Raw genomic sequence first — 72,089 nt, forward strand, 5'->3', positions numbered from 1 at the left:
TTTGAAAATTTTTGCAAATTACTCAGCAACAAAAAGCATCATGCAAAAGTTAAGATTGCCTAGAAAGCCCTGTGTCTGTGAAGACACTCAGAGAAATGCAATTAATAAATAGACCAATGCAATTTTGACTCTAGAGTGGCAGAGCCATTATAGAACAATTAAATTAGCAACAATGATTCAGGTATGTTCCCTTTTCTGAGAGCACTTCTCACAGTGAGCTGACAACAAAAGCATGATGAGACCATTTGGGAGGAGCCATTGCAAAAACTAAACACCCGGGGAGAGTCTGAAGGTGTGCCTGAGAAACTTACTGTAAGGTTGGCCCTGCTTTGAAATGAGTGAACTCCAGAGGCTTCCTCCAATCTAAATAATTTTATGATTCTTTATCGATTTGTTACCACTCGAGATTACCTGTTGCAATCGAGTAACACCTATTTGCAGTTCAGAACAGAAGCCCTACAGCTCGTTATCCTAGCATTCCTCCTGGCAGCTCATTCCTGGATGCCCATGGAATAGCGATTAACAGACCAGTCCAGAGTGCACTTAATGTTCCCGGAGATCACAAGCAGCCTGCTCTGTAAACGTGAATCCCAGCAGGGATTCTTCCTGCAAACTTTCTGTATACACTCACTGCCATTTGCGCTGATTTAAACATATACTGAGAAAGAATCTACACCACGAGATATTTCTTCAAAAACTATATAAAATGGGTAAGAAATTCTAACGTAGGTAAGAGCTGAGTTAGCTGACAAATGCTGACAGGTGAGAATCAAGTGCCACTGGAATGGAAAATTATGGATACATCACAAAACTTAAAACTTTATGAAGTACAAGTCTGTTTTGTATTGTATGGAGGCTGTACCATGGGATCCTCTCACTTCAATGGACCCAGACCTGAATCATTACCTCCACCCTGTGCCCCAGCGAGGCACGGCAAATTTAAAAATCCTTTTACTCCCATCATTGATCCATCTCTTTGTTTAGATTTAGACCATTTCTGCTCCTCTTCCAGAAATCTGATACTGCCTTTTACAGTTTCTCTGTTTCTCCATGACTGACTCTCGTCTCCTCTCCCCTGAGAATTTTAGAATGATTTTCCCAGAATAGAAATTAATTTTCTACCAAATATCTCCTTTTCCCAAACAATTATTGGGAAGGAGGAAATAATTCTTGTTTATAGAATTTTTATAGTATTCTTGTAAAGTCTTCTCAAAGGGGGTCCCAGACCCGTGCCTAATTTCCAGGCCAAGACACAGGGGGTTGCGTTTTTTACTACTGAATATATATATGAGCATTACATGATTCTGACAACACTACACTTCTTCAACTGGAAGGCTCCATCATCCTCACTCTCTAGGGCATTTTGCTATCTGTAGTACTGGATTTGACTAAGTGTTCTTCATAGCAGCTGGATGGGCTGTAACTGCTGAACAGCGCTGGCACCGGGGCCTTTTCTGTTTCTTACTCTGCTGCCCCAGTGAACAGACTGAGGGTGCCCAACAGGGGGGCAGGTGACACCACTCAACCAAGGACAGCAGTACTCCATGCTGTGTAACATCGCGCTCCGGGCAGAGGGAAATTAACCATCTTTTTCTTGGGAGCTGGCATACCACACTGGGCGTGGGGGGGAAGCGAGCAAGTGGCGTAGTGAACAGGTTGCCCAGAGAGATCGTGGAGTCTCCCTTACCCGGGAACCGTCTGGAAGCAATCCTGAGCCACGTGCTCTAGGCTGACCCCGCTTGAGCAGGGATTTTGGCCCAGATGAGCCAGTGTGGTGCCTCCCAAGTTCTCCCATTCCACGATCCTGTGTCCTGAGCCCGCCGGGATCACGGCACAGTCCCTGCCTTTGCCCCTCCCGACCGCCCCCCGGTCCCCGCGGCGGCGGCGCCGCGCGCGCCGCGCCTCGCGCCTCACGCCCGGCACAGGGGCCCGCCCCGCCGGCACGTGCGGGAGGCGCTCGCGCCGCTCCGCGCGCCTATAACGGTACCGCCGCTCGCGGGCCCCGAGGAGGCTCGGCCGCTGCTCCGCGGCCGCCGCCGCTCGCCCCTCGGCACCCGCGGTGTCCCCCTTCCCTCCCTGCTTCCGGCAGCGGAGGGGCCGGGCCGCGGCCCCTCGGCGCGGGCAGATGTGGGGGGAAGGAAAGGACGGACGGAGGGGGTCGACCCCGTCCCCCCCCCCCGCCCCACACTGGGCGGGGTGGGGCGGGGCGGGGCGGGCGGCGCGTGACGCGACGCGGCCGCAGCTCGCGCCCGCCCCCCGCCGGCCCCCCCCTCTCTCCTGCCCGCCCCCCGCTCGCGCCCCCCCTCCCCTCCTCTCCCCTGCGGCGGCGGCGGGCGGCGGCCGCGGTGCATTGTGGGCAGCCCGTTGTTCATTTGCCACCCGACCCGATCCGGGGCCTGTCGGGACGGAAGCGCCGCCGCCGCTGAGCGATCGAGCGGGATCCATTGTGGGCAGCCCCGCGCCCGCCGCGATCCAGGCCGGACCCGGGGGAGCGGGGAGCGAGCGGCCGGACTTCGTTTCTCTCGGCCGCCGCCCCCGCACGGCAGCCGGGCGCCTCCTTCCCCCGCCCCGTTCCCGCGGCGGACGGAGCGCTCGGCCGGGCGGGGGGCGCGGGGCGCGCCCGCCATGTTCGCGGAGATAAACCGGCGGACGCTCGCGTTCCGCGGCGGCGGCCTCGTCACCCCCGCGGCGGCCGCCTCGGCGGCGGGGGCCGAGGCCTGGGAGCGGCAGGACCCCGAGGCGCTGAACGGGCGCGGGGCGGACGAGGAGGCGGAGCTGGAGGGGCTGGAGGCCGAGGAGCTGGAGGCCACCGCCGCCGAGGAGAAGGAGCTGCTGCTGCCCCAGGACGCGGCGTCGCCCCCCGCCGCCTCCGGCCCCATGTTCGCCGAGAGGAACCGCCGGACTCTGGCCTTCCGCGGCGGCGGGGGGCTCCTGGCCGCCCACCCCGCCGCCAACAATGGCTGCGAGGCCGCGGCCTGGCCGCGGAAGCACTTCAATGGGCGGGGGGCGGACGAGGAGATGGAGCTGGAGGGCGCGGAGGGACTGGAGACGGAGGGGCTGCTGGAGGGCAAGGAGCTGGTCCAGGACGGGGGTTCACTGAGTGACAGCAGCGACGACGAAGAGGACGGCGAAGGGGGCAGCCTGGGCGACGGCAGCGGCGCCGAGGGCGGCAGCTGCAGTAGCAGCCGGCGGTCAGGGGGCGACGGCGGGGACGAGGCCGAAGGCAGCGGCGAAGGGGAGAGCATCCGGCACTTCCCGCTGGCCAGGCCCAAGTCCCTGCTGCAGAAGCTGCACATCTCCTTCCAGGGCTCCTGGCTCAAGGAGTTCCCGTGGCTCTACTACTGCCAGGAGACCGGCCTCATGTCCTGCGCCTGGTGCACCGCGGCCGCCGCCGCTGCTGCGCCCCCTGAGCTGATCATGTCCGGCGCGCCCCTGCCTGGGGGGCACGACGAGCTCTGCAAGGGCACCCGCAACTACAAGCGCACTCTGCTCCTGCGGCACCACCTCTCCGCCGAGCATCGCCTCAACGAGCCCGGCAGCGCCGAGCAGGTACGGGACGGGGAGGGGGCGGCGGGGAGGGAGGGAGGGAGGGAGAGAGCGAGGGGCGGTCGCGGCCTCCCCTTTCGCATAGGTGAGGTTTTTCTGTGCTCACGTGTGTGAACTTCTTTAAATGGCTGCTCGTGGTTGTTGTTGCCCGGCGGGCTGGACGCGCCGCCCCGCTCTCGCTTGCCGCGTCCGGAGCGGGAGACGAGCCCCCTCTGGGATTTGGGGTGACTCCCGCTGGATGTGGACAGGCACACAAACACAGCACAGTTGTTAGTGGCTGTACTCCGTTCCCGTTATCCGTCCGACGCTCGCGGGTGCCGCTTTCTTAGTTCATCTGTGTATCTCGTGAAGATAAACCGGCGATGTGGGAAAAAAGTTGCGTACGAATCCTAGTGTCACAGCACTGATTTAAATACGCTCGTTACAACTTCCTCCTGCGGTACAGGCGGAGGGAGGGCAGTGTCCGGCCAGCGACCGCTTGTGAAATGGGGGCTCGGCGGCGTGAAATTGGAATCGCTCTGCCGCGCTTAGCGGCGTGGCCCCGGTGCACTAATCGGATAACTCCGTGTATTTACGTTCTTCGCGCTGAAATCTTTTTTTCCCGATTGCGTTGCTTTAGATTGAGTTGCTGAGCAAGAAGTCTGCAATCGCTTGGTGTGTGTTTGAGATAAACATGTGGTTTCCTGAAAGCCGTGTTACTATGCCAGCGTTCCTCTAACGCTGTAGGAGTAGTGAAACTCTTCACGTTCCCCGCTAAACTTCAAATCACTGTGTTCTTGGCTGCTTTCGCGAATGAGGCAGGGTTTGTCCTAGAACATATGTGGATGAAAAGCCCCTAAAGAATATTTTTGTTGAATCAGCAGCCTTCTGCAGCCTTTTTTCCTAGGGATGCCTGCGCTGCTGAAGTTCACTCGATTGCTTCGCTGGCGTTAAACTTGCCTGCAGGCATTGGCTAGTGTTGCTTCAGGTTGGGCTAGTCCTTGAATTGTTAGGCTGTTATCCGGAATTAATTGATTAGTCACTCCGTTTTCCTGCATTTAGAATTCAGTTTTAATTAAAACACCTATCTTGGTTGGGTAGCTTTATTTGCAGTCTGAAATATAATGCAGTAGTTAGATTGAGGTTATTGCTTGAGCTCGGGGTACCTTGGACAAGAGCTGCTAGTCAAATGTTAGGGCAGGATATCAAGATTACAGGATGATTTATAAAACGTTAGATGAACGATAGTTTTCTTAGAACTACTTAGAAAATGTATGCAAGTTTTATGTGATGCTATTGCAGGACTGTAAGGGAAACCTTATGGTGCACAAATACCGATTATCCAAAATACTGATTTTGGATTCAAGATGATTAATACGACCTTTTCAGTGAGTCTGGTTCTATGGCAGCTACTGTTACAGATACTTGGTGGTAGTAGGTCATCTTAGCGGTTCCCTTCAGTCTTCTGGGGTTTGCTATTCACTCTGCAGTGTTTTAGCCAAACTTGCTTTCAATTAGTTGTTTCTAATTAAGAAACTTTCATTCTTAGTTTCTTTTACTTCTTCATATCTTTGAAAATGTTCCCGTTTTGCATAATGCTATTGCAGTATGTTCCTTGCCATCTTGTTGCCTAGTTTCTAACTTTGAGTTGTGAATGATTACTCTGTAGAAGTATGTTCTGTCACTGTGTAGCCTCCTGTGTTAGTGGATGCTGCTAATTCCTGCCACACTTGGAAGCTTCTCTCACTCTGTTTTAGCTGTATTTAAATAAAAGCTATTCCAAGCATTTTTTTCCCTACTCAGTTAACTTCTTTTCATTCTGTCCTCTTACCCCGAATCTGTTGTAAAACTTAAATATTGGGAGGATGGAAGGGAGGACAGAATATTGGCTTGTTGTCACAGTAGCCTACAAGTTAATCTAAGTACGTATTTGAAGATTGTAAGTGTTTATTTGAAGGCCTTTCATTGTCATGGGAATATTTGTAAAAATGAGTGCTTTTGTATCACTGATAGTTTAAGAAAAATATTTCTAGTAACTGTGATAATAAATGAAACAGTAGGATAGATGAGTCAGTGGTTCTTCTGCACTGTACTAAAGATAAGGATGGGACAAAGGTAGCTGTAAAGATTGATTTTTTTTTTTTAAGTGGAAAACAGTGCTTTGTGCATCCTTCTGCAATTACATTTCGGTTAAAAACTTCTCATGAGGGAAGGAATTGCAGTTTTTCAAGAGTCAGTGTAGGTTTTTTTTGTGGCACACTTTCACATTACAGTTGCTTTATCAAAAACCTGATTAAGAATCTCTGTTTTCTTTCCCTTCTATGTTTAATTTCCGTATCCTTTCATACTCTTAATGGCACTTGAATTTCTTTTGATACATATGTTTAAATTAATACCAAAACAATAGCCTCATTTTTTTCTAAATGCGTGATACCAGATACTTGGAACAAAAGTAGGTAATTTGTACCCTGACCGTATTTCCAACGTACATAATGAGGCAGCAAAGCCATTTAGATTTAATGAAACTTGGGAGAGATCTTTCAGCCTTTGTGTTAGAGACAGCACACATGTATTATGGACTTGACAAGCCTCAACTGCAGGGCATGTTTAGCAGCTGCTAATAAACATATGGCATAGTGCCACCACTCAAGCACAGAAAGGAAATTGTAGGTGTTAAGACAGTAAAGTAGTGGAAATTTCTATAGGTCTGTTGGATATTATGCTCCTGAAGAAATTAGTGATGATTTCAGTTTATTTTTGGGATACATTTAATTTGGAATGCCAGAATACATCACAAGTGGTTGCAGCTGCTATAATTCAAGGGTATTGAGCTGTCAGCCAATGCTTCTTTCTAAAACCAAATTCTTGGATCTTTTTAAAAGATTAAAAAGAATAATATTTTAAATATTCTAATTTTTAAAATAGTTTTTCTCCACATTAAAGCTTAAGGAACTCCATCTTCATCTTGAAACTACCTTTGTTATTTTTTTTTATACTGAACAGACTATTGTGTTGCAAGAATTCTAAGAAATGGATGCTTACTGGGAAATCATGGCAAAATATTTTAATTCTTTGATGAATTTGGGGCCATAAGATGCAGATTTATTGGCTGCTAGGGGTTCCTCCCCTCGAACCATCTTCTTTCTGGACATAATTTAAAGCTAAGCTTTGGAAATACTGCCAGAAAAGCTTTCTCCAGTCTAACAGGCATGTTGGTTTAAAGCAGAAGCTCTCCAAAAGGAGGAAGGCCTTTGATGTGTTATTTTTTCCATGTGAATTGGAATTGTTTGCATTATGTGAGCAGTGATGAATGGAAGTCATGCTTCAGATGTTAGAGTTACATTACAGTGTTCTAAGTTAACTTCTTGACTTACTCTTAGCAGAGCAAAGAAGTTGAGAAGGAAGTCAGGCCTCAGAGTAAAAACTACCACTTAGTGTATTTTCATGTAGTTGTTTTTATCACACTTCAAAACTACTCAGTTTGCTATTAGGCAATTAATGACATAATTTGAAATTGCTGAGTTGTCTGTGAGCAATGCTGTGTGTGTAAAATAACAGTGGGGCATCGTGTGCAGCTGAGACCATATTTTGCAATCATTTTCCTCTGTAGCTGCACATAGTTAGGAAGCTACTGATAGCTTACATTTTTAGAAGATCCATTTACCAGAGTAAGAATTAATTTGGGGGCACAGGGAACTGCTGTAGAGCAAGATGTGGTAGTGGGCAAGGGATTAAAAAATGTGGCATAACTACTTTTCGTATACATGTAGCTGAGATGGAATCTGTGGTTAGATTGGTTTGGGTTTTTTCGTAATTCTTCCTGCTCTCACTGCTCTTCCTCCGAGGGACAGAGTATGCTGATGGAGCAGTAGGAGAAAAAAAACTGCTACTAGAAGTTTAGTTTTCTGATCATTTGTTTCTGCTCCTGTTAGCTTTTGGGCAAGTTTTATTAACGAATGATGCATATAAAATAGTAATTTATCTTTGTGTATACTCAGAAAAGTGTGTTTGAAACTAAGCACAGTATTGATTTCCTTAAACAGTCTCTGTTCTTTTGCAGCACTTCTTAATCTCACCCACTGAGAGAAGTTTCTGACTTAGAACACTGAAGATTCCACAATTTTAAATGAAATTGTGCTGATTTTTATCTTTTATTCCTTACTAGTCTTTATTAAAGGATGAGGTGGTTTGGTGTTGAGGTAACTTAGTTGATGAGAATATGGGGTCTGTATTCTGAAAATATAATTGACATCTAAGCAAATACCATTAGTTCTCATTGAAAAAGCAGAACCCTTATGACAATGTGTCATGTAAGTAACAGAAGTTTGGAAATATACTTTTCCGTATAATTATTTTCAACTCCTTGCCTCCTGTTGAGCTGTATTGTATTTTTTCTGTATCCATGTCTGAATCTCTCAAAGTAATATTATTTTATTAATTTTTCTCATAATAAATGTCGGTTCTACTTGTCATACTTGGTGTACATAGACTTTAACTGTTCAGATGTCAGGACTTCATTTGAGTTGTGGCACTAGGGTAACTGTTGTACCATACAAGCAGTGAAACAGTTGGTTTTAGTACTCTAGTTAGTTTTAGAAATGTTTATGTGCCCACTTCTGTAAAGCTATAATACTAATTAAAGCTGTAATACCGATTGATCTCTTTCTCCAGCACACACCCTTATAGCTTGGACACAGGTTGCATAATACCTCATTTTTCCACTCAACCATCTGGTCTGGTCACAATGAAGATTTCAGTCTTGTTTTTCTGTAGCACATTTCTGATCTGCAGCTCCTCCTCACCATGCTGGCTTGTCCTGTTCTCAGGAAACAAAAACCCCACATTGTAAATATCAATTTATTTTTTGTCCCAGCTTGATTGGGTACTTAGATTACATTTTAACTGTGCAATTATATCTCCATTATTTAATCAGACATTTGTCAGAAGAAAAGAACTGCTGCAGGTTGTTGGGTTTTTTTTAAATTTTATGCAGTGTTTAATGTGTTCTCAGAGAATGAAATTGGCAGCTATCATAGCATCTACCTAACATTTACTCTGTGAGGTGCAAGTCACTGATGATTGACGAGTGTGACAACACTTTCGGGTACCATAATTTTCATCTTAATCTGATCCAGCGTCAGTGTAATTGGTGTTTTGAAACTATGCAGTGCTCTGTTGCTGAAGTGACAGGAAACTAGTCCAGAACCAAAATCTGTTGAGAACTTAGAGTGACAGCCTTAGCTGTCCCACATCTGGAGCAAACTGTTTCACAGCCTTGATCTGGGGGAGTACTTGGGGTGTGTCAGAAAGTACACATTAAAAATGAAGATGAGGTTAGGCAAAGATACATTCCTTGTTTTCACATAAAAGCATAATTGCTTTTATTTCTTCCTCTTCAATGAAGTGTTTCTCTGAGAAGAGTAGAGATTCAGAAGCAACTTGAATGTGACAGCAAACTGAAGTTTCTCTGCGGGAGATGCTGAAATGGCACAGCTTGTGTTTTGGTTTTCCTGGGCATTATTTGCTGCTTATAGATGTATATGCAATTTTAGATGTAGTTACAGCCTCTGTTGTCATTCCAGTGATCCACACTGGGATTATAAATTGAGATGAGTACTGATTCAATCCACTCATGCCTGTGGGGTGGAAATGAACTTTTTAAATATATATGGCTGGTTTCTGCCATAGTCCAAATTAAGAGTAGTACTTTCCTGCAATGTATATTTTAGCCCCGGCATAGTTTATGGGCTCATGACAGTGCTAACGTTACCTTCTTAATACTGATTTTGACCTGTAATGTTGAGGCTTTAACACCACCTCTAGCTTCCTAATCAGTGAGGTGTTTTAAGATGTGAGAGAAGAAAATAATGATTTGGATTGGAGCTATCCAGTTTTGAATTTTCCCTGTTTGCTAAGAATTAAGAGAGAATTTTGGAGATCTAGTATGAAACAGACTGTCATTGTTGCTGCTCCTGTTGGCAGCATATGTCAACCCATGTAAGTATGGTCTCAAATATGCCAGTCTGTTTTTTGCTTTCTCCTAGCTACTGCTTTGTAGCATCTCTGAATCATCTTTATCTAAAAATGAGTAAGAAGTCTGTGCACTAAAATCCAGTTCAGATCTCTTGACCTCTCCCTGTCTGAATTAATCTTTAATAACGAATTATGTTTTGGTGCTAGATTGTCTGAAAATATAAGGTTTTAGCAAAATTTTGAAGCAGTGTTTGAGATAACATCTTAAAAAGGTTGTGTGTGTATAATAAGTATTGTGCCAGTGTTGCCACTGGAAAGTTTGGGAGGCTTATTTCAAGGAAGTCTAAGTTAAGTATTGTAATGGAAGCTTAAGTTGGGGGTTTTTTGTCATCTGCAGTATTTTGTGTGCTTGTCATGTGATATACTGTTTAATCCTAAACTTGCTGCAGTTAAAAAGCAAAGGATAAATTATTAATTTGTAAATATGTGTAAGAAATATATTTGCTGTTATATCTATTTTAGCAATATGTTTTCTTTAAAACATTCAAGACAGAATGTGACACACAGACCTAATCTATGTATTCATATCTCAGCATGAAGAAAATGTTGAATCATTTATCAGGATTGTGCTAATTGTTTAAGTAGAGATTTCTGGGGAAGAGCAAGGGATTAGATATGTAAGAATCATCTAGTTAAATATTTGGAAAGAGAGGCTCCTGGATTTTTAATATATGTGGGTTAGGAATAACAAGTACTTCACACTCAACTATATATTTTCATAGTTTTGGCTGAAAATTCCCTTCCTTTGCCTTCAAGGCAAATTACTAGTTCTGTTTGTTTCAAACTTGGGGATAGGAAGTGCAGAATGAGAGCATGATTTTTAGTTTTCAGAAATGTCTTGTTAATGTCTACCTTTGTGACCAAAACCATCATTTTAATCAAACTATTCTTTTGTTATTTATCTTCTTTAATTTATTTTTATATCCTTATTAGAGTGCTGAAGGACTAAGGTGAGCTTTTATTAAGAGCTAATTGTTTGTGCGGTTTTTTTAATTGCAGGAGGCAGAGTTACCATCAGAACTGAATAATGAAGGATACTGTGATTTTAACAGCAGGCCAAATGAGAACTCTTACTGCTATCAGCTCCTGCAAGAGCTCAACGAGCAGAGGAAGAAAGGCATTCTGTGTGATGTTAATATTGTGGTGAGTGGGAGGGTCTTCAGAGCTCACAAGAACATCCTGGTTGCAGGCAGCCGCTTCTTTAAGACTCTCTATTGCTTTACAAACAAAGAAAGCCGTAACCAAACCACTGTTACCTATTTAGACGTTGTTGCTGTTCAAGGTTTTTCTGTCATCTTGGACTTCTTATATTCTGGTAACCTCGTGCTTACGAGCCAAAATGCCATTGAAGTGATGTCGGTGGCCAGCTACCTTCAGATGACGGAGGTTGTCCAGTCCTGCCGCAACTTCATTAAAGATGCCTTAAACATAAGTATAAAATCAGAAGCTCCAGAGACTGTTGTAGTGGATTACAACAGAAGATCTGTTAGTAGGGATGGTTTATCTCCAAGGGATCAAAAAGTTGCCAGCTTCTGGGCAACACGAAACCTTACCAACTTGGCAAGTAGCATAAAAACTGAGAATGATCCCTACCCTATTGACGAGGGCCAAATGGAAAGCTACCAAATGAATGACTGCAGTTGGGTCCAGGACAGCTCACCTGAAATGGCTGAAAATGAATCTCAAGGTGAGGGAAAAGTTTTCGTGTGGAATGACATGGGTGCACAGGGACAATCAGTTCAAGAACCTGGAAAAGCAAGAAGGAAAAACCAAACTGCAAAGAGATTTATTTATAATATACCACCTAATACTGAAGAGAACTCTGAAGATTGCTCAGTGTTGCAACCATCAGTCCCATATCCAGAAGAAGATTTGTCGTTTATTAAAGAAGAAGCAGGTAAATATTGCTTTATGTCAATTGTGTCATTTGAAAATTAAAGTCTTGACTGAAGTACCTGACTTCATAACTTTTGGATTTTATTTTTAAAATTATTATGCTGTATGAGTGGTTAATGTATGCATTTGAAGTACTGTCATTTACTTGCCTCACTTTTTGATGAATCAATAGTTCTGAAAACTTACTGCAATTCCGGAGCCAAGTTAGGGGTGGATTTGAGACACAGCTGGAACAAGGTTATTTAAATTTGTCTTGTTTCTAAAGCAGTTTAGAATACGTGCCTGCTTCAAACATGAAGGAACTGTGTATGTCGTGTCTCTTCCAGGAGCCCTGCTCTGCTCCTGCCCGTGGGGCTGGGGGATCAAGGGAGCAGTGTTGCCACAGGGGGCACGTGGGGACCCACGGCCGTGCTGTGCAGTGCCAGCAGCGCCTGGGCACTGCCGTGCCAGTGCAGGGTAATGTGGGCTGGGGATATGTTTCTCCAGCACAAGAGACCTTCATGTGCTTAGTGAGTAGTGTGACACAACAGAGCAGCTCTGGAGAAGCAGCTGTGCTGAGGAGCACTTCTGCAAATGCTTCGGGGGCGTTACTTATCTCTGGTCTCCATCTCTGGGTAAAGCTCTGCTTTAGCTTTACTTGGGAGTGTGTGCTTGTGAATTTCCTGTACTTCTCTTACTGGCTAAGCTTTGTTAGACTGCACAGGATTCCTTCTGGCTGAGCTGAGGATAGAAGCTGTGTTTCAGGAACGTGACAGTTGCTAATAGGCCTCAGGTCCACAGCAGCAGGTTAGTTCTAGCCTAACTGAAGCACTTTTAGCTGCAGATAGTGGGGATGTTGAGTTCTCAGCACCCACATAACAATGCTGCCTGTGCTGGGCTACAGTACTTGCTCTAGTTGCAGTACCCTGAAAAAGGACAACAGAGGGTCTGGAGCAAGAGCTGAGGATGTCTGTATTTGCTGCACAAATACCAAATTCCAGCCAATTTAGCATGTGCTTTCTGTTGATGATTTATATGTCTTTTACTGATGGAAATACAGAGAATGTCTACTGCATGATGCTACCAACAGTAGATCTAAATAGTTGTTTGGATTCTGTGGAATTTTGTATGTGTGCTGTGAATATTTCTTGGAGAAATAATGGAGGACATGGGCAGTGCAGTATATTTAGTCCATGTTAATTGTGTTTTTTGACAGAAGCACCGGTGTTTCCAGTAACTTGCTATGCTAAGGAATTAAATTACAAGATGCATCCATATAGCATTTTGATGAAAAGAACTGTATTGGAGACAGCATACTGAGTATGTGTTGTGGTGTCTGTCCAAAATCATTGAAAGGTCTGTGACTGCAGGGGGAAGTTTATTTTACTGAGCTGTAAAATACTAGTCAACTAATGATCTCCTTGGTATTTTCAGAATACAGCATATATGTTTCCAAGTACATGATTACATTTTCTGTTAGTGTCAGAATTCTTTTGGAAGCCATATCTAATATTTTTGTAGTAATACCTTCACTTTTACTAAGTTATTGAATGCATATTGTTTGGAACAAGAAGAGTGACTGAAGTAGGGCTTGGTATAGCTTACGTTTCACCCATAGTCTCTTCTTCAGCTTTTAGTACTCTTTCTCTTCTACTTGTGCCTGGCTCTCTTTCTTTGCTTTGCAGGTAGATTCTGTTCTTTTATCTGCTCCCTCAATGCCAAAGAAAAGGTGGAAGAGGGAGGAGTGGAGAGTTGGAAGAATGTCAAGAATGAGTTGTAGAGTAACCCGCAGGTTATACAGTAACTTTTTAGTTTTGGATTAAATTTCTTGTGGGCATGAAAAACTAACAAAAATAATAGGTACTGAGAGGCAAAAATGCATAAGAAAATGTCATCTGGGACAGATATAAGACAATTCTATAAGAAGAAAAATAAAGAATAGTAAATTCTTATGTTCATAGCTAAGGAGTGTGCTCTCCCATTTGTTGCTAAAAGAGAAACAACGAGCTTCTAGTATTAGGCTTTGTCATATTCTGATGGGGATAACACCAATGGTTATGAACTGTCAGTTACATGCAGAGTGACTTTCTGCGCCCTTGATTTAGGTTTGGGTTGGTCTGGTGCTTTTGTGATGGGAAATATATACTGTAGATATGGTGGAAGGAAGCCTATTTAAGATCACTCCTCTCACTACAAAAATTTATCCTTGAAGCCACTTCCTTGAATTCTGTAGTAAATTAGTTTTTGCAGTTGCGTACAGTTGGTAAGTATTAGATAATAAACAGTAAAAGCTTTCTGGAGCATCTGCTATCCCTCTTGTTCCAGTAAAGCAAATATGTTAAACTGCTCCTTGCTGAACATGAGTTTTTCTACATGTATGCAATAAGGATATGTCAGCTGCTTCTTCCTCTCACCCTGTGTTGCCAGTGAGTTTATGTTTAACACCTTCCCTGTAAAAGTAGCACACGGCTGAACTTCAAAAAAGCTTTAAAAAAGTTAGGATGGGTTTGAAATTCCTTGTACTGTCTTGCATTTACTTATGTTTTACTTAACTTTTCAAGCTTTCTCCAGTTTTAGCTATATTAATTAAAGTAGCTGCTTAACTAAAACAATGAATGTTACCACATATCTCAGTATTTTTGCTCCTAGTTGATAATATGCTAAAAAAATCTTTTACTGTTTACAGCTATCATTCATCCTACAATTAACCATTTACCATGGTGAAAATAACCATGCAGACAGTCAGCATATCACAGTGTTACAGAGTGTTACAAAAGTTTATGAAAGCTCAGTGAGCATAATTAATCATATTCTTAATGTCTGTTCACGGGGTGATTTTGTCAATTTTCATCACTTCTTAGGTATGTCTTTCATCTGGACCTGTTTTTGTTTGGTTGGTTTTTTTTGGTACAAGTGTCCTATCCTCAGACTTCAGAACACAGCTGTGAAGTATTGCTTATGCTTTCTAGAATTGACAGTGCTGATTTTTAGGAGACTTGCATGCAATATCCCAGTAGCTTTATGAAGCTACAAGTGTATAATTTGTTACTGTGATTTTCAGGCTAGATAATGCTGTACTCTGGTGGGAGTGAGGGAAAAGATAACAAGTACAGGATTAAAACAGGAACAGGTGGAACAGGAAGTTTTCTGACTGATTTTGTGAGGGTTCTTAAGGAATTTAATTCAGCTTGCTGTAGAAACAACTCCTTTTCAGAAGGATACAAACAGCAGTTAGACCTGCTTACAAAAAATGTAGTGATGGTCCCAGCATTTGTCATGATGCAAGGGAGGAGCGTAACACAGCTTGATTACAATAAAGACAGGTATCTTTGTATATGAAGAAATAAAGATTGATGGACTTACCAGGACATGTGTATATTTCTTGTGGGGATAAACCCCACTTGGCTGACTGTTACAAAAGAAAAGTGTATTTTTCCTACTTTTCCACGGTACTATAACTTTCAGTCAGATTTTCTTTAAACCTCAAGCTGATACCCTGATTAAAAGATTTAAGTTCCTTAGTGGACCTTTAACCACTTTATTTGCCCCATTCCCTATGTAATCCAGTATTGAAGGTGTCAAAAGCTTTTAAAAGTCATCTGAAAACACTGCAATATCTGAGGGTCAGCCTTTTCTCCATTCATTAAATTTACCTCTCCCAGGGATCATCTCAAAGACAAGCAGATCATTTCCTCACATTCTTATGGTATGGTCTGTCACTGTACCTACAACTCCAGGCAATGTACACAATGTTTTGTGTATTGCTATCGTCAATTTGCCTTTTTTATTTTTTTTAATGTGCTGGAGAAGGTGGTTTTGTGGGGTCTACAGATCTTCTCTGCCCAAAAATCCCTTTGAGTCCCAGTGCAATGCATTGACTTGTTAAAAAATACCAACCTGAAGTGCTGATGTTTTTCATTTGTGAAATAGTGATGATGATGATGATGATAGCAACTCCATAAATAAAAATGGTCCATGAGGACAATTAACTCCCCCACAAATAAATGGTCTGCATGAGGAAAGTTCTTTACTTTCTTGTATTTAACTGGTATAGTTGTTGGAGGAAATAAGCAAAACAGCTTTCACTTTCTTGGAAAGGAATTTTTCAGGAAAGGTATGATAAGTTGAAAAGCAAGTGGATAATATATTTGGCATCATTTAGTGGTCTTCTGTTGGGGTAGTTGGTGGTAGATCTGCCTCCATAGTCACGGCAATATAGTACTTTTTCATTAATAAAAAATAGTAAAAATTGAGAACAATTGGGAGCAATAGAGTATGAGTAAGTTTGCATTGGCAAAATGTCTTAAGTATGTCTGAGTCCTCTGTTGCAAGAGGCAGTTGAGCAGTAGTGAGCAGAAGAAGCCTTTTCAGAAGGAGCAAGGTTAAAGATGTGAGGAATACTCTGGAAACAAAGGGAGTACAAATTCTTTCCCCCACCTTCCTACTATGTCAGTCTTGGCAGTGCTGTTTCCTCTGTCATGTTACCTAACATTAGCAACAAATCCAGCTCTCTAAAAGCAATCCAGATTGTATCAATAGATTACCACTGCTTTCTTTGCAATTCTTGAAAGCTATTGCCTAATCACTTATCCTGTCTACTTTGTCTTTTTTAATTGATCTAGATGAGCAGTCAGTGTCAAAAAATGTAGTGAAAATTAGTGTTTTTTTCTCTTATTTTTGCAGTGTTGCCAGTGCCAGTATATATAAAGAAAAGAGAAGTTAAGTTCACTACAAACAACTGTATCTAATGCAAAATTTTGTGTCTTTCCGCTCAGTGCCCCCGGTGTGTGTCCTTTTCTATAATGACCTGGTCAATGACGTCTGTCAGTGAACTTCTCCTTATTTCCCATATCATTCCTACTCAGTAAAGTATCCTTTTCTGCCCCCCAAATCAGCATATTTCTAGTTGCAGAAGAGTGAAATTTGTCAAACTAAGGATGTTTCTGGCTTAGACATATTTTCTCTTTCTGGTGGTGCATGCCTACCTCTTGCCTTCAAAACTGAAAATCATTGTATCTTGTCTTCTGGTTATCCTTTGTCCTGAGAACAAATGCAGTAGAACATAAAATCCTTTCACAGTGTTTTTGATTGCTTTTGTTAGTTGTGTAAAAGCTACACAACCACTTCATTTTATTTCACACTGTCCTTTTCTCAAATAAACATAGTGTGAATTTTAGTGCTGATGGTTAATCAGCTTCTTTGTGTTCTGTTTTATCTCTTATAATTTTGGTTTTGCTTGTCAGATTATCAGATCAGATTATCGATAGCCTTTTATCCATGCAGGCTAGAAGAATGGGTAAATGTTTGAGGTTAATTGACATTTGGATTATTAACTTACACTTCTTAGAAATCAACTAAAGTGTAAAAAGGTAACCTTCGATCAGAGACAAGTTGTGGTCAGGATATTATTACTTCTAATTAGTTGAGTTTTTTGGTTTTTTTTCCCCTAAAGATCTGCCTTACCTCTCTGTACTTTCCCCCTTTGCACCCCATCCCCAGTCTACCAGTATGACTGCATCCATAGTTGCTTTCAGCCTCCTATCAAGAGACTATCATTGGGCTTTAAGTTGACCAGAGCAGGTCAGATGATGATTGTCTAGTTTTGCAAGCAGGTTTCACAGGGCAGTAGCCTGGGTGAGAGGAGAAATAGGAGAAGATATTATGAGCCACACGGATCTGTAAATATGTTGTGTCCTGGAAACTTACTGGACTGTGGGCTCTATATCCAGCTGAGGAAGGTAGTAGAGGCTAGGTATTGCACTTCCAGCTTCCAGTCTGTGTGTAATTCAAGTCTATCCTGTTTGGATGTGCAATTAGACACTAAGGATGCCTTTTTCATGGTTTTGTTTTGAACACATAAAGTGTGTGCTTAATCTAGAAAGCAGATTTTCTGGGTCAACGAATTATTCTAAGAATAAGCATTAGGTTAATTATTATCTACTTAGTCATGTATACAGGGACTGAAGCATGTGTAGCAACCTCTTATCTCTTGTGGTATCTGTGCTGGTGTTCTTTCATGTTACAGTGGGTCTTCTCTTCCAGTTGGAGGTTGAAAGATTTAGTAGCTATTATCTACGCTACATGGCAGCTCTTAAGTCTATTTGACTCTATGCTGAATCTTGTGCTAAGGTCTCAAACTATGTAGGGGCTTGAGCTCCTAAGTTCCCTCAAACTTAAATGCCAGCTGTGTACATAAATGTTCCTAGTGAAGTGTAGTTTGTGCCCTCTTGAATACAGAAGAGTTGTCAAAGTGGCAGTGTTATAAAATGTGTTCAGCTTGGTCCAGCTCTGACCTATGGTCACAATAGTGCCTGTATGCAGCATAACGTTACTTCTGTGTGCAGTAAAGACTTGAGGCTGTTTGATCTTACAGATACTCATCCTATAAGGGAGGGAAAAGTGATTGAAATATTTTATTATGGACTGGCCTTTAACTGTTCAGCTACAATTCTAGTATAGGAAGAAAAATCTATAAAGAAAGGATCTAATACTTTAAACATTATAAAAGTAGGTGGGTTTTCTTTTCCTCTGCTGGATCCTGAAGCCTGCTGTAATTTGGAGGCTTTTATCCTTAAAATCAAGTTATTTTTGCTCTTACCCAGACTGTACAACACTGCTTCCTCACTAATCCTTTCTTGTGTATTACAGAAGGAGGTCTTACTCCTCACCTCAAAGGAATGTGTAGTTGGCTTGTCTATAGGGTATCTGTGTTCTATTCCTTGAGCTGTTGAGATGCCATTGCTGGAGTCCATCACTCCAAATTAGTATAAGGAATTCTTGCCTGTTTTGGACATAACAGAAATTATGTTAGTAATTAAAATTAGAGTCAGTAATTGAAAAAAATGTCCTCACTGCTTTGTGTTTCTTGAGGGAGATTTATTCCCTTCCCGCTTCTTTTATAGAAAAATAGGTAGTTAGGTGAGCTAAAATACTGCTATTTCTCTTCTTCATTCACTCAAACTCTGCTCTAGTGGAATGCCTAGTTTGGCAGTCTTGATCCAGCCTTGTCTGATGGATATGATAGAATTATAAGCTTCCTACTCGTTACGTGATATCCTTTTGAACTGTTGTCTTATGTTGCAAACCAAATAATTGCTGCCAATGGTAATGCTGCCTGAACAGTAAATAAAACTACTGTATGTGTCTCATGCTGTGAGGATTTGTAATACGTACTTTTTTCCAGTAAAACTGCAAGTTGGAAGTATTTATATATGCAGCTTGCCACTAGCTGCATGAAATTCTGGTTTAGCCTAAGAGAATTTCCTTTCCCAAAAAAATCCTTAGAATGAACAGTATAGGGATAAAAAGAGATCTTTGGACTATTAAAATGTGTAGTTTCAGGCTTGAAAGCAAGAATGCATTTCCTCAAGACTTTTCACAGTGGTGACATTGGGAATCCAGTGTGAGGACCCAACTACCATCTAGAGAAATAAAAGGAAATCTGCCAGTTACCACTGCAGTTTGTTTATTTTACAACTGTTTGCCTGTGAGCAAAGTAAGGGATTTATGAGTTCATGTTTTCCAGCAAACTCCTGTCTTGGGAATTGGGGTGAACATTGATTTGCACTATTGCCAGAAGAGCTTTTGCCCAACAAATATGATTTTGTAAAATTCTTAGTGCAGCTTTATTGTGTACTATTTATAGTTCTCTTCTCTGTGCTCTGAAACAGTGACTCCATGCTCACTGATGCAGTTCTTCCTTGTTATAAAGTATGGAATGAAACAAGCAAAGATCTTAAGGCATTGTTCACATCTGAATGGCTTTATTTTTTTTAAAGAGGAAAAAAGGATACGGAGACAACATAAACTGCAAATGATCATGTCTTAAGAGCAAATGTAAATATGCAAACTAGTCTTTTAAACTGTTATATTCCAAGTAATTATGGTCTCTTGAATTGATGTGATTATGGAGTAATGGAGATGATTATTCAGAAAAGGATTTAGACATAGCTGTAGGATCCTTTATATAAATGAAGGTATTTAAAGCACTATATATATACCATGGAGATATTTTAAGGCAATAAAAACACTTCATGCCTCTAGTAGAAAATACTCACTTTTGTACCAGCTAGACTGCCTGTGGCAGTCCAGGTGAAGTCACTGCATGAAGCAGTTTCTAAAGAGAATCCAATGGAAAACCTTTGAGCCCCCTCATGCTGATAGTGAGGAATACATATCCTTACCATCAAAGTCCCTGTAGTATGAAAAAGGCTTTGAATTTTTCTCAGGCTGGGGAGAAGTTATGGTGCTGTGGAGTGTAGTTCAATGGTCTCATTTCATTGAAGTTAGGAACACAGTTATTTCTTGTTTGAGTATTGAATATTATATGAAAACGTGCTATAATTACTGTTTTAAGGTTAAAAACTTTTTTGTCACAGTTTAAAAAGGATATATATTTTAATAAACAGATTAGATTGATGACTGATTAGAACCCAGGAAGCTAAAGTAAGAATGTGTCTTTAATAGCTACTTCAAGTGACTTCAAGTATGGACTGTTGCCGGGTACTTCAAATGACTTCAAGTACGGATTGCTGCCGGGTACTTCAAGTGACTTCAAGTATGGGCTGCTACCGGGTACTTCAAGTGATTTTAAGTATGGTTTGCTGCCAGAATCTTGGCCGAAAGAAGCTTGGGAAAATGGTAAGTGTATCTGATGGAGAGTAGTTGGATTTTTTTCCTCTGATAGGGGCTCTCTATCTTTTGTGTCACTGCTTGTAATATTTGATAATTCATTTGAAGAGTTATGAGATTACTTCATATTCTTCCATATCATTTGTCTTTCTGGATAATGTACTTCCTTGGAGGGAGGAAAAGGAATTCAAATGTGTGGAAGAGTAAAAACAGAATGTGATTTATATCAGTTCTTATGTTGTGACTGATTGTGAAAGTGCCTGAGGTCTTTAATAACCTGATAGCTGCCCCTCCCCTTTCTAAGCTAAATACAGATAAATGGCCTTTGAAATTGAAAACTTGAGTGGTGAAGATATGGAATTAAGTATAATTTTAAAAGGAGATTCAGCATATGTCTTGCTATTAAAAATAAAAAACTTCATTTCAATAAATGTTTTTAGTTCAGTGCAGCTGTAATTAAGCCTTCTTCTGTCAGTTCAAGCAAGCAATTATCTGTAGTTATTTTTCTGTCTGAAAACATACTGAAAACACACTATGTCTAAAACAGTTGCTTCTACAATACATAAAGTCTTCAGTAAAAAAGATATCAAGTACTGGGTAATAGTAATGCTTACCTATTCTCTTTAACTTTGAGCTGTTACTGGGATGTAGCTTATGATTTCTTTTAAATATTCTGGAGTTTTCAATAAAAGAAATTTGGTCATCAGAAAATGAAATTCGCTAGCAGTCAGGAAATTAGAAGCTGTGTCTCAGGAGGTCTGCCTGTTCTTAAACCATTAAATTCCCATATATCTTACAGCCCTGATATCTGCCTGTGTAAGACTTAGTTTTCTGCATGTAAGCCATTATGTGATACTATGTTGACATGTAGCTCACAGGAGTGCTCCAATATGCAAACTTGTGAATATTAGCAAAATGTAACTTCCATGTTATGATGGATTTGGAAGCTCAAAGGAGGCAACTCTAAATACACGCCTGCGAGCATGTGTACATAATGCAAAATTACTTATGTTTTCTTCCTGCCAGCCTGAACATTAGAAACTCTTGCACATAATCGTGTAGCCTTAGCCAGTGCTTTATGGATGCTTCTAGATAGTTATGATTATGTTCATAAATTCTCACCTGTAGTAAATTGAGTCAGTATGCTATTATCAAAGTCATCCTTGTATTCCTGTGTGGCCTTGTCTACATCGTAGAATCCTGTGTTGTTCTTTTTCACGTAGTAATGGGCGCAGCTGTATTAAACCTGTTTTGCATATATCCTTTGAGCAAACTATATAATGAGCTCTCCATCATAAGGAAAAAGTGAGATATTGCTGCTTCCAGAAGTGTTTTCTGCTATTTTTATTTTTACTGCTGTTAGATCAGAGTTGAAAATAGGTAAAATCTAAACCAATAACTTCATTTTTGAGAATTTCAGGATTTGACTGTCTCTTAGTGTCCTACTCCTTCTGTCAATATTCATTCTTACATAGTTATACTTTCTTTTTATTGATTTGTCAAGTCAGATCTTGGTAGACAGTTCCTGCATGTAATTTTAAGTAGACTATTGGGAGAAAAGACTGACTGTCTAAATGTTGCAGAGTTAGAGGGTTTCCAATCCAGAAGAAAGTGTTTTCTGGTATAACTGATGTCTAGGAAAATGGAACATTGTTAAATTGTAGCTTACTTACTTCAATTCGTGAAATAAAATTTCTGTGGTAGAAATGCTTTGGTTACAAGTAGGTAGTAGAATTGTACATGCAGAACTTAGCAGCATTTGTGATTTCTGCAGACTGACATTGTCCTGATTTGGCTGATGAAAAGTCACGTGTTTTGCTTTGTTTTGTCACCTGTTTATTTTTGAGCACCAGGCAGAACATATGTAAATATTTTTTGTGTGTTTCATCATCTTTTCTCCTGATGGCTTCTTGTCTTGTAGGTGATTCCTCTGCTTTAATCATGAACAAGCTGAAGTGTCCACACTGTAATTATGTAGCCAAATACAGAAGAACACTAAAGAGACACTTGCTCATTCACACAGGCGTGAGATCTTTCAGTTGTGACATCTGTGGGAAGCTGTTTACACGAAGAGAGCATGTAAAGAGACATTCCTTGGTAGGTAATCTCAAGTGTTCATGTGTATGTATGCACATGTATAAGTGGGGTTTTATGGGGTTTTTCAGGTGTTTTGGTAGTTGGAACAAACTGTTCTCTGATTTGACATAATGTAAATTGTTGTATTTTCATCTGAAATGGATGAAGTTAAACATTTCTTGGATAACTGCCTCTTGTTTTCTTAATGGAAAATGCAGTGTCAGTGAAGACAGTCGTTTCAAGATTATTTTGAAAGTGATGTGATAAAAGGATGCAGTGTATATAAATATTCTATAGATAAGGAAAAGCAGTTTTGGTTTAGCTTTACTGCAGTAGAACAGCACATCTTGGTCTATAATGCTGCATCACTGTTTTCTGTGAGGGCACCCTGTTAATTCAGCAGTTGCACAATATCTTGGGGTAGTTCTGAGATGTTTATTTCACAGCTAGACAAAGCTATAGTATAGTATCTGCTCTGAGATTAGGAAAGAATTAAAAATACCGGATGTAGAAAGTAAACGTCTGCCTGACTTGCATTCTGCCAGAACCATAACCAGCAGTTCAGCTTACCCTGTCCTGTGCATGTTGCATAACTCAGGATTTCACTTGAGTGTTTGTTTATCTGAGGATCCAGAGAAAGTATTATCTGTCTTGGGTATTTTGTAGGTACTTTGTATCTAGTCTATAAGGAAATTAAGACTTCATTATAGTATATACTATATAAAATCCAAGGTGTGTTTTAGGGCAGTAACAAAAGCAAGATCATATTGGTGGTGAGAAAATAATAACATTTCTCCAAGCTGTGATTTTAAAAATCCCTTCATTTTGTAAGATTTTTTTTTAGATGGAAAAGGTTAGTACATGGAGTGGGGTAAATTGCACTTCTCCAAGGTGCTGCACTTGGGTTGGAGCAACTCTGTGTCTATCCAGGCGAGAGCAGCCCTGCTGGGAAGGACTGGGGATGCTGGTGGGTGAGAGGCGAGACATGAGCCGCCAATGTGCTCATCCCAGAAAGCCAAATGGATCCTGGACTGCATCAAAAGCACTGTGGGGAAGGGCACTCTGCCACTCATGAGACCCCCACCTAGAGCACTGCATCCAGCTCTGGGGTCCCCAAAACAAGAAGGATATGGAACTGTTGGAACTACTCCAGGCAGGGCTATGAAAATGATTGGCGGGATGGAGCATCTCTCACATGAAGAAAGGCTGAGAGAATTAAGGCATTATTGCCTCATTGATGGCCATGCTCCTTCCTTTGTGGCTCACCAGAGAAGACAGAAACAGTGGGAGTTGGTCTAGTAGGGAGAGTAGAGTGGAACTTCAGTTTTCTGTCCTGCAGTGTCTGATCAGGACTTGTAGCTGAAGGGGTTTTTTTTCCTACAGGAAAGGAGATGAAGTCAGACAGTGTGAAAACAGCTGTGGAGTGAGCTCAGTGCAGTTCTGTGCTTTAAGTGAAGAGTCCTTTCCCTGATGAAGTCAGAACACTTTTCCTGGTTTTTTTCATCCCCCTCCCTTCCCCTTTCAGTTCAATGAACCTCAAACGTTCTGCCTTGTGTGAAGTATTGTAAGGAGTCTAGAGGCTGAGGAAAGCACATGTATCAGCTGTACAGATTCTATAGCAGAGTTGAAGGAACTATTTGTATCGTGACCTAATTTCTTTTTCCCCTCATCTGGGTGGTAATTTCTCTTTTATCTAAAATTACAGCTTTTTCAATGGGACTTCAAATGAGATATTTAAGCACATAATTGTAATCTGTTGTGGAAACACCAGATAGAAGAAAGAAGTCTTCAACTTAATTTTTTCACAGATAATAACTAATATACATGGTTGCTGAATTCAGTAACTTGTACAAGCAACATACTTCCAAATTAGAAATTAAAGTTTATGGTTAATCAGCAGAAGCCTTCTAATTTTACACACGGACTCAAATACAGGACAAAAAATTATCTAAGGGACCTGGAAAATTGATGTTGGTTTTAATTGTGTTGGGAGGGAGAGGTCATGGAAGAAGAATTTTGCTCTTTGAATTCTTGAACTTAGTAAGTCTTGTTTGTTCTTAATATTTCTAGAATTTAAAATTGTAAAAAGAATTTTTCTAAGTGAGTTATCTTGTGTGCAGTGTAAGAGTTTATGCTGCTCTCATTGCTTCTGAGCCTTGTTTTGTACCCAGAGGAGTCATGAACTGACCAGTTGAGTCAGAGCAGGCACCCTGCTGAGTTCCAACGAGGTGCTTTGTTTGTGGGAAGTAGCTCATATCTATTGAGGAATACATAAATAGATCTCCAGAAGTCCTTTCTTACTCTGAACTGTGTGGTGTATCTTTTGGAAAAGTTAAAAATAGGAATTTTTATTATTATTGTTATTGTTAATAGTTTTCTAGCACTCTTTGCAAATGTAACCTGATATGCCTATATTCAGCTGTTAAAATTTCTCTTCCATAGGTGCATAAAAAGGATAAAAAGTATAAGTGTATGGTGTGTAAGAAGATTTTCATGCTAGCAGCCAGTGTTGGAATAAGACATGGATCACGACGTTACGGAGTTTGTGTAGACTGTGCAGATAAATCTCAGCCTGGAGGGCAAGAGGGAGCAGACCAGGTGCAGGACACAGATTTCCCTAGGGATGAAGAATACGAAGAAAATGAAGTGGGAGAAGGCGATGAGGAGCTCGGTGATGATGTAGAAGAACAGAATGAGCAGTCTCGATGGGATGAAGGCGGGGAAGTTTGTATGCCTTTAGATGACTGACAGAGCATATGACTTCAGGGTGCTGCAAATGGACACTGTATGGATTGACTGTTTGGATTTTTGGACTGAAGGCTTGCGAAATCTGGTACAGGCTGGATGGTAGTTAAATTGCTGTGAAAATGTAGGGTCAAAGCCTTATAGCAAAAAAAAAAAGGATTATTAATTTTTTTATGATATTTGCACAGGACTGTACAGCATACAACCGTTTGGTTGAATTATACAGAGTCCTCACATCTACAGTCAGTTATCAAAAGAAAAATGTATTTTTTATTATTTATAGGCTATAGCTACTTGGGTTCTATTCAGACATAGTAGTAACTGTAATTATGTTACACATTCATGTATCTGTTAACATGAATGAAGAAAATTGCAACTTGGTATGGAAGTACAAAGACAGCTTTCCCAAATGCACTGTTCTTTCGTCAGTGAGTCAGTGAAGCTAATTTGGGCTAGTGGCTCATTTTCCACAAGCATGTCTTTGCCATACAAACCTTACCTCTCCCGTAATCTGATAGGTGAAAGCCAATCATGTAAATGTGTCACGGATATTGCCAACACCGTATTGAAATTTGGGTTGAAAACTTCTGGCTCTGTGCTGGCAGGTGCTATGGGTGATAAGCACTGGAGAAGCTGTTAATGGCATTAATTTAGTGTCTGTTTTTTAAAGACGGTTGTTGTTGATTCATCAGTTTCAAAATGATAATACAAATGAAATAACCAGTAATGAAAATAATAGACTGATCTGGGGTCACAAGAGCATGGGTAGCTCTTGTGCCACTTGTCAAAAGAGACAGTCATGCTAAAAGGTATCTGATGTAATAATGTTTATTCCCTCTTTTAAGGCCCCCCTTCTCTCAAAATTTTTTGGTTTCCCTGGTGTATACCTCAGTCCCACAGAATAAAAATACAAGGAATGGAGAAAGTGTCATATTAAAACAACTTTTTGGTCAATAATTTCTTACTTGTCCGTTTTTTGGCTAGTTTATGTGATGTGAATTGGACACTAGGCTATTGTGCCCATCGTTCATCATTGAACACAAACTATTTTTTATTCTTTTGTACTCATGAGTTGTTGTTAGTATTTAATATAAACAAATTACATTTAACTTGCTCATTTGCTGGAATTTTTTTAAAGAAAAACAAGAAGTCCAAAGCAAAATAATGCTCTTTGAGTTGTCTACTTTTCAGGAGGATGTGCTCCCTATACTCTTTGTTTCAGACTTTCTAGGAGGCATTGAAACTTGAATTTTCGTAGCCACGTAGTTTTGTTGGTTTTTTTGGGGTTATTTTTCCTAAGCTTATAATATTGTACCAATGATTTCAGGCCCCTTTCATAGGGAGGGGAGGGCATTACACCTTCACCTTAAACTCGTCTGTGTTGTCTAGCCTAAGGCAAGTGAATTCAGGCAATCATTGAAACAATAAGTCTGATTATTATGTCACAGTGAGTAAATATGCAGAGCATTTGTCATGACACATAGCTAGGCCAGTGTGACAGTACTGTACAAAAACAATTGAGGGTCACCATCTTTTTCAACTTTGTTTAATTTTAAAATTGAGTATATTTTTTCCAATTTTATGTCAGGTAACTAAATTATGGTAATGAGACAAGGAATTGAAAAGTAAAGAAATTGAAAAGTAGTTGTGTGGATAACTTTGAATTATGCTTTGATGGACAAAATCTTACTGGTGCTCCATCTGATCAAAGTTGGTATGTATTTAAAGAGATAAGCTTTACTGTTGTCCATAGAACAGTAACATAATATTAAGACATTGTTTTTGCTGATTGAAACTGAGATAAGTTTGAACTACAGTTATATGGGAATTAAAATGCTTTTTTTATCATCCACTTGTTTCATTGGTAGTTTCCACATCATTGTAAACCTGACATGAATAGTTTTTTTGGGGAGGGTGGGGAGGGCGGGGTACCTTTTTTTTTACACTGAAGATTACATTTTATTCTCATTGTTCTAGACTGAAATGAGTAATGTGTAATTCTGGTGGGGTCCAAAGTAGAAATTAGTTGGGCAAAGATGATATGAATGAAAAAGTATTTTAAACGTTAAAGTAATGTTCTGCTTTGTGAATATGTAAGTATAGCATAAAGATTTTTCCATCCCATTTATCCCTTTAAAAACCATAGTTTACAACTGGTAGATCTGTCTATATATATAAATATATATATATCTGAAATTCACCTAAATCTGCTTTATTAGACTACTGCTCACTTAATGCTTAGAAACTGGACCTGGCTCTACCTTCTTAATGTATTTTTCCTTTTTTTTTTTTTCCCTCTTGTTTTGTTGGGATTTTTTCCTCAAGGTATGAACTTATTCTCTTGGAACTGAATCTTCTTTTACTACTTAAATCATTATGTATATCTGGTAAATTATGACCAAATTTGTTGTTAGATTGCATTACAGTAAATTGAAATATACACTTGGTACACTACAGAATTGTTGTGCTTTTGTTCTGGTTCTATTTGGAAAAGCAGACTTTAGTAGATACTTGTGTTATTTATAATTATTCAGTTATTATTCACTGGCCTTAATATTCTGTTGCATTGTGACAATCATAATTTCCTTGGTAAAGCTTAACTGCTTGCTTTTAGAAGTTGCATGTAATTGCCCATGGTAGGTTGGAGAGAGGGATGACTGTCTCTAGGAAATGGTGCGAAATACTTCAGAGAAGGTCCACTCTTCTTGTCTTGGAGAACCATAAGAATTGGGATGCTATCTCCAGTCTGGCTTTTCTGAGTTGTTTTATTTAGAAGCTATTTTAAAAATGTTAGTTTGATTGGGTAGTTCTAAATTAATAAAACCAAATTTCTGAAAAATTACTTCTTGAGGGACAACTCAAGTTTCTTTATTATAAGAATTTGTGCAAGAAATTCTTTCCCTCAAGAAATGCTGAAGTTATACACAGCTATGGATTTTGTCTGTTTTGAGATTTCTTTTGTATTTTAAAAGAAGACTGATGCCCTTAAAACGTCATTTATCAAATGAAAAGACACTCAGTCTTTCATTTTGTCTTCTGATGAAATAATTTTCAACCCAAATGTCTGCAATTTGTGTATTTGGGCAATGCCACACAAGAAGTTTTATGAAAAGAGTCATGTCTGTTATTAAAACACAAGGTTTGTCTGATGTTGGGATTCCCCCTTTCTCTGTGGATTTTTGTTTTCTTTTTGCTCTCTTGAAGCAGTGGTGGGTATCTTTTAGAGATAAGAATACAGATCACTTTCTGACAGGGCACTGTGATGCAGAACAAAATTTAAATTAGTAAATTTAGATTCACAAATAGATGTTCTGGTCAAAGTAGGTGAAATGATGTAAGGAAGATACAACATAAAATGTGTTTGTGTTATGTCAATGTTACTATAGTGCATTAGAAAGCATTTTTCAATTGCAGTGACAGATGCATCTTTCAGGGGAAATGGCATTTTCTAATTACTTAGACACATTTTGTAGTTCAGCTTGCAATCAATCTTCTCATAAAGTAATTTTTTTGCTGTGAAACCAATTTCAAAAACCAAAAGTTGTGTTTAGTTGTCAGTATGCATCCTAAGAAGTATGAGTTGCCATTGCTGGTTCCCACAGTGGTTTTTGAGATGTGTAGCCTTCTGCACATGCAGTTTTCAGGTATCACTACAAAGTCACTGCTGTTTCCTCTGAAAAGAAATGAGCATTATCAAGTGAAGAGAAGTTGGGGGCCAGGACACTGGTGTGAGGTCTGCTCCTAGTTGTGGGTCACAGCAGTAATGCTGTTAGCAGAAGATGCTTTCCTTGCCTAGCTTTAAGTTAGTAAGGCTTTTAATAGGATTTGCTTTAATGAGGCCAATCTCGGTCATTAGCTTGCTTCTAAGTTCTGTTTCATTTGATTTTTCTTGTTCTTGCCACCCAGTAACACAAGTCTCCCACCTGTTCCAAAATACTTGTGTAGTCTGCTGATTCCACATAGATGCAAAATTCATTTTTGGAAGTACTGTACTTTGTTTGTTGTTCCTTTATACTTCGTTGTATTTAAATGGCTTTAGAAACTGAAATGAAAGCAAGACAAATGACACCACCAGCAGCCCAAAAAACTTGTGCCAAAAGGAAGTGGAAAAGGAGCTAAACGTGAAGTGCAATGTGATAAGAAAAAGGCTGTTGAATTTGCATTGTTACAATTCCTCTCGTTTGTTACTTGAATGTTTTGGACAATTCACTGTACTTTTCTCTAGCACTATTTGGTGACAACCTTCGTCAGAAGCTATGCAAGAAGCCTGGTTTGAGTTGATTCAGTGTCTTCAGAATGTGGTTCAGGCTCTGCAGAAGTAGTAGCACTGAGTAGCTTTCTGTAGATCCTTCTGTTAGCATCCCTCTTCACTGTGTGATCTGTTACCCATTTTTTATTTGATAAATGTTTGCTCCTTTGCCTTTTACGCATTTTAATAGCACGTTACTGTGCATCACTGAACAGTATGGTAAAGGTTAAATATTGACACAATGGATCAAGAGAAATAAGTTGGTTTTCATTTAGTATCTTTTAACAAACCTGTAATAAAATAATTCATTTGTCATAAAGAAAATACAGGTTTGAAATCCAGGGGAAGGGGTGTTGCTGAGCAGGGCTCTTCAACATTGAAGATTCCATGTATGTGGGGAAAAAAGTAAAACTACACTAGAGAGATCTTATGACTTAAACTTGAAAATAAAATTGGCTTATCAAGTACTTTGTATTTGGCATTATTGCAATTTGAAGTGAATGTTTTAAATAAGCTATACATAATGTTTCTTACCTGAATCAATTGGGAATAGCTACTTCAGGATGCAGATGTAAGTAACTTCTCACTAACATTTTGGTGTGTAAACATAATTTCAAGACTTCTAATACTCTGTGCACCCATCTTTTAAGTTACCATGCTGCAAATAAATTGAAGAAATAACCATTTTATTCTATCTATTTTTCTGTGGCTTGCCTCCTCACCCTCCACAAGCAGATGCAGGGATTTCTTTGGATGGCTAAGTGTTAACATTCAATACTTAAAAAAAACCCCAAAAACAAAACAGTCAAAAAAACTTGCTGCAAATGATTTCTGCTTCTGACATAGAATAGAATTTATAGAAAATGGCTGTTATTTTAAGCTGTTGTTTTAAACTTATCTCATAATAAGACAGGTTTAGACATACATTATTATGCCAACTTAAAGACGACTAGTTTCCAAAAAGCAGAATCCAGATAAGGTGGTACCTAAAACTGGATTTTAGACAAAAAAGCAGCTGAGCAGATCACAGATGGGGGTACTTCAGCTCCAGTCTAGTGCATTGCAGAAGGTTTGGACCCCCTCAGAAATGCAGCAGTGATCTGTGTGCCCAGAGGCTTTCTCACTGTTTTGTTACCTCCCTCCAGTTCCACCAACCTGAGAATTTTGAAGCAAGTGCTTTCAACTGGGTTTATCAAAAGCTTCTTGTCTGAATAATGCTGGATATGTGTTTAAACTGCTTTGGCTTCTGTTATCTTTTAATTGTGGGTTATTTTTGGTAGATTATACACAAGTGGGTTTCTTCAGTTAGGTGATCAGCCGTTTGAGTCTTTGAAGGATTTGAATGCTTTGAAATTTTCTGTTTGCCCTGTAGGGAAAGCTTTAGGTTTGATATCCTGGACAGGCAAATCTGCCTGTGTGTCTTGATACCAAGGGTTACTGAAGACCACAGGCCTCTGTCCAGTTAGCTTTTCCTGTTCCCTGGATCTGCATGCTGCACATCTGATTGTTTCTAGAGCATGCAAGGAAATGGCCTTGTGGGGGACTATAGCTCCAGTTTGGGAAGAGCCTGGAAAATATCTTCTAGGCCATTGAACAAATTTCAGCATTATTTTTAATTATCTGGATGCTGTTTCTCAGAGAATTGTCTTTAGACTTGAATATATTTTAAACTTGTTAATTAAGTGTGATACAGTAAATTGATTTTTTTGTTTGTTTAATGTATATGAACTATTATATTTTGTCTAAATATGTTAGGAAAAGATCTTCAGAGTTAACAAAGAATAGTGTTAATTTTGTAGCTAGAAAGGAACAGCTGCAGAAAAAGTGTGTTTGTTAAAATTCGGTAAATTCAACATAATAGATAAGAATCAACTTTGGGACAGCAAGGAGCTCTAGAAGATAAACTGCAAAGTTAGAGGGAGGGTGGTGCCAGTGCTGCATGAATGTAGCAGCTTTGTTAATGGGCCTGAAGCCTGGGTGCATTCAGCAAGAGAAAGGTGCTCATTTTGCAGCAGGGCTCAGTTGATGTTGCTGTAAAACCCTTATCACATGAAATGCTGGCCTTTAAGGTGTAGACCTAACATCAAACTTCAAAGCAGTCAGCTTCCCTTTAGCCCTTTAGCTTGGAAATGCATACAGGATTAACTGTTAAGAGATACAAGCTTATGCTGAGAAACAAGGCAAATTATTTTCAGGCCAAATGAAGAGGTTTTTTTGAGCATGTAAATGATTATACCACTTCAATGCATTTATTTCCAAAAATTCATGCAGTAGAGGCATAGTATTAGTCCAGTTCCTTCAGAGACTTTATTGATGCCAAAACTGAATGCCAAAACTGTCAGCTTGACAAGAAATGGTAGCTGCATCCCACTTCTATAAACCTAAGATGCTTCTAGCTTGGAAGGGTTGCTTTTATGAGTCAGTGTGTGGTGCATTCTCCTGAGATACTGTCTGCATAGGTTGCATCTTGTTCAAACTAGCCTTTAGTTCCTTCTCCTGGGTTTAGGTTTCAAAATATCATTGTCACAAATCTTATCTGGGAATGTTTTTCTTGTTTCATGTTGCTGAAATGTAGGAAATACATTTCTGAAGCATTGCTTTAGTTTAAACATTCTTTAGGTAACTATTTTCCTTAAGATATGCTGCTTTAATGAGTGACCTGCATGTCCTTTTTAGACGTTGTTGTGCCATCTTCCTGCAAGTTATCCTCTGCATCCACTTGGAGATCCCACTACTGAGGTCATAGGATACAATATTAATATGTCTATACATTTTTATCATCTTTTTCAGAAATTGAGGTAATTGGAAGAGGGGGAGTGGGAAGGTTTATCTCTAACCTTTGAGTAATTGGAATTCAAGGAAATGCTTGCTTTTAAACTTTACTGAGACTTAATATGCCAAGATGTTTATAAACTGCATAGGATATATTATATTACTCTGGCTAAGTTTGCAAAAATTACCATTGCCATTTTCAATCATAGTTTTTTCAGAGCTATTGCATTTATCTCAAAGTAATCTTTCCTGTGATACCTCTGAGATAATTTGCAACTATCGAGGTTCTACTGGCTTTCTAGAAACAGTAAGATACGATTTTAAGTTTACAAAGAAATTGTCAATAGCTTTCTTTTGATAATTATTCTGCTTTGGATTCCTCCTTGAATGGTGTTTTTTTGTCTGGAAGATGTGGAAAGATGGTGACCACTATATAGTCATAGGGCTAAAAATCCCCTTGCCATCTACAAAAAAAAAAGGTGTATATGTTTTCATACTGGAAGCGGACTTCCCTTGGAATTTCTTACCCCTTGCTCAGAAGCATTTTTGTTTTGAAACTGGCATTGTATTGTGAAGAGGCCACTAGTCAGTCTGAATGTGGAATTTGATGCTCATGCACCATTTAAATTAATGAAAGTATGATCTCATAATGCTGAATACTCCTAAGTGTGGTTGTTACTATTTGCACTGCTTTAATAACCATGACTATTGAAGTGGTGGATGTGATTACAGCATTTGACAGGACTCTTAAAGTTGTTTTGTTGCCTTTTGAGCTGTGGCCTGCTAGATAATGTTTGGAAGGTTATTTTGCCCTGGGTAATTTCCCCAAGTAGATCATTGTCTTTTCCTTGAGACATTTCATAAAAGCTCTCCTTGAAGCACTGAGAAAATTGTTTTTGAAAAGCCGAAGTACTGGAGTACCTGTGTAGATCTGTGATGTTTAATGAGAATTATTGGAAGTTCCTGTTCTTTGATGTCACTTTAGAAAAGAATCTAAAACTGAATGTGGTTTTAAGTTACCACATCAAATGATTCAACGTTAGAGTTTATTCATAGTGATGGATGATGACTCATTTCTTTATCATCACAGGATAAAATCTCAAACAACTGTTCTCTCAGACTCACTTCTACCTGTTGGTCTTGCACCAGATATTTTTTTTTTCCCTCACTTGCTGGATTGCTTCAGTTAAGCCCATACTTACCTTTTCTGCACTTCTACTAGCTGCCTCTGAAGTGATTCTCTCTAGATCTATTGCCTTATTTCTTTGCTGGAGATGCAAAAATGCTGGAAATGAGTTTCTGTAGGAAAGAACCTCAGTGGAGTTAGGAAGATCTCGGTCTGTTCAGCATGAGCTCATAGTTGCAAAACCCACTTGATGGAAAAAGAATAATGAAAATATTTAACATCATTATCTTTTCTGCATGTTGTTGTGATGCTGCCTTGCTTTTAGTGATGTTAATGAAGATCATTGGCTTTCCCACACCTCCTACTGCTGGTAGAACAGTTGCAGTAGATCCTTAGTGACTGCATCATAGACGTTGGCCAAATAATTCTGCCTGTAAATTGTCTCCAGATTTTGAATATTGCTAGCATTCTAAAACATTTCTTTGTAAGCAAAGTATTTGTAAGAAAGCAAACAGTAACTTTTAAATTTTGGATTTAGTGCTACTGTTCTACATTGTTTTTGGTTATGCATCTTAAGTTAGGGTTTGGTTTTTTCCCATCACCAGTTTTTTGAGCTATATTGCACTAACTGTAAATTACTGCACGAGGTCATTTGTATTTCTATAATTTGATATTGATCTTACAAAGCAGCATGTTTAATATAAACAAGAAACTTCTTGATTGCTGGATCTGACACGGAGCCTGCCAGTCAGTTCTAGCTGAAGAATGGCAGGGAACAGTTGAAAATACAGGAGAGGGAATCCTCACAGCAGGGAGGAGAACCCCTGCTTTTTAGAGTTCCTTTCACAGTAAAACTACATGGAATTAGATTTATGTACTTTGGAAGGCGGAAGGACTGAGTCAGCCCGGTTGGAATTTGAACTTTTGTGCTAGGGCACTTCAATGATTCCAAGTGTGAGCTTACACTGCATCCCTTTTAACAGTATATAAGAGTTCAGTGCATTGGAGCAATAAGTCTGCAACCTGTTGTTGCTACATGCAGGTCAGATTTTGGGTTTAGTGTGACTTTAGTTCCCAGCTTAAAGGTTAATTATTTTTTTCTAATGGTGTTTTTAATTGAGCATTTCAGAATCCACTGTTTGATACTCTGTATGTATTCAGTGTTGAATGAAATTGAGACATAAAAGATAATATATGCAGTACATTTTCGCATGTAACAGGGCTTTGTTTTTCATCTTGCAGTTATTAGATAAGCAAGCTGGAGCTTAGGTTGTGTCCCTTTGTTCCTGCAAGGACCCTAGATCAGGATTTCCCTTTGAAATGCAGCTGCTCTCCACCTCTCAGCTGCTTTTCCTGTACAAACCAAACATCAAACTTCTCATACCATGTCTAGCTTTATTTGGTAAGCATACAGTTTGAAACTTGGTATTTTTTACACTCTACATAGATTCTGTCAAGAAGAGAAAAAAAGCAAGCTGTGTGTTGTTTTTCAGGTGCTGAAATAGAGATTTTTCCTGAACATTTGACCTCTCTGTGTTCAGGATGGCCAAAGGAATATCTTAAGGCATGTAATGTTAATTTAATGCCAACTTTGCCTTTGAATAATGTCTTGTGGTTCCATGCTGAGGTGTGTGCCCTCTGGCGCAGTTGTAATTATGAATAAAACATGGTACAGAATGCATTTGTTTTAACAAAGTGCAGTGGATTTTTTGGGCAAGTGAAATGGGAGAAATTAAGGTGTTGCTGAAGCTTGGGCTGCTGGGACACAAATATCAGCAGCCTTGTGACATGGAAAGCATTTCTGTAAGCTTGGTCAGGTCTGTGTTTGCTCTCTGCCAAGAAGCAACACTCGTCCTCTGTAGTGTGTGGTTTTGTCCTGGGCATCATCTCGAGGGACAAAAGGCAAGTGCACCAGGCATCCAGAGCTCTCCCCAGGGAAGAGGGTTACTCTTGTGAGCTTGCTGTTACTTGGTTTGCACCCTTCTTTGAATATTATTGGGCAGGGTATGACGGTATTGAGGCTTTGATATTTAGTAAACTCTGCCATGAGAAGTGGTTTATGTTCAGCTTTTCAAATTTGACACCAAGCTCTCCCTTTTAACAGAGATGACACCTTGTGTGGATGATAGGGATAACAGGCTCAGTACTGACAGATTTTATGTCAGGTCTGCACTAATCTTGCTCCTTGACAGTGTTAGCAGAGTTGGTGATTGATGTAGGTGACTTGTTGGTATCCTGTATTTTGCTGTTATCAGCCAAAAGCAAGGGGCACAGATGCAATTTCTGATTTAAGTCCTTTTTATGATGTTTGCTGGCTAAGCTGCCAGTGCTAATAATACTTTAAGCTTTATCAGTTTGCTACTATTGTTGTTAAAGTCAAGGAAAGTACAAATCAGCCTTGTCACATCATTACGATATAAAACAAATAGTGGAATTGGCACAGATACTGTAAAACAGGCAACTCTGCTGTTACTTGGGTCTAGCTTGTTTAGGGTTGCTGTACTCAGACCTCTCTTTTCAGAATAACAAAAATTGTTTACTGAAAATTTATCCATGCCAAGTTTCTCGTGTATTTGTGACCGCTTTTTTTTGTTTGGTTGGTTGGTTGGTTTGTTTGTTTGTTTGTTTTTTGTTCCCAGCAAAGTGTGAAACAATTACAACCACTTTTCCTAGTCTTTTTTTCCCACCCACTTATTTTCTTTGACCTGTTTTCAGAACTTTTTTGGCTTCCTTAAGAAGTATATAAATTCAAACGACGTATTGTTCTGAAATACTGCTTGAACCCCATTCTCATTGAAATTGAAAACTGACATTTGGATCTAATTTTTTCACCTTGCAAGAGGAAACGGCAAATAATTGCTCAGTTAAAAAAAACAAAAACAACCAACAACAAAAAAACCCACAATACAACAGCCGTGCCCTAGGGTTGGGAATTTTTGCTCATGTTCTTGAATGTCTTGGGCACTATCTGCCTGTTAATAACTCCTATCCAAAGGGATGAGGAGGCAAAGAAGATTGTTTGTTTGTTTTCCAGCTTATTTCTGCAACTGAAGAGAACTTGACTCTAAAACTGGTGCTGGGAGAAACGATGAAGACTTCCATACAGATCCTATTACAACTTTACACGCCCTCATTGCTCATCATCATTTCCCTGGGGTGTTTCTGGGCTGACAAGAGAGACCAGAGGACTTGAGCTGTCCCGTGCCTCTTGCAGAGTCAAGATGTAGACACTTCAGCTTGTTCAGTGTATGTTTGGACAAAGAAAAGGTGCTGCTTTCCAGTGCAATCCGTCAAAGCCAAAGTAACTGCATCCAGGTCCTGAGTTCGTTTTGATCAGGAGGTCACCCCTGAAGCAGAGCTCTCCATCACCCCCACTTACCCACCTGTAGTTTTCATTGCAGAGCTCCCTGAACGCTTCATTGAATTCCTTTTGGACAAAACTAATTGAAGATATACTTCAGGAGTGTTCCTGATATGTTCCAACTACACATGCTTCCCTGTCTGTAGGACCAAATTAAAGCTAATTAAAGGAAAACTTCCTTGAAATGTGCGTAGACTGGACAACTGTTTACACATCTGCTTTTATGGGATTGCAGAACTAACAGGCATAGGGAAATGGTGCTACCCTAGAGCTGTGCTGCTTTTACTTACATTGACTCTACCAAAGACCAAAATGGGGACATACAATTTCTTCCAAAATAATTACTGAAAAAAACAATTTACAAACCATGATAACTATTGGCAGATTTTCCTACCCGAGTTCTTTAGCAGTGTGATGCTGTACAGGCTGGGAGTAAGAGGAGTATTTATTTTCCTGCTGATGAAGCAGTACCTTTAATCTTGGATGTCCTCACTTATTTTGTCTTGCTTCAGTATCCTGCTGTGGCTTAGGGGTTTTTTCAATGAAGCTGAAACCAACAAAATGTCTTTAAATATTAAAATCTTTAAATTTCATTTTACAACTGTTCTGGTGCAGCACAGTGTCTTTACCAGAAGTAGTGACTGAGGCTGGGGCACTCACAGTGGCAGGATTAATTCTAAGTTGTGGATGTATTTTTTTGTAGCCTATTTCTAACAGTGCAGGGGAAGAGCTCCCAACTACTCTGTCCTAGAGCTTTTCAGGAAACTGTTCATGGCTGTAATGGTTGTAATGCCTCTGCTCTCACAGGGGCTTCCAATATCCCTCTGAAAAACATTAGGGATAAAATTGGTTATGCTTTGTTTGCTGAGCATATTGCTGAAGAAGGCTGTCTGGCCAACAGCTATTGCCACAATGGATACCCTCACTTAGCCCTTTTCTGTGGCTGTATGGTGAATACTTCTTGGAATTGCACTGACTGAACATGGGATCCAATAGTGATACATCCTTGTGCCCTGCAGGGTAATTTTGGTTGAGAGAGCACAAGCGATGTCCAGGTGAGTCACGCATGCAGAAGGAGCTGTCTGGGGTGGCTGAGTACCTTTTCTGTATTCTGTCTCAGACCAGTTTGAGGAAGGTGGACAGAAATGACTGCAAAATTATTTGCAGGTACAGAGCTAAAGCTGATGAAACTCAGCAACTCTTTAGGCCCTTGATTGAACCTGACTAGAATCCCTTTTTTTAAATAAATCTCTCAAAGAAAAGCCGAGTAACCATTGTTTTTTTAATGTCCTGTCCCTTGGCTAAAGTACCATTTCTCAAACTAATTTCCTTCTTATTCTGAGAGTTGCAAGGTTGGGTCCTAGAAAGGACAACACATTACTTAAGTTATTTTGACAAATTGTCACTTAACACAAGGGAGTGCATTTATATAGTGCAGAACTTGTTCAGAAACTTTGTATTATCTCTCTGTCACATTAAGTGCTCACAATAACACTGATTTTAATCTTTTGTCAGTCTGATTAAATCTTCATTACACTTGTACAAGCTACATTTTGACAGGCAATCATTAATGTTTGTGAAGCACATTGAGAAGGAAAGAGATGACTGGTAATGTGAGAAGCTAGGCTGTACTTGATTGTTCTTGTGCCCAGTTGCTCAAAGTACAATTGTGTGTGTGCTCATAACAAGGGTTAGCTTGGAAACCAGCCATCTAATTTTTCTGGTGTCACAAAAATCACTAAGCACGCTCTCACTGATCATGCAAAGTGGGAAATTTCATCAAACAGGTTTCATAGACGTATTTTAAACGAGTTGGGAACGTGCCAGAGATGAGATTGATGGTTCTGTGATAATGCAAAACAGGCAGCAATGACACCTCCCTGATGGAGGGTGGAATGCCTACAGCTGTAGGAAGCAAGTTGCCACCTTTAGCCTGGCAAAGAGAGTGAGGTTGGGAGGGAAGAGGGGGAAAGGGATGGCTTTGGGGTGCAGGACTCAAAACTGAGTCTGGGTTTTTTCCTACCTGCACAGTATTAATGGACACAATTTAAAGATAACATCCTCCCCTACAGCTGTCTTCCTTCCTTTTTAATAGCCATTTGCAGTATGTCACAAAATATTTAAGTCAGGGAATTGATGAGGTGCCCTTTCTATTTAATTTTTTTTCCCAGCTGATGTGGCCCATCTGTTAGGTGTGACTCAAAGTGGTGAACAGATGCTGAATTAATTGTGGAAGTGTCTGTTACCCACCAGGATTAAAAGTGTTTGCCCTCCAAAGATGCTGGGCTAGGGTGAAACTTGGATTAAGCAGGACAAACAGTATTTTTGCTTCTCTCAAAAAGACCTGATGGAAATACAGGGAATGAACTTCAATTTCATATTTGATTGTGGCACTTGGTGAGTGTCCTGCTGCTGCTATATTTTCAGTGAAGAATGGTCTGGGGTTTTTTAGGTTCTGAGTTCCTATGTCATAGCCCCTTGTCCTCCAGCCTACTCCAGCAAAAGAGGCACCCCCAGTTAAGCCTCAGTGGCTTAGTTTAGTTATGTAGCTCTGGATATGACAGTGGTGGATCTTTACGCCTGCATGAAATATCATTTTAGTCATCACCATCTTTTTGAACCTATAGAAGCTGTTCTGTGGTTCCCACATAAGCCAGTGAAGGGTGGCTGTCTCTGTAAAGCAGCAACAGCCAGGGCAGCCTCTACAAAGAGACATTCTGAAAACAACCACCCTGATTTTGAGAGGCTTCACTTTGTCATGGAATTTGAACACTCCAGTTTGTCTGGTCATTCACAGTCTTACACAGATTTACTGATTTTATCAGTTGCTCTTGATAATTCGCAAATCCAAAGCAAATATTTAATTATGGATCATTAATTTCAACTTGTTAAAATGAAGTTCTTTAAATTAAAGAGGCTTAGTCAAATGTTTCATTAAATCTGATGAGTTTATAGGCCCTGATTTTTCAAAGCACTTGAGTTTTACCTTAGGTGTCTTCAAACATCCAGGTCTTAATTTATGTAAGTATCTGAGGAGGCTGATGAGTGATACTGATCACTGAGGATGCTAAGATAGTGGCTAGTCTGACAGAAATTTACTGCATAGCCTTAAATGCTGAACTCCTATTGCAATATTTGCTACCTCAAGTCACACAGAGTCTTGGGGAATTGCTTTTTGGTCCTAAGAGTTTGCAAGCACTTTAATACAGTACAGAGAAAAAGAAAATCTAATCTGAAAGATAGTTATAGGAATCAGTCAAAGGATGCAGGGAAGACCTTCACTCTCTAAATGCTTTCTAACTAGACTGGCTGGTAGACCTTAGATTGAGCATCCTATTTCCAGCTCATAACAATCCATGAAAATTAATTTAGGAATTGTGAAGAAATTGTCTAACTTTATTATTGAAAACACGGATGCCATGTTATTTTATTTTTCCTTTGATAGTTGATGGCTTTGTATAGTTCTTGCTGGTATTTTCTTTATTTGTGAAATGTCTTGAATGGAAATTCTAACTATCTTCAGCCATGTAGAACCTTTCATTAGAAAGAGCTTGCCTGTTGTTTGCATTTGTGCAAAATATTCAGTCATTCAGATAGCTTTTGCATAGATTCCAATCTGTGTTCTTTAGATTGGCACTAAGAATTCTCAAATTAAATTTACATTAAATTGCTGTATTGGATAGCCTTTCGAAAAATCAGGTGGAGGGACAGAAAAACAGTGTTTGCAATTAAATTAGAATGTGTTAAGAATGATAGAGAGCCTTCTTTTAAAGTTGCTTTTAGAGTTAATTTTAATTGAACAATTAGTTCTTTTTCAGAGATAAATATCTTCCTGAAATCCCACTCATCAGCCCATTTGTTTTAGATCCTCATCAAGAAGTGAAGTAGGAACAGTAGCTTTGATTTGCAGGAATCTGCATGGACTCAGCTGTAAGTGTTTAAATGAAAAAGAAACGAGCCAGTCCTTTATCTGTCACGTTTCTTTTATAAATTACTGTGGTGAAATTATGAAAAAGTCCATTTATCTTTACATTTTACCAAATTCCAGTATTGATTTAAAGCTCCCCACGTTGTGGAATCACACTGTTGTGATCCTCTGTGCAGTGCTGTCTCATAGTCTCCAGTCCCTGAGCTGCTGTTGCTTCCAGGGAAATGTGGCATATCCTGTGTTGCTCCCACGCTTGTATCCATGCAACTGCCTTTGGCTACTGCTGAAGAGTGTGGCACTCCTTCAGCTGCTCCTCTCAGGGCTTCTGCTCCAGACCCTTCACCACCTTTATTGCCCTTCTTTGAAAACACAACTACTTCAAATAGTGTCTTTTCTCTGTTTTTAATTATCTTACTTAATATACACATTCATGTTCTTGAATAAAAGTGATCTTCTGATAAACTAAACACCTTTTTGGTATCCCCAGATCTGTTTCTACAATAATGTTTAAATCCTTGGCAGATATTTTCACACAGTTTGATTTTTCTGTCCCTAAAACCTTTGTATGGCTGTCATTTTTTTTCATCTGTTAGCTGGATGGTTATTTCTGACTGCTGCTGCTAAGATGGAAATGGAGAATAAAAATTCCGTGTGTTTCTCTGAGTTGTGCCAGCAGGAGAGTCATCAAAGCCTCCTCCTTCAGGAAAGAGGCCAGACATTCTAACAAACAGTAAACTTAAGTAAAGAGAAGAAAGAGAAAGCGGATAGGCAAACATATTTTAGCTAAAGGAAAAAGAAGACTACTGGGAAGACTGAAAGAGTTACATTTAATTAGCATGGGAGAATATGGCTGCTACTCTTAATTTATGACAATGTATATGAAACATTCACAATCTCCCCCCTTAACACAGGCATGCTTTTCCACGCAAGCAAAGGCACGTGCAAGATTTATGTCAGCACTGGACTGCATCTCACCCAGGTTCTGTGTTCACCTCATCCACTTCACATGTCTGCTTTAAAACATGATAAACCTAACTCAGGAGCTGCTCATGCTATCTTAATTGTAATAAAAGAACTTCCTTTCACATGAAGGGCTAGAGGTCAATCCAGATACTTGATTTCAGATGTTTGAGGGTACCTCTCCTGGCCTTCTTCTGCTGCTCAGGTGGGTGGGTGACTTATACCTCCTGCAGGGTCTCAGCCAGTCCTATCTGGGTGTTTGAAGAACTGAAATACTGAATTGATTCCATAGGATTGAGCTTGTCTTGATGGCCAGAAACCCACACCAACAGGACCTTGAGAAAGGCCTGGAAAATGTTTTTGCCAGATGAGTGCTAGTGTGTACAGTGGTGCTCCCTCCCATTCTCTGCTGAGGGAATCAGGGTTTGTTAGTTTATAGGGATGCATGGGAAAACCATTCCACTGTTGACTTCACAAATCCAGAGTACTCCAGGGTTTTTCAGCTTCTTGGGCTAAAGAGTAAGGCTTATCCTTTATCCTTATTCTTCATTTCACAAACAATGTGGTATAACAACTCTCAGGTGTGTATGAGTTAGACATGGCAAACAGTGCCACTGCACATCAGGCAGTGCTACATCTGCCAAATCCTCAGACTGGAATCCAATTCTTTAGATCAGAACTTCTTTAGAAGTGGCTGCTGCTTATGATAAGATTCTTAACACTGATGTGCAGAAAATATCACAGTATCTTATTGTAGGCAAAGCTGTTATGTACCTTTCATAGATCCATACAGTATAAAAATTAAAGGGAGTCAGGAGTTAAGCAGAAGATCAGTGAAACAAACTGGTGCTGACGTACACAGATAATGTCAACTGATGCTTTATGGCATTATGTATTGTTTCATAATTAGGTAATTAAAACAAGTCTGTACAAACTTTAGCTTTCAGGAAGCTGTAAAAGTACATGTAGCTGTAAAGTTATATTTAGCCATTAATTTCTTGTCAAGTCTGTCATACTCTCTCATAAAATGTCTAATAAAGAAGCTTAAACATGCACAGCCTCATACATTTCTTCTAGAAACGGAGGTATGTACCAGCACAGTCCTAGAATACCAAAGTACAATAGTAACAATATATATAACTTTTTGCTCTTTGTTCCTTTTCAAACTGAAGTTATTACAGCTTTCATCTTTTAAAGGCAGGAGAGCACTTAAGTCCTGCCTGAAGCCAGTCCCACTGACTTGGCTGAAATTATGCAAAAATGTCAAGCTTTTTAAGCAGGTTCACTAGACTGAGAACTAAAACTGCTGGTTACTGTTCCATTGCCAGAAAATAAATACTAAGATTTCACAGGTGAAAGAGATGTTATTTGAACCAGCACAGGGTCTTTCTTCTGGGTCTTGTAGGTCCAAGTAAGCATTGTACATATTATACAGATAGCTCATGACAGATATGGAGGAGCTGAGGATGGATGAAGGCACAACAGCAGATTCATAGTAAAAAATAATCAGAATAAAAGCCTATAGAACAGGCATAAACCTAGGATATCAGTTTAACTCTTAGTTGCACTTGGGAGTCAATGAAATTTTGTATCTGTAGCCTGAAGATTAATTTTGGTTCTGTATATCTGATTATATTTCGATTATCTATCCAGTGGACCTAGGCTCTTTTAAAAATATGCAAACTAATTTTCAAAAAACTTTCTGCATTTTTTCAGGGACTAATGGTGAAGAATTCTTTGCACACTACTTTTAGTTTCAATTGTCTGACATTTTTCACGGAATTGGGCACCACAAGTTATACAGAACAGACAGAAATCTATTGTAGACATCTTTTGTGTTGGGTATTTCCTTCTAACATTGAATAAACTAAATGGAGAAATTGATGTAAAACTAAACTGTATTAAACCAAACTGGCAAATCATGGCTGCAAAAAGGGCTGAACTGACTGATATGATGATTTACTCAGTTTTGAGTTGTTGGTTTTTTGGGGATGAAGACTGCTGCTGAACAGTCCATACTGCAGCAGTCAGACCCTTTCACAAAGATGTAGGTTGCCCCAGCCACATGCTTGGTCTATTAAAAGTGCTTAAGTATCCAATACATGTTTGATCACAATGCATTCGACTGCTCACAGCAGTAAAAACTGTAGAATTTCTAAAGGCATGTTCATTACTAATCTAACCTGACCTTATCCTGTTTGCAGTTACTAACACCCAGAAAAATTGTGATACAAAAAAATGAAACAAAATGGGTAAGACATAGGCAAAGTGAACGCTGCCAATATCGATTGCTTTGCATCTTGCTTTACACAAGCAGTTTCCCTCCACTGGGAAAATACTTCTGGCAATTAAATGAACCTTAAGGTGCTTTGGGGGCTGGCACGATTTTACTTCCTTTGTTTCTTTCATGCTTTATTTATGACCTGCCAAGTGCTTGTAAAAGAAAAGCCAGGGCTCCCTCTCTCAGCATTTCACAAGGCTTTTTAATTATTGGAGCAAAGCTTGAACCTTACTAGCATGCTTTTCTCTTTAAATTTCAGGTACAGTACCATAAAAAAAGCAGAATAAGCTGAAATACTGGTATCTGAAATGTTTTTCTCTTCCTAACTGTGTTATAAAGATACATCTACAGTGACAAGGGGCTGGGGTCATCACCAAATCTGGGTGAAGGTCACAGTTTTCCCAGTGCACGTGTTAACAGTTTGCATAAAGGTATGTACAGTTATTGGAGCTCCTGATGTATAATTTTTTAAAAAGGACTGGTCATATTAGTTCCACTGCAAACTCCATCAGAACTTCAGTTTCAATTTTATAACTTATTTTCTAAATAGACAACACAACAGCAAGTTTAAAATATTCTGCCCTTTCTATGCACTTCTATTGTCTGTTAACCATCTTGTCCCTATCCCAAAAGATATTTTGTGTTCTGCTGAGGAGCTAAAAATTTGGTTTTAAAAAGGTTTAGATTGTCTTTTGTCAAAAGGAGATGTGAAGAGATTTGGAAAACAGTGCCATTATAGGCAAGAGAAGTCATAAATTGCCTTAACATGTATGTCTTGATACTTCAGTTTTTAGGTAGCCAGAACTGGAATTGTTTACTTACCAGCTTCCATCTCCCAGTGATGGAATATATTTGATGTAGCTGCTGGAAGGAAAGAACTTGAGGTTTATCATGTACTTTGACACTGGTACTGGCATACTCTGCAGAACAAATACCAAACTCTCAGCAAGGGATCTAAAAGTACATTTGGAGATCCAAGCCCTTACCTGTGTCTTTGTGGACACTTCTTTAATCTGTTTTAATCCACTCACCCCAGAGGTAGTTGAAATAGCAACCCAGTCTAGTGCAAGGTGTCCCTGCCCCTGGCAGGGGGTTTGGAATGAGACAATCTTTAAGGTCTCTTCCAATCCAAACAATTTGGAGATTCTGTGGTTTTCTGTGTATGGGCCCACTGACACCCCAGGAAGGAGGGAATCATCCACGCTGGTTTTAGTTAATTGTAGAATGGCACTGAGACCCAAAAGCAACAGCAGCCTGGTGCCTCTTGCAACGAATTTATGGGACTCTTGAGCATGCTCATTTCCTCCTCAGGAGCCATTTCTAGCACATTCTCTGTCCTGATTGCAAAGTAAATACAGTATGTTGCTTGTGAGTGCTGATTTGCATTAAGATTTTAGTATTGTGGCTGGGAGGCTCCAGAAGGTTGGTCAAATCAAGGCTAGGTTTTTTTGCAGTCAGATTCTCAGTATTTTATTTCTGGTTTTTGTGTTTCTGCATGCAGACACAGATGTAATTTACTTTCCTCAACCATAGGGAATGACAATCTTAATTTAAATTTAAAGAAACATATGGGCTCATGCCTAATGCCACGGCTCTATAGCATATTACCTGCAGACCAGACCATATAGGTTTTTTCTTCCTTTAAGGTGGTTTTTTGCTGGAGGAGGACAAATGATACCTGAAATTACCTGGAATTAGACCAATGTAGCAAATTGTGAGCTATGTAGCAAATTGTATGCAATAACTGATTTAGCAATGACAGTTACATCTCCAAACTTTCTCTTCTAATGGGTTTGTAATGGTTTAATGCTTTGGTTTTAGGCTTTTAGGCTCTGAGTGTCCAACATGAAGGAAAAATTGGGCCAATATACGTGACTGACGGAATCACAAAATGGAGTTGGGATTCACAAAGCTCTCATGGGGACCACAGCAGAGCACTCTAGCATTGAAACTGCTATGAGCACACTAGGTCACATTTAAAGTAGGAAATAAATGTAATTGGGACCTGACTGAGGGAAAATCTCTACATCCTCCAGCAATTTTCCTTAATGTGATAGATGGCAATATATTTTTTTCCACTTGCATGTTAGGAAAAGGGAAGGAATTAATTCTGCTAGGCTATTTCATCTGAGGGAGTGGAAATTCACTGTGTACACTTCAATGAAAGTTTTTACTCTCAGATTCTTTGCAGAATAATAGCTTTGTAGCCAGAACTGTAACAGTTACTTGAGTAAACGAGGCCAGTCAGGCTGGAGGGACTGGAGGTGATTGTGCAGCCTTGTCAGAGTGGTTGGGGAGGAGGGTGCAGTGTAGCAGAGGCAGCCACAAGAAAACCAACATCTCGAGGGGTAAGAGGCCCCTATCAGTGAGCTGTGGAGTCACACTTCAGAGATTTAATACAACAGGGAGCTTTAAGTGCTTCAAATTTAAAAATTACCTTCATCTTCTGCAAGTCTTGCTCTGCATGAGTGATGGGTTTTGGCTGGATGCTGGTAGCCTTTTTGGCCTGCTTGCATTATAAATTACTGTTCAGGAATTGTTGGCTTGTCCATAAAGCAGTACAGGTTTGTTTTTTCTAAAGACCACGTGATAACTGGAATCACATACCAGCCGTAATTTTCTTACTTCTGGCTAGAAGATAATATTTTGACACAGCAATTATTATGGATACCTACTGTTCTCATCTTGCAACCAACAGACCACCATGCATTGCTTCTGAGCTCTCTGTTTTGTTTAAGTAATGCTCAACACTAAGATGCCAGCTTCTGTGGGCTTGCTGCACCTCATTTTATAATAGGTTTTCTTTCTCAAGATTTCGGTTGCAGGAATAGGGAGACTGCAGTAGAACAGAACTTTGCTAAAGAATAAAAAAAATCCCAAACAATCCCTCCTAGCACTTGTACAGTGCTTGGAAAATGTGAGTCAGGTCCACTCTCAAGCTCAGAAACCAGTAAGCAAATAAAAGAACCTAACAATGTTACCCAAAATAAATAACCACAGTGTGGAGGCACCTAACTGGGGGACGTGTGGAGAAGTTATTCATATTTTTTAATCCTCAAGCTTGGCACATCTGCCACAAAGTAAACAAACAAATTGTTATTGGAGTCAGGAAGGGACAACTAATGTAAAACAGCCTGAGACATAAATTAGTAGTCGTGGTAATCTGTCACAGGTGAGTGCTCTGCAAAGAAGTGACTTGAAATGCCAAACAAACCTTCTACTGAAATCCGGGGAATCAGTTTATCCAGCCACTTTATTTTAATCTAAGAATCAGCTACAGCAACTATGAAAAATGCATATAGAGAAATACAAGCACTTAACACAGTTGTAAAATAATTAGTAAACTTCCCTCCACGGATTCCCTGCCATCATAGCACCTGTGCAGCCATGTGCAGTACTCAAAAACAGTACAGTCAGGCCTCCCTAAATCAGAAGCCATGAAAACTTTAAGCACTGCTTTTTTCTTTCTAAATTCCAGTGTTTTATGGAATACAATTCTTTTTCTGCAACCATTAGAATTATCAGTGGCAAAGAAAATAAAAGGCTAAATTCCTGTATAATCTTAGCTCCAATGATGTAATTTGTGGTTTTATGGGGGGAAAAACCCACTCATGGTGCAAGACCAAGGATAAAACAATGACAGCTGGTAACAAATAAATGGGCTCATCTTCTAAATGCTTTCATACTCATGGCAACTGTTTGAGCAACTTTGCCAACATTTGTCAGGAAATGTCATGTTATTTCTTTATATTTGTTCCATAGGTTAGTGCTGGCTTGTAACATTTCAGTATCAAGACAGTACATTAGGCTAAAGAAGGTGATCATATGAACATTGAACAAAGTGTTAAGTAGCTGTCAGAATGACTGGCTCAAACCAACAAAAGATTAACACTCCTAACTTAGACCAAATGGATCGACCTAATAGAGACAAAAATATGTGCTCTGAAAATAACTGAGCGGGGGCTATTTCCGGAGGGCTTGAGGAACATTATGACAGTAAGTTTGTTCTTACAGTTCAGCCAGCCTTAATCATCACCTCGCATTTCTCACTTCAGATTACAACTGTCTAAAAAGTTACTGCTGTCTAAAGTGCTGATAAACTCAGAAAACACTGTGGTGGGTTGACCCTGGCTAGATGCCAGTTGCCCACCAAGACTGCTCTAATACTCCACTCCTCAGCTGGACAGGCAAGAAAAAAAGTATAACAAAAGGCTCATGGGTTGAGAGAAGGACAGGAAGAGATCACTCACCAGTCACCATCATGGGCAGAACAGACCTGCCTTGGGGACATTTATTTAATTTATTGTCAATCAAATCAGAGTAGGATAATGAGAAATAAGACCTAAATTTTAACACATCTTAAACTGCCCACACACACTCACACCCCCCTTCCTGGGCTTAACTTTGTTCCCAATTTCTTCTCTCTCCCAGCAGTGCAGAGGGATGGGAATGGGGGTTGAGGTCAGTCCATCAAACATTGCCTCTGCCACTTACTCCTCAGGGAGAAGGCTCCTCTCATTCTTCCCCTGCCCTCCCATGGGAGACAGTCCACCAACTTCTTCAAGAGGAGTCCTTCCCATGGACTGAAGTTCTCCCAACCAAACTTGATGTTTTGTCTTTTATTCTCTGTCTAAAATACCTTATTCCAGAATTGCTACAACCATTGTTGATGGGCTCAGCCTTGACCAATGATGGGTCCATTTTGGAGCCAGATGGCATCAGCTCAGTTGGACAAGAGGAATCTTCTGGCATCTTCTCATAGAAGCCACCCCTGTAGCCTCCGTGCAACCAAAAACTTGCCACACAAACCTAATACAGCCCTTATTTTGTGAGAAGTACTGTCTGCTCAGGCCCACATAGATTTGATCAGAACTCAATGAATAGTGCAACTTCACATTTCTTTCTTAGATGTGAAGCTGAAACAACAGCCCTAGAGGCTTTTGAATCTTCATGACCTGTGGTGTTTGAGTATAAGAACAAAGCACATTTATTTGATCCCTGAACAGTCTTAACAGAGCTAAATATCTTAGAAAATCTTTATTTAGATTTAATTGCAGCGAATCTAATTAACAGTTGTATATTAAAGACTTGAAATTCTCTGATCTCTTAGAAAATCACCAATACTGCCAAAACTACAAACTCATAATAACAAGGAGACTGATTTACATTGAGAGATCTTTGCACTGAAGTCGTTTATGCAATTTCTTTGAAAGGAAAATAATAGCTGTAATGAAAAAACTAGCAGAAACACAAAAGTGATTAGAGGGCCAAATCTCTGTAAAAGCATGAAATATTGGAAGAACTAGTAATGAAGGGACTTGCCAAGTGTAAGCAGCAGAATACTTTAGTATCAGTTAGATAGTTTCAGATATCTTCATGCTATCATGAGGAGGAATCTAGGAAGCATATTTATATTTTTAACTACAGAGTTCTAAAGGGAAAACTGTGCCCCTAGCATGGGTGGGTAAGCCGTGTTCTGCCTGGCTGCCAAGTGAGGAGGGGAGCCTGTGGGCTCCAGGTAATGTGAGGCTGCAGCATATTTTTCACATTTCTCTGCAGCAGTACAGACACTCTTTGGTTCACTTGATCTGACGCGCAAAAAAGGAAAAAGGAAGTTGCAATACCTCACTGAAGAGGAGAGCAGAAAGAGCCAAGGTCACCTACAATTATCAGAGAATCACAGAATCATTCAGTTTGGAAAAGTCCTCCAAGATAGAGTCCAAACTTTCACCAAACACCACCATGCCGACTAAATGATTGCACTAAGTGCCAGTCATTTCTTGAACATTTACAGAGATGGTGACTCTACTACTTCTAGAGATGGCAACTCTACTATTTCCCTGGGCTGCCTGATCCAGTGCTTAAACCACTCTATCAGTGAAGAAATTCCTCCTGATGACCAGCGTGAACCTCTCTGGTTATGACTGAGGTTATGCCCTCTTGTCTTATCACTGGTTGCCTCACAGACCAATCCCCACTTGGCTACACCCTCCTTTCAGGCAGTTGTAGAGTAATAAGGTCTCTCCTGAGCCTCCTTTTCTTCAGGCTAAACAGTCCCTGTTTCCTCAGCTGATCCTCACAGGACTTGTGTTCCAGACCCTTCTCCAGCTCCGTTGCCCTTCTCTGGAAATGCTCCAGCATCTCAACGTCTGTCTTGTAGTGAGGGGCCCAAAACTGGACACAGTTCTCTGCAGCCTCACCACTGCTGAGTACAGGGGGATGATCACTGCCCTGATCCTGCTGGCCACACCTTTGCTGACACAAGCCAGGATGCCACTGGCCTTTTTGGCCACCTGGGCATACAGTGATTCATATTCTGGTGGGCTCTCAATAAACACCTCCAGGTCCTTTTCCACTGGGCTGCTGTCCAGCCACTCTTTCCCAAGCCTGTAGCACTGCCTGAGGTTGTCATGACCCAAGTGCAGGACCCAGCACTTGGCCTTGTTGAACCTCATACAGGTGGGCTCAGCCCATCGATCCAGCCTGTCCAGATGCCTGTGCAGAGCTTTCCTGCTCTCCAGCAGATCAACACTCCCACACAACTTGGAGTTCTCCGCCAGTTTACTAAGGCTGCACTCAATCCCCTCCTCCAGGTCATCAGTAAAGATATTAAACAGGAAGATTTTGTATCTCTCCTCCCTCCTCCAAGCAAAGTCCTTGGCTTCTGACTGTCTTACCAGAAGAAAGTACATGTTTAGAAATAAAAACAAACAAAAAAATCATTTGACTTTGCTTTTGTTTATCATCTTTTTGTTCCTATTGCTCCACGGTAGATGACTAATTTCCCCTTCAGTCCTCGGAGGGGACTGACAGTACAGCATGACCCCCAGCTGTTTCAGGAATAGCTCTTCATTTTGCCAGAAGAAACTTTTCTGGATGCAGAATGTGCAGCCCATGTGCAGTGTCCATAACGTGTCTTTCTTAGATGAAGCTACTAACCATACACAGAACATGAAAATAAGGCCTATGGCTTCCTTTCAGCAGGTAAAATGGTTCCACAATAGGATGAAGACCTGTAACTTCCCTTCTTCTGTCCCACAAGCTCTTTAGGTTTGGAGTAGACATCTGACCATGACTGTTGTACAAGAAAGAGAAGCTCTGAAACTTATCTACTTACCTGCATGAGTTCCCTCTAATCTTGCAATTTCTAGCATCTACCCAGGTTCCACCATCCAGCTCTTGGGCTTGTAGATCCCCTCCAAGGAATGTCACAGCCACACAAGGAGAAAATACAGTGATCAAAACAGTAACAGGCAAATATTCAATGCAATTCTGATGAAGTCAAACAGTTGTTCTATATTTGATCCCAGCAATTTTTTGGTGAGCAGTGAGATGCAGCTGAACTCAGACACTGCAGAAATGGCAGTCAGAAGCACCTACAGGTTAATCAGACCATGAAGGTTGCAAACTTAGTTTTTTCCCTTCTGCATGGAGCTCTGATGTGTTTTCTATAGCTTTTCTCGGAATCTTTTTATTTTTATTTTTATTTTTTTTCTTACCCAGACCAGTTGGAAATATTAGCCCTCCAGAAACAAGTTTTGCAGGAAAATCTAATTACATACACTATATTTCAACTCAGAGCACATTTTACAGCATACTTTGAAAACAAAGCTACTAGTTATGGTGCTATAATGTTATTACCAATGTTATAATAGGGATTTTGTGTCTGACCTGACTCCTATCTCACCACTCTATCAGACTGCTTGACTTTTGCAAAGTCTGATTAAGCATTAACTCAAAACATAAATCGTAAGGAATTTTCCCAGTCACATCGACATTTACTAGTTTTCTGCCATGCATAAAAACACCATTCTGCAAAATCCCATGCTGTCGCTTTAGTGAATGAATGTAAAACACTCTTGGAGCCATGGTAAATACAGACTTTTACACGGAGACACTTAATTTATTCCAGCTGCATAATCTCTTGTCTATTGCTATGTCCTGGACTTTCCTAATCAAAAACCACCTGTTGTTTCAGATAAATGGCTAAAACTACTATCTGTTTAAAGTTTGCAGTCCAAAGAGGACACAGTAACGAGACGGTCATTCAATCTGTATTCTCCAAACAAGTAACTAAACTCAGTATTCAGATGAAAGACAACCATTCAGTTGGACAGAGACGCAGCTGAAGCACCTTGGTAGTCTGCATTCCTAGCAGGAAGAAAGTTCTCTGCTTTTAAAATCTAGACTGTTCTCAGAGTTACAAACACACCCTTAGGAAACAGCAAACAGATTCTCCCAAATATGGGGAACTGCACAGTTTCCAAATAAGGAATTGTCCACCGAGTCTCAAACAAAGGAAATCATCCGCTTTTCCTACTGTAAGTCAAATGAATCATTTTTCCCCTCGAGGAGACTCAACCATACTTTCCCAGATAACACATTCACTTCAGCATTTTGATGTCCTGTGCTTTCAGTTTTGTTTTTGCATAAGGATATAGAAACAAAGTCTCCAGTCCCAGTAGGCAGACTTATTTCTCTAGCTTCTTTGTATTGTCTGCCCCAATTGATTTGGAAGAACCCGTTTGTCTGCAGTAACAAGCTGCAAAGCATTTTTTTAAAAATACAAACCGTCTGAAGTTTGTAGAGTATGTTCACATGACAAATACTTGTTAATGCTCCAGAACAAAGGGACCAAACCCAGATGTGTACAACTCATTTAGGAAAGTGGGGGGAAAAGTCTTAACCACTGTTTAATCTGCTTTTGCTCTCTTAGTCTTTTGCTGAGTAACAGGCTTTACGAACCTTAAAACCAAGGTCAAAGACTGTAACACTCACATGAATGTGAAAAACCGCCTTAGAGCCTGGTACACCCTTGCACTCCAGTTCCAGCAAAGACACCTCTACCTCTATTTTATTTGTAATGCTAACTTGCGAGCACCTGGACACAGCTGACAATGCACAAGTCTACAGTTCCCACCTGGAGGTAGCATTTTTCTCCTATAGAAGTGCTTTGTATCAAGTTCTGACTTGCAACTTTCTAAGAGCTGTTTTAGCTCACAGGCAGACCTCTCAATTACTGTTGCAAGATCACCCAATAAAATCAGGACCAAATTATTAGTGATGTTTTTTCCTCTTGAAGAAGTTGGTAAGCAATCAGATTTAGTAGGAGCATGGCTTCTGACCAGCCTACATCTCAAATATCCTCCTGATACCCTCGTAGACAGCAGTGGTTTCTAGGTGCTCTAGCCCACTCAGTCCTTGGAAGGTACCAGCAGCCTCCTAGTGATGCTTCCTCAGAGCTGCCTTCAAGAACAAACAGGCCCTATAAAGAAGGCAACACAGCTGGAATTTCTATGCATGTCATCTGACGCTCACTTTCCATTTCTAAACTTGACGGCTAGGTCTCAGTTCAGAACATTTTTCAGCTCCAGCAGAGTCTAGAGTTCCTCAGACTTTTTTTTTTTTTTGCTGGTAACAACAGCACAATCAATTAACAATGTGAAAGGAATACTGGAAGGAGTGCAAAAGTTGTTTTTTGCTTTAAGGAAATAATGCCCTCATTCCTTAAGGTTCCCTCTTCTACTTGGAGAGAGGAGAAAGGTGGAGAGGTAAGAGAGGAGATTGACACTTCTCCTGTTTCACTTCTCTACAACACAATGGAGGGAGTTGCATTCCACATCTGGTCTTAAAGTGAGCGCGGGACAAAGCCCACCCCTGCTGCACAGTTACACTCTCTCAATCACTTTCTGTCAGCTGTGTTCATCCCTGGGAAGGCGCTCTCTTGCCAGGATGTTCTTGCCTCCTCCCACCCACTCACCACCCGAGTTTCCTGGGCAGCTGTGTCTTAGCTTTGCTGCAGCCCTTAGGATATTTCCACCTACCACTTCCTGCCATGAAAACCTTTAAGATTTATACCAGATCTGCTCACTTGGATAAAGAGGCACCAAATGCTGAGCAGTATCATCTCTCAAAAGCACAGATGGGGGATGGGATGCAGAAGTGGCTTAAAGTACCAAGGCAGCTCTTTTTCTGCTTGGGTTCTAGGGGATCAGCACACATCAAGAACTGATAATCTGTTTTGGCAGCCCTTGAATTCCTTTGATTCATTCCAGCAGCCTCAATAGTACATACGAGTCACCACAGAGAACACTCCCTGCACAACAAGTACAGGTGTGGGAGTGTTTATGACTGTGCTATACAGCGCTCAAGATGTGACAGTTCTGTGCTCCCACTGTGATCCTTCACAATTCTTCAGCTGCTGTGGCCTGGCCTTGATGTGATCCTTAGTCCCTGACAGGGCTCCTATGCTGCTCCCTGGTGCAGAGCATGAGGAGAAATACACAGCTCTACTCTAACCAGGTGTGGAGATGGCAAAGGCTTGTAAGACCGAAAGAAGCTGGGAGAAGGGCAGGAAGAGGTGAGCTGTGTAGCTGTGTGGAGATCAGGAAAGGAGTTCCAAAGGGCTGCAGTCCTTTGGGAGGAGATGTTGCACAGGAAGCTCAGCAAGAAGGAGTGTGCTTTAGACTCCTTGACACCTTTTTTTATGGAAAAGGGAGCGAATTAGTTCAATGCATCATTATTCAGGAGATGACTTCTTCTGTTTGCTGTATTCCAAGTTATTAAAAATGCAAATACGAAAACTAAATCAATTTTCCAGACTCACTCCATCAGTGACTGAAAGGAAATAAATATTTTCACACTGTATTTCTAGCAGGTATGTAATTTAATGTTGAAACACTGTAATGTTTGGGCTGTATATGCTTCAGGGAACTGAAAAGAAAACGATTTCCATTGGATTTCAAATCACAGGAAACTTTCTATTACTATGAATTTCTCACATGGTACAAAACTGAGCTTTGATGCTTTTAAATTTAGCTCTTCTTTATTTACCTCATAACATTACAGCAAGAAAGGGTTCATAAATACTGAATATTACATGACAAATAATGTCAAAACAATGAATGTTGAGATTCTTAAAGAGAAAAACTGTAGCTTTATAACAGTAGGCAGCAGGGACAGAAGAGAGAGACAAAGAGAGAAGGTAATTTATTAGAAGCTGAACATTATACAGAAACAAATATATGACTATATTTCTAATAATGTAGTTCTCAGAATCCTTTTGAATCCCTTAAGACTTGTGTGTGGAATGCAATATATGCCAGAGGCCCAAACCAAAGAACGCATACAAATACTTCAAGGAATTAATTATAAATACTATAAGATTCCTGTGTGTAGTGTAAATTATTGTTACTGCAATTTCAAGGCTCTGTATGCCTGAGATGAATAAAAGCAAGTTTGCTATGTTCCGACAATATAGGAATGTAGCTGTGAAATGAGTAAAATCCATCAAAATAAAGGGCCTATGAGAATTCTGAGATTCTGCTCCATGGCACAATAATTTGGGGCTTTTTCTCCTTACTTTTACTGGCTTTCTTATACTAAGAAAATGATATTGCTGACCAAAAGTCATGTAGTTTTTTTCCCCACAAGAGACCAGTGATTATACATTTCCTAACTGCCCTAAATATCTATCTCTCGTTTCCTGGAGAGTATTTGTCCCCACCACGTCAGCCTAATTGTCATCATAAAACTATGCCCCGTTCAGTTTCTGCAAGACAAAACAAGATCCAAATCCAGGAAAGAGTTCATGGCTGTGAATCCATTAAGGAGACTTCCTCCAGTCCAGAGTTAGTTAAGTAAGATCCTGAGCCTCAAAGATTTAGATGTCTAACTTGTATTTAAAGGTACCTAATTACCTTTAAGAATCTGAGCCTAAGCCCCTTAGCCCCTTGGGGTTAACTTGTGGCTCTCTCCTTGGTATTTCCTACAGCTATTTTGGAGAAATCCCTGTTCAGTTTGCTGACATTAGGCATTTCAGAAGGGAATAGGGCTCATTTCAAATCTGTGGTTGCTATATGTTAAAAGCTAAGGTTCAGAAGAATGCTGGCATCTTTTAAATCACCAGTGTGAACTTACCTTCTCATTTCTACTGTCTTTGCATACACCTGAAACTCTTCTACTGTCCCTTCTTCTTATGCTTTCCTCCTTTTATATGGTTCAATACAGCAACTTTTTCTATGAGGCCTACACAACACGCTGCTTTCCTCTAAGAAGCAGCAGGCTTTTTCTTCCCTCTCCTCCTTTGCAACATCCTTGCTTTGGAATCCCTCCAGTAAGCTCCTTAAGCACATGGAGTCACAAGTGCTTAGCACAGAAGAGAATTACATAAATAATAATAATAATAATTAATAGCCCATAAATGGAACCTTAAGGGGCTTCTAATCTTCACATGTGCTTGGAAAGCAGCTCTCTGAAGCTATTTAATTTGGGTGAGAGTTCTTAGCAATATAATAATCAAAATAGCAAACAAGTTTATACAGTTACATAGCCAAATAGGCTTCTGCACAAGGCAATATCTGTATATAGTTTGGCTGTGGCAGAGCATTGCCCATCCCGGATTCCTTAAGTTGACTTTGTAAAAAAGTTTGCAGGGAATGTGTAGGATGTGTTACTCTTCTGTACTACTCACTTGAAACTGGGTGCCAGGTTGGAGGAGTGAATCATTTGGAAGTAGTGGATTTCCTTGAGTTTCCTAGAATAAGACATGACATAATGCATGGAATTACATAGCACTAGCAACACACTTTTGATGCCTATATTTAATGCTCTTGATTTTTTTAAAGTTAAATTATTTCAATAGCCCTGGTGTTTGGAAAAACATTTTGTTCTCCATTTTCATGGAAGATTTCAGTATCAAAATTGTGAAAAAATTGAAAATAATTAACAGTGCTGCTGTGGCTTCTGGTCTTTCTTGCAACTGAAATGTTGCTTTTGTAGTTGAGATATCCTTGAATGAATAATGATTTTTGTTTCAGACCAATTTGACTGCAACGTTGTCCCCCCACTGATCAGCAGTGGGACCTTCAAGGAGATACTAATGGCTGAGTTTTTCATTAAATGTGTTATTTTGGTAAAATCTTGAAGGGTTGAGGGTGGAGTATTTGACTGCACTTGGAAAAGAGCTGTGCTGGAGACGCACGTTCCCAGTGGCTCACAAACAGACCACAGACCCTTTCCCTGGCACAGCGCTTGTGTGCTGCCCACGCCTTCCCACTTCTGCTCCTGGGAAGCCACCAGTGTCCTTTCCACAGGGACACAGAAATATCCGGGGAAAAACCAGACTCCCCCTGGAAAAAAACAAGCTGTTTTTGCTAGTCCACCAGGGACGGGGAAAACTACTGGCTTGGAAAGGGCTGCACTGAGGCGCTCACCCCCTCTCACAGGCCCTGAGTTTGCGTAATCCTCTGGGGTGAAAAACAAAGATTTGCCCCTGTAATCTCTGCTTTTCTCAGAAGATTTCCCTCCCGGCTCGCCGGAGAGGCCTCCGGGGGGGATGTCAGGGCCGGGCCGGGTCTCTCCCGCCCAGCAGCGGGAGGGAGGCGCCGGGGCCGCCTCAGCCGCTGCCGCCCTGGAAACGCGGCCCGAGCACAGCGGGCCCGGCTCGGTCCGGGGCTGGGAGAGCCCGACAGAACCGAGCCCCGAACTGAAAGAAAGCAGCGCCACGCAGTGCTGGCGTGTCTGCGGGACTTTTTGTTTGGCGGGGGTTTTCTGTTGTTTTGTCTGGGTCTTTTGGGGGATTTTTTTCGGGGTAGGGAGGAATCGTCCAAATGTAGTCAGCATCTAGTCACAGTTTGTTATATTTATTTAATTTAATTTAACATAGGAAAGCGGTAGCGGGCCAAGCTGGTGGTTTTTCCCTGGGTGAAAGGGGAGGAATTGAGCGGGGGGAGGCGGCGCTGGGGCCAGGCAGGCGGGAGGCGACAGGGCCGGAGGGAGGATGAGGAGGGATAGGAATGGCTGGAAGGGGCGGGCGGGAGGCGACAGGGCCGAAGGGAGGATGAGGAGGGATAGGGACGGCTGGAAGGGGCGGGCGGGAGGCGACAGGGCCGGAGGGAGGATGAGGAGGGATAGGGGCGGCTGGAAGGGGCGGGCGGGAGCCCATGGAGGCAGATGGAGCTGCAAGCGCCCTCCTTCAGTGTCTGGAAAGACCGGAGTGTGCGGGCTGCAGCTGCGTGGAGGGACCTGGTGTCAGTAGGGAGGCAGACACGGACTCCGGAATGTAAAAACAGGGTTTCTGAGCAAAGCAAAGATACCCAGTGGGTTGGAAGGGAGGGATCTAAAGTGTGCCTGGGAGGTACAAAGGCAGCAGGACCACTCTTATCAATTCCTCCCGAACTTGGAGGAGGGCCCATTACCCCTCAGGGCCGACTGACCACAGCCGTGTGGCCCCAGGGACAGCTGCTGCTGTGCAGAGCTCTGCCTCCAGCTCACACCATTCCTCCTGATCCCACACACTGCCCGCTGCTAATCCTGCCCACAGCCAGGGCAGTAGAGGGGCTCATCACTGCTGTAAGGCTGAGGGGAGTGGGATGTCCTCTGCTGATGGGACCAGCTGGGCTGGAAACACGAATATGTGCCCACAATTTGCTATTCCTCTGCTGTCAACAAATTACAGAGAGAAACCATCAAGCCCTTGCCCTGCTCGTCCGTGTAAAACATGGCAGTTTGCCACTGACAGAGGTTAATCCTCCAGCTCAAATGGCAGAAGGCCATGTTGAGGAGTTACAACATTCATCAAGCCTGCTAATGATCTTGTGGTGACATACATGAATTCTGATGATGAGTGCCCTCTCTTTGCTTTAAATATGACTGGAAAGATTATGCTGCAGGACTTGTTCTTAATTTATCCTCCTCCTGCATATATTCAGCACGTTGCAGGTTTCAGTGGTGGATTGTGTGTTGTTTTCCGCATGCTGCCTCTGTTCCTTAGTGCTTGAGGTGGATGGTGCTCTGGGGATGAATTGTACCTGGGCACTGAAGAGGGATGTTGTCTGGGTGGCTCCTGTTCTTGTTTTGCAAAAACTGGGCCATGTACAGTAAGGAATGTGGGGGAAGTATGGAGATGGAATGGTCTCAGGAGTAAGATAGTTAAATGCCACTTAGCAGAACTGGAATCTCTTTTTGCCTTCATGTCAGAGCTGCTTACACAACTCTGGGCAGCAGCTTAAATTCCAGCTTGCTGGCCACTGTAGGTATGTGCCCCATTCTCAGATACCCAACCTGCACTGTCACAGCTACAACTGAGATCACCAGACTACTAGTCCCAATAAAGTGAGTGAAAAAATAAAAAAAACAACTTAGAAAAAGTAAGCAAAAAAAAGTTGGAGGTGTCTCAGACTGAAAATACAAAGTACCATGTCCCTTGTTCATGTTCTCTATCAGCAATAACTTTAAGTTAAACGAATATTTTCTGTCAAAGCTAGATTCAGTTCCTTCATGTCACATCTGCCCTTACCCTGTTCTCTGCTTAATGTGGCAGCTACCAGCTCCACAAATGCACTAGTGAAACTGTCTGTGGGCTTGCAGTGCAGATGATTTACAGGCCAGTCTTGTAAATTATTATGTCAGTGCTACTATGGAGGCAGTGAACTGTGCTGCCAGAGTGGGAGTGGGAAGCTGGAGACAGGAACCAAGAAAGAGGGAATGTCTTCATCTGCTTTTGCCATGGGAGGAATTTTTCCTGTAACAACACTGTGAGTCCATCATCACTCAAGTAGTAACACTGCTGTGAGAACTTGCCCCTCTGCTCCTGAAGGTATCTAACACATTAGTGTTGATGAGAGACTCTGCCCTCTGAGCCCCTGAGGAACATCAATGAATAATCCTCTGTGCAGAGCACAGTTGGGGCAACATTTGGCTTATGAAGATGCACAAACACAGGCAGAACAGAAGAGAAATCAAATTACTGAGCAAGCACTCACCAAGTGGTCACTGGCTGTGCTGCTCACCAATGATGCTAGAATCCCACAGGAAAAAAAACCACCTTAGAACATCACATGTAATTACAGACTGCATCCTCACATAGTTGTGCAAGAGACACAGTTCTAAACTAGTGTTTGACTAAAATAGTAATATCCTTTGAGATATTCTGTTTATCCAAAAATACCTATCTTCCCATTTAGACTCAGTCAGGGTGGCTGTTTTTCCATTTCAACCTGACTGAGGCACCTGGGAGGGTGTTGCAGGCTGTGAGAAGCATCCTGGAGCCCGAGGAGTGACAGTGAGCTGATTTGGCATTCCAAGTCCTACCTGTTGCTGGGGCAACCCAGCCCAGCCCATCTCTTCAGCCAGCCCCGGCTGCTGCCTTCATTTCCTTCCCCCGAGCTGCACAGGTGGAGAGGGGCAGGCTGCATTCCCCAGGAAAAGGCAGGCTCTGGGATATGTTATTGATTTGCTGGGGGAGACTCTTGCTGGAGGGCAGTGAGAGAACAGGGCAGCTGGGCCCTGTGAGAGGATGGCTTGCCCAGCCAGAGATCAATATGCTTCAGCAAAGCAGGGAGCAGGCGCTGGCAAAGCCAGAAGTTTTCTTTGTTCTGTTTGTCTTGTGGAAAAAATAGAAAAGCAAATAGGATTAAGGATTCTGGATATAGAGAAGGGGAAAACCTCCTTATTTACAGAGTAGCACAACCCATCCAGCAGTGACAGTTTTAAACCAGGCTGTTTTACGTTTGTGTATAGCTGAGGAAATTGTGACTAGTAAGGGTGGGGAATCTAGAGTTTAGTGCGTGTCTGTTGGGTTCCTTTTGGTTTGAAATAAGGGCAGCTTCAGGGACAAGTGACCAAGTTCCCAAGTCAGTATTTTGTGGTTTTACAATCACACTTTCAAAAATGTTTTCTCATTCCTGTTGCTGTGGGGAAGATCCACCAAAATAGCTCTGAAGATTGCCAACACACCAGGCAAAAAAAATAAAATACTACTAATAGCATCTGTTTTGAAGTTTGTGTGACATGTAATATCAGGAGTGAAATAGATTTGAAAAGCAAGTGTGTTTTCTATTGTTTTTAATTTGACAGTGACTCCTTAAGAACATAACATTGCCTCCAGAGTTTATTTTACAGTTCACAGTAAATAAGAGTTAGGCTGCCAGGCGTGGTTGCTTTGCTTTGGGATTTTTTTCTTTCTTTTTTTTTGTTTTTTCTTTTCAGTTGCTCCCAAAATCATGGTCTAAAAGCTCCTAAAATGCAGATTGAACTGCTGCATGGTTTGGAAGGACTGTGTCATTGTGTCTCCACAGCACCCCATACTCTGCTTCCCTGTTGCACAGTTGCCTGCAAGTCTGCATTCAAATGAATTGTTTTCATAACTACTTTGTTTTCTTCTGGAGAGTGCTTCCCTTTTTTTATTTTAATAACTACAATAAGAAAATAATGAGCTAAACAGGGCACAAGTGGTGACTGATGAGCTCATGCTGACAGCATGCTTCTTGGGATGGCTTTGGTCCATGCAGCCCATACTTCTCAGTCAGTGCCCAGACACAAGCCAGAAACTGTTCCTGGGAGACATCATGGAGACTTGTTTTAGGAGACAAGGAAAATGCTGCCACATGGACACAAAAGCTGGGCAGTGCTACTGGCCTTTAGAGTCAGAGGACAGGCACTAAACTTGTTCAGTCTAATACAGATGTAACTATGATCAGGTAACTAGTAGGAAAAGCTACCACAAGTTGCAGATTCGCTAAGTACTTAGCTGTCCTGTGTAATGATCCTGGTCCTCTGCAGAATCTGCTAGGAGGGTCTCAAGCTGGTGGAACATGTAGGGTGTGTGGAGCTGCTTGCTTGTATTCTTTATAGAGTATATAGTGATTTAAGTTAGAAAATGAAGATTTCAGCAGCACCAGATATATCTGAGTAGTCTTTTTTATCAAAAAAGTGTTTTTCTTCTAGGGTGTGAAATATAAACTACAAGGTAATGGGAGAAACAAGATGGATATAATTTGTGTTTTTTTTCTATTACAAGTCTGTTAACCTCTGGCAGTGAGTGTCATATCAACTGGGCTCTTTCATGCCTCAGATGTTACTGCTATGCCTTCCAGTATTTCTCTGTGAGAGACCAATTGGAAGGAGAAAGGAGATGTCAGGAACCTGTCTCCTTCAGAATGTCATTTCAGCTATACAGCCACTAAACTTAGTGATTTAGCTGTAAAACAACAAAACAAATTCCAGCTTCCCCTCCTCACCCTCCCCAAGCCCCCTGGGTTCTCCCTAAATAATGTCTGTGGTCACCCATTTAGGTTGTTTGCTAAGTTTCCACTTACCACAGTAATTTCATAGGAATGACTGTGTTCCTTCAATGCTTTGTGATAATAAGAACAGAAATAGGGAATGGAAAAAAAGACCAGAGGAGAGACTCACATAAAATTGCCCTTTTACTGAGTAGCCTGAGCAGAGTGTGAGGGAAATGCCAGGCAGTACTTCATCCTGAGCTATCACATCACTTAAGACTGAAAGCAATTACTGACATTTTTGCAGGGCTAAGACCACATTAAAGTTGAATATGTTTGTTCAGGCAAGAAGTCTGCAGTTAACTTCAAAACATTTAGTTAGTCTGATTCATGGGTTGTCACATCTGAAAACAGTAAAGTCCAGTTGAATTGGGAAACAAAACATGAGGATCCATGTGGACCTTAAAACTGCCTCCCTTAAAAACAAGACACTGAATGCAAGCTCTCACTTGTAAAACAGTCGTACCTTAAAATCCCTGAGGTTTTGCTCCTCTTTCCTCCTGTTAGGCTGTATGAATACCTGGGGACTTTAAATCACAGAATTTCCCTGGATAAGTGACTTTATGACCTGAAGCTTCATCAGAGCAATATCCTTCTCCCCTTCAACAGCTGTCTGTAGAAGACCAGGTGGGTTGTGCAGTTGACAAGCCTTTAAAATCAAGTAACAAACTCACCTGCTGCATACTTAAGATAGGTCTCTTTTAAGACAGAGAAAATACAAATGTTAAGGAGAAGGTAATATGCATGAAGTATTGTGTGCAGTTTGGAGCACCACAATATAAAGAGCATATAAAGTTATTCCAGAGCATCTGGAGGAGAGCTATGATGATGGTAGAGGGCCTTGAGGGGAAGCCATGGGTGGCAGAGGACCCTTGATCTGTTCAGCCTGGAGAAGAGGACACTGAGGGGAGACCTCATTTCAGTATACAGCTTCATTGTGAGGAGGAGGGACAAGCACTGATCTGTTCTCTGTGGTGATCAGTGACAGGACCCGAGGGAATGGCCTGAAGCTGTGTCAGAGGAGGTTTAGGTTGGATATTAGAAAAGATTCTTCACCCAGAGAGTGGTTGGGCTGGAACAGGCTCCCCAGGGAAGTGGTCACAGCACCAGCCTGGCAGAGTTCAAGAAGTGTTTGGACAATGCTCTGAGGCACATGGTGTGACTCTTGAGGATGGTTCCGTGCAGGGCTAGGAATGTCCTTGATCCCTGTGAGTCCCTTCCAAGTCAGGATACTCTATGACTCTATGCATGCAATAGTGAAGGAAAGCTATTTCCAGCACAAAGCTGGATGTGTGTGGAATCAGGATGTAGTAGTCCAGATTTGCACAGATAACATGCTGAATTCACATACACCTTTTTCTTGGAAGTTTCAAATGGCCAAAGGTGCCTCTTGGATTTAGGTATTAAATTTGCAGAGGTACCAGGGTGCTTAAAAGTAGTAATTAGAATGACAGATTTACTGTTAAGGCACAAAGAGAAGAGCTAAGAAACTGAGGAATAATTCTATGACTCAAGGCGATGCCACTGTGTGGTCCCAGCTCCCATAGCTGTGCACCATTTCAGCAAGAATGGTGTAATGCCACATCCCTGGGAGTGTTCAAGGCCAGTTTGGATGGGGTGTTGAGCAACCTGGTCTAGTGGAAGGTGTCCCTGCACAGCAGTGGGGTTGGAATTAAATAGTCTTTAAGGTCCCTTCCTTAAACCATTCTATGAGTCTTGAACAGCTCCAACCACTGTGCTTGTGTAAATCAGATTTTAAGGTACTAGGCTTTCCTTATCAACATGGAGGAGGAAAAGCACCTTGAAGTATTTGTTGATACTACTCTTTATCTTACAAGGAGGGCCATCCTTGGCTTGACCCAAAGAAACTTTCAGTGCTTCAGAAATGAGTTGTCACTGCTTTTGCATTGCTCTTAAGTGGAATGCCTTTTGTCCCTGGCCTTAAAAGTGTCAAAAGCCTCCAGCCTAAAGTCAACAGCCACATAACTCTCTGTTCTGCTTTTTATTTCAGTCTTTTCTCAGAACCTCAGAGTACAGAAATATGGTTAAATTTCCCCAAGCAATTCTAGTAATCAAATATGAAAATAGTAGAAAAACTCTGTCTATGAAGTTAAAGACTATCTTACAGAAAATTCAAGTGGATTTTTGAATAGCATAGTTTTAAAGCTATTCAGTAGCTAGAAATGCACTTTATCTTTGTAACTTCACATGAAAATCACTTCTAAAAGAAAACACCTCTGTTTCTCCTTTTTCTTAATTCCTGGGGTACTTGCAACAGCTTGTATTTTGTGTGGTGAAATTAGTGTATTAGGCACTGAGTTGAAAGAAACTAAACAACACTTGTGCTTTGTTTATCTTGTTTATTTGATGACCTCTTGCCTTTCAGACCTGAGCCGATTTCTTCTGTTCTTTACAGAAATAACACTCCTTTACATTGTGGGGCTGAGCCACCAGCCCCTTGGAACAGCCCACATTTTATACAGTACCAACCTCTCCCATCCCTCTTTTAAAAGGCCAGTGGACTGAACTTATTAAACTTTTTCTCTGGAGTCTCATGACAGGTGAAAGGGAGTGGCCTGAACATGGTAAAGGGATAAACTACAGTGCACAGCAGTGTAGCCAACATATATAGAAGATGGCTAAGGGTGGTACAGAATGGCTGAAGAAAGGAAAAAACTAAACCAACAGAAAACTATTTTAAGACCCTTTCAGCAAAGCACTTGTGGGTCTATTTTAGGGTGCTGGGTTTTGTGGCAGTGTTTTACAGAGTTTGTCAGCCAGGCCTTTAAAATAATCTTGGCTTCCACCCTACTCACTGACATTGCCCTCTAAGCCAAAGATTTCACCATCTTGCTCTCCTTCACCTGCATCTCCCATGGAGAGTTCCTCCTCTCTCTCCCCTTTACTCCACACAAGGTGCTTGTTAGCTGTCCACTACCTTCTAGCCTTTTACCCTTCTGGGTCTGATCATATCTCTCACATAATTTTAAGATATTTTAGAAATTACTACCTTAGAATGCCTCCAGTTTTGAAGCCTCTCTTCTTATATTTCCCTCAACTGTACGTTGGCAGATCAAAGAAGCAGAAATTGTTGCCTGCTCCATTGCATCTAAGCACAGCTCTTGATGAACACAGACTGTCCTATCATTTGTCTGTTTCGTCCCTGTGGCTGCTGTCACTACAAGCCCATTTTTCAATTTTCTACCTCATCTTGTGCCAAAAGCAGGATCCAGCTATGAAGGTATAATGAAGTGCATTAGAAGGACTCATAAGTTAATCTTTACAGCAGACCAACAAGCACCAGCCTTTCAAAAAGCAGGGCCAACAAAAGGGTGCCTCTTTCTCCTCCTAAGCAAATAGAGAATTGTAAATTACAATTTAAGATGTGAATTACATTCATATGAATAGCATAAGTAATGAAGAGAAGTGTTCTCAGAGTAATATGTGATTACCTGAACAAAGAAGATAGGCACCTTGGACATCTAACCCTAGTCCTCTTTATCTGCACCATCACTTTCTCCCTAACACCGTACATCCTCTCCCATCTAGACTTAATTCAACGCTTGGAATTGTGTTTGATCAGGGATAGATCAAAGAAGTTGCCACTAGACATCTTTGACAGATTTTTAAAAGACCTAGTTTTAGATTTAAAAACAGAAACTTGTCTAGTGGCCTGTCCTCAGAGATAGTCATGTTTGCTCAGTTTAAAACACAAAATTCTCTGCTTGCTGTAACTTGCTGGGCCAGGATTCTGATATCCTCAGAAACGGTTCACATGCATGCTGGCCTTCACTGTGCTGATCGAGTAACCAGAACACTTGCAGTTCTAGTATTTCAACACAATGTTTTTGTCTCATGTTCAAGATGAAAACTGAAAAAAAAATGACCCCCACCCCCCAGTGAAATACATAGAAATGTTCTCATGTGGAAAGTTTCATTTTGAAATCTTCCAATTCAAACTAGTTCATTTTGACTTTGTTTCACGTGGAGATGTATACTTAAAAGTGGTTTTACTGCTTTCAGTCCTTGGGATCTGTATCCACACAACATTGTCACAGTTCTCCTCGTGCACTGTTCCAGACAGAGAACGGGATACAAAGAGGGGAAAAAACCCACCTTGATAAAAACCACCATCCCAAACTTGTTTCTTGTGTGTTCCAACAAGACATGTTTGAATTAAGATGATAGAGTCATTGATCAAATAGTTCATTCTTCTAGGAAAAAAAAAGTCAACTTCTTCACAGTTGCATTTTCCTATAAAAATTTGTTTTGGTGCAAGTTTTAAAGCAGCTGTAAAATGTGATCTATTTCACAATTATCCTCTTATTTCTGGACCTTAATGTAGACTAAAGACACCCAGATTCAACTCTTCAAAGTTTTGGTTAGGAAAGAATGTATTCAAATGTTTACTGAACAGTACTACTATAAATTGGATTAATCTCTACCATCGTTTTCCTAGACAGAAATGTCACTTGCAACTTGATTCTCCCCCAGTGTTGATAATCCCCTCCCGTCACTGAGTACTGTCTTCAGTACAAGCAAAATAGCTCTGTTGTGAAAGAATAAAATCACTTGGTCACAAATTGTCAGCTCAGAATAAAAAAAAAGTCTCAGAAGAACAGCTGAGGTTGAAAGACACCATTCAGAAGTTGGAAGAAGCCAAATTAGTAAAAAATAGACCAAATGGCAGGGAAATGTTTGGTGATACTGAAGCAGAAGTCTTCAATACTGTGGCTTTCACCATATAAAGCCTGTATTTTCATTTTCTGTCACAAGTCATTAGAAATGTCAGTTCCTCTTCAGAGAGCCTCACTAGTGACTGTATCTTAGTTCGAGGTATTGCTTTTCTAGTTTCATTTGTGGCTTTAAGTGAAGTCACAGTGCCTGTGCCTTAAGACACCTGCACTGAATTTCCCAGTTACACCTGCACTTAAGATCCCTACAATGAGAATTCAATAATTCTTCCCATCTGTCTGTCTGAAGAGCTATGGTAGTCAGGAGTTTCCTCTGAAGTCCATGTGTATCCTTCTCCCCCGCAGCCTTTGCACCTGTGCTCTGGCAGTGTTTGAAGTCAGCAAGTGAACAGTACACACTGCAGAGCCTCCTTTCTGGACTGAGGTACTGCTGTTGCCTGCACACTCTCCCCTTCCCCCTGATGAAACCTGGAGTAACAAGGAGTCATGGAGCTCTCAGCTTCCACTTTGGATAATTACACTAGATTTGTCTGTATCCCCTCTGCAGATTTAACTAGACAGAGTGCAAAATTCACTTCCCACTAGAGCTTGCCATGTAGTTTGTTGGGTGATTAAGGTACAGTCAGCAAGAAGATAGCAGATAGCCTTTGTGTATCTGATGAAACATAAACAGCATCTGAACAGATTGAGCGCAGCCTTGAGTCTTTAGTCTATGAAAAAAGAAAAGCCCTTACATCTGAAACCTGATTCCTGATGAAATATGCACCACACACTCTTGATCACACCTTAAGATCAGAAGAGAAAACATCAAAACCCGAGTCAGACCTCAGCACATAATGGCTCACAACTTGGGGCTCCTGGAGGCAGGAAGCTGCCCAGGAAGTTCTGATACCCCAGGAAATCCAAGCTGCTAGAATGGCTTGAGAGAGCCTTTCTGCTTTGTACTGGCAACATGTTGCAGGCTGAGCAGAGAACCCCAGAGCCCACATCTCATGGGAGCAACAGCAGAAAGTACCCCTAATCTATCTGCTTCTCCTCTATGGGTGTCAAGCACATCACCACAAAGAGTACATTTGTGCACACATTTCATCAGTGCTCTGCAAATTTTGGCTCCAGCCCCACCATCTGTCCACATCTTGTTCATGCTGTGAACTAGCAGACTGACCACTCATGATATCTCTCACCAGCCCTCTGAGATAACTGTTACCACTGTTATTTCAGTAGCCATACCCATAAAACACCATTTCTCTTTTAAAGCCTAGGCAGTCAGAACACCACTACCCAGCAAAAATAAACCAACCAAATCTCAATCGTAAGAAACTTGAATCACCAAGACAAACAATATATTCCTCTCCCAAACTTGAAGCTTTTGAAGTCCTTGAGGCTGGGACTTGCAGCCCTGTGAGCCAATTCATGTCATCTGTGCCCTTCCACACTCCCCAGGAGGGCAGCTGCCCTTTGCAGGTCTTAAAGAGTCTCCCTAGTCTGTGATATATCCTCAGCACACAACGGTCTCCAACACTTGGTAGCCATTTGTTGGCTTGCTGATGCTAATGCTCTGTGAACTCTTATCAGATGTATTTATTACCACAGTTGTTAATGTTTTGGGAAGGAACAGGCTGGCTTGAGTTCAAAGGAGAACCACAAGAACAGAAAATAAGCCCTGAAGGCGCTTATTTCAGGAGTCTGACTAATGCACCTTACTAAAGAGAAGGTTGAAATTGCAACGTGGTGAGTGGGTGTTGATACTCACAGCTGCAAAAGGTGTTTTAGTGCAGGGCTTTTCAGTTCTGCAGAGCAAGATCGTGTTTCTTATTCTCAATGTTAGAATCTTCAACAGTATATGAAGTGAAGTATATTCCTGAGAGGGAAATACGATTAATCATTGGGGCTGGAGGGTGGGGCTTTTGTGATTAATTGTAATTGATCAGCAGGGAACAGAGGGGGCATCAATTAACTCAAAAGATTTTACAGGAGAGAGAGAAGGCTGAGCTGCATGCATATGTGATGGTGTGTTGAGGAGAGAAGTGCAGGTGAAGGATGTGAGGTAGCAACGTTCTGAGGTCTCTTTTCTAATGCAATAATATGCAAATCATTTGTGTGTCTGCAGTGTAGCCTGTGAGGGTGACAGTAAGAAGATGTTCAAGGTCGTGTTGTGATCTAAGAATACAAAACAATGAGGTGCTGCATCTTGTGTTACTACTAATGAATTTATTTGAATACAGAGCAGTGTAAGAAACAACCACAGTCCCATTTAATTCCAGAGAGACAGTACTGCATGTGCAAGAGCTTAAAGCTAAAAAACTTAAATGCATTTTGTCACTCTCATTTCTGCAGATGCTTTGTTCAGTGCTTATTAGCACGAAACTCACGTGAAGGAAAACAAAACGAAATCACTTGTTGCTCTTTTAGAATCTCAAATAGCTCTCCCCTCCATGAGGAAGGAGATAGTGAGGAGAGCACTGGGGCTGGTACTCTGGAGGACGTGAAGGGCAGACGTTCTCTATAGCCATGGAGAATACTAGGTTGATTTTTCTGGAAGAGGTGTTGCTTCATGAATGACTTGTGTAGGGCAGGATGAAAATTACAGTTTAGGTCCTCTCCTAGTTCCTTTCTGTGGCTCCTTTCAGTGGCTGTTTTTTTCCCCTGAGCTCTTGGGGTTCTTATTTGTAGGTGCTTGTCAAGAATTCAGTGAACAAGGGAAAGGAGAATTTTTCCATTATATTCTATATTTCTTTAAAAATCAAGAGGTTTAGTTAAAAATAGTCATGCTACAAGCTTCTTAAATATTTTGTGGAATTTGGTATTTTTTTGACATTCCTTATCACATTCATGAGCATAGAATACATACATGCAGTTGACTACTTCAGGCTATCCAGGCCATTCCTTTAGTGTTTCCTTTAGAAAAGAAGAATGAAGACAAGATTTTCTTGCCATCCAGGACCAATGTGTTTCATACACTCAAAAGGATTTACTACAGTTAAAAAAATATTACTTAAAACCAGTGAGAAGGAGAGAAAAGGTGCACAGGGCTTCAGGTGTTCTTGCCTGGTGTCAGCCCTGTGAGAGGTGTGTGGGAGCTGCCCTCCCTTTGCAGAGGGATGGGGCCAGGCTGGGCTGGGCAGCTCTGCTTTGCCTCCTGCTTCTCACCAGAGAAGGCAGCCCTGGCTTGTCCTTGGGAGAAGGAGCATCTTCCCTGTTGACTTTCCAGCTGACTCTGCTCTATTCCGACATTTCTGACTATTCTGCTCAACTCCCTGTCGTCTCAGGGAATGCTTTGACCCTGCCACCAAGCCCAGTCTGCAGGGACAGGAGAAGCAGGGGTCCCAGGAGATGATGGTAGGAGAGAGGCAAGGAGATGAACAGAAAAAAAAGAGGTTTCTTTCCAGAAGTTAAAAATAAAAGAAAGAATCCAGGGTCTGCCAGCCACAGGTTTGTCTCTTTATTGAGCTCTACTTAGCCTAGCCATGAAGAGCATCCTTAGGCGTTCCTCTCTGTAGATTGTGTTATTTTATTGTATAAAATTGTAACAGTAACTTATGCAAAACCAAAATTAAGACATTAGAAGGAGCTTTCCATTTGCAACATTTTTACTAGGAGCTGAATCAAACCTAACTGCAGTAAGCAGAAAGGATTGTGAAAAGACACACAACTTACCTGGAGACACAATGGGAAAATGAAGTTGAAATAAATGTATGTTTTTACATATATATGCAGCAGTCACACAGTCATATGGCAAGAAGGTATGGATCAAAGAGAAAGAGCCTACCATGAGATTAAAGGGGGGATAATTGCAAGCAACCAGAAAGTTTTATAATAGAGGTGATAATAATATACAGCAGAGGAAGGAAATGGCAAGGAACAGAAATAAGGATAAAATGCAAATATAAGCGATCCTTTGATCCTTCTGGCTTGCTCCTATATAACAGAATTATTTTATCACCCACTTACTTCATTTCCCTTCCACTTTCATCTTGCTTTCCTCTGATAGCTTTCTATTTCCCCTGCCCTGACACTGTACCCACTCTGCCTCTCTCCACATGTCTGGTAGCAGTGCAGTGCAGGATATGTCTTTATCAAGTGCCGGTTCTAAATACAAAACATCTCCAGTGGGATTGTACTTCTCATTTTGCTGCTGACTTTGGGGAGAAACAGAGCTGGCAGGGGGAGGAACGCAGAAAATCAGCACTTGTAGTGAGCCAAATGGTCTAAGTTCAGCCTGAAATGCCAAAACCTCTCACAACCATTCTGAGTGCAAACACAAATATTTAAAGAAGAGAACCCAAGCCTGGGAGCAGGATTTTGCAAATATTTTTAAAAATTTCTGATTTTTACCAAAGCTGTGGAAGTAAAAAACATTTTCCTTCCTCCTTCCTTCCCTTTTTCTGTATCCTGTTTGGTTTTATAGGTCAAGAGGTCTGTGACCAGAAGGAAGGAACCAGCCCTTTTCTAAAGAGGATGTTATTTGAGTCTCCAAACAGAAATCTCTGCACTACAGCACTGTAGAAAGCCTGGTCAGCCCTGGCTAAAAACTCGGGCTAAACTTGGTTACGTGAGTCACCACTTCACTGACTTCATACCGCAGGCACGACGGGAAGTAACAGCGGTGATGCTGATAGACACCAGAGCATAAAAGAGGGGAGAATAATGAGAAGCAAAAATAAAGCAACAGATTCTTGTCTACGATGGCCAGAAGGTGTGTTGATGGCCTGAAAAAGACTTAAAAGCATATCTGGCAGTGATTTCTGGGGGTGGCTTGCTCACTGTGGGGGGTTGGACTTTAAAGCACAGGATCTGCAGCTAGCAGGATTTTGTTTTTCTGTTTGAGTAGCAGTTCCAGCTGTGTGGGAAGATGAAGGCATTCTCGTGTGCCCCAGTGTCAGAGGGTGCACTGGGAAGCCCTGCTTTATACATAGTGCTGCTTCTGCCAGTGACCAAAGAGCAAGGCTGCAGGAATAAATTTGTTCCCTCTTCTGAGGTAGGACTCGGAGCCCCTTTTTTTTAATGGAACAACTGTATGGGCACTGTTAGTGAGAGCCTTGTGTCTGTGAGGGCAGGGAATGCCCTGCATCATCTGGATAGTAGGTGAGGTGTATCCCACAGACAGGGAAGCAGGCCTAGTGGGACAGGTGTAAGTGTACCAGAATGAAAGGGTACCTAGTGCAACTGGACTTCAGAGGGGGGTAAGAATATTATAATCCTGTTCTTGTCCCAGCCCTCAGGCTTTGACAGTGCACTCCTGGCAGAGCTAGTAGTGTCTGCTTCCCATGACCTTAAATGGGCTCACCACTGAGGGATGGTGTTAAAGGTATTTGGGTTCCCACTTACTGACTATTTTCTGATCCTCTGGAGCCTAAATGGAATGAGTGATTTGAATGATGTGAACAAGCACTTAGAGGAGTGAATATTGAGATGTGGAGCACGTGTATCACCTCCCTGTGACAGCTGTGGTGTGCACTGTGCTGGTGGGGAATGGAACAACAGCACAGGTATCAGAAGTGAGACAGAAGACTTGGCCTTCCACAGATTAATCAGTCAAATACTCTCAACCACAAGTAGTGAGAGAGAGATGCTTCATGCCTTGTACACAGTGAGATAACTCTGTGTTGGTGATGACACAAATACAGCTCTTTAGTTCGATCCTTCTCAAATTTAGGAACTGTTTTTACCTGATTAATTCACCATGTTTAAGTATTGGGGAAGATGTAGGATTTTGTGCGCTTGAGGGTTAAACACCAAAGTTTAAAGGGGTGTGGGATGTGTGTCCT

The 72,089-nt window shown here is 41.0% G+C and overlaps 1 protein-coding gene across 1 annotated transcript; it reads left to right on the plus strand.

Annotated features, from left to right (window-relative positions):
* Positions 1–2,610: 2,610 nt before the first annotated feature.
* ZBTB10 (zinc finger and BTB domain containing 10) lies at positions 2,611–25,625 on the plus strand. Its single transcript, XM_014870771.2, has 5 exons — positions 2,611–3,549; positions 10,558–11,455; positions 19,900–20,073; positions 21,986–22,161; positions 24,583–25,625. Exons 1-5 carry the CDS (start codon positions 2,626–2,628, stop codon positions 24,886–24,888), a joined length of 2,478 nt encoding a protein of 825 aa, XP_014726257.2. The 5' UTR covers positions 2,611–2,625; the 3' UTR covers positions 24,889–25,625.
* The last annotated feature ends 46,464 nt before the right edge of the window (positions 25,626–72,089 follow it).

Source organism: Sturnus vulgaris, chromosome 1 (genome assembly GCF_052056855.1).
Source record: "Sturnus vulgaris isolate bStuVul1 chromosome 1, bStuVul1.hap1, whole genome shotgun sequence".
Lineage (NCBI taxonomy): Eukaryota > Metazoa > Chordata > Aves > Passeriformes > Sturnidae > Sturnus > Sturnus vulgaris.

What these genes read in the sequence shown, in the direction of transcription:
- ZBTB10 (XM_014870771.2), top strand. Translation starts at nt 2,626, where the DNA reads ATGTTCGCGGAGATAAACCGGCGGACGCTCGCGTTCCGCGGCGGCGGC. An exon ending in AGCCCGGCAGCGCCGAGCAG is followed by an intron (nt 3,550 to 10,557) that starts GTACGGGACGGG and finishes TTTTAATTGCAG; the next exon opens with GAGGCAGAGTTACCATCAGA. An exon ending in GAAAGAAGCTTGGGAAAATG is followed by an intron (nt 20,074 to 21,985) that starts GTAAGTGTATCT and finishes CTTGTCTTGTAG; the next exon opens with GTGATTCCTCTGCTTTAATC.